Source organism: Ursus arctos, unplaced genomic scaffold (genome assembly GCF_023065955.2).
Source record: "Ursus arctos isolate Adak ecotype North America unplaced genomic scaffold, UrsArc2.0 scaffold_33, whole genome shotgun sequence".
Lineage (NCBI taxonomy): Eukaryota > Metazoa > Chordata > Mammalia > Carnivora > Ursidae > Ursus > Ursus arctos.
In genome coordinates this window covers 21,391,526-21,463,614 of record NW_026623019.1, presented here as the reverse complement: position 1 = coordinate 21,463,614, position 72,089 = coordinate 21,391,526, and the positions used below count along the sequence as shown (strand labels likewise).

At 39.4% G+C, this 72,089-nt stretch overlaps 1 long non-coding RNA gene across 1 annotated transcript; it reads left to right on the top strand.

The window, feature by feature from the left end:
* The first annotated feature begins 31,716 nt into the window (after window positions 1-31,716).
* On the top strand, window positions 31,717-70,593 carry LOC123002086 (uncharacterized). The gene is made up of 4 exons (XR_006411633.3): window positions 31,717-31,803; window positions 32,077-32,118; window positions 38,380-38,454; window positions 70,394-70,593. It is a non-coding gene; the product is annotated as an uncharacterized LOC123002086 (long non-coding RNA).
* Window positions 70,594-72,089: the final 1,496 nt, after the last annotated feature.

Below are 72,089 nucleotides of genomic sequence, written 5' to 3'. Positions count from 1 at the left end.
CTTTTCTTTACTTCACCACCTTTCACAGACAGATCATGATTTGAGAAAATAAATAATTGCAGCCTTGATCTGATCTGAAGAAATGACAGCTGATCTTGAAATCACAGTGAATTTCTGACGGCTGTGTCCTAGTCTGTGGAGGAGACCTCTTTTCTTCTGACAACAGACAAGAGTAGGCAGGTATAGTTTGACCCGTGGGGGAGACGGGGGCGTTAAATCAAGTGAAAATATTGAACACATAGGCAATAATAGGCAAATCCATTCTCCTCACATTGGCCCAACAGCGACAACATTCCTATCACAGCTTCATCTTGAATCAGGCCCGTGCGGCTGTAATAGGGCCTGTGCGTCTGTTTAACATCAACAGAAAACAAACAGAAGTGCTGCCGCCTCTTTCAGTTTCCAACAGATAAAGACAGTTAATCCAGAAATGGCAGTCTCGTAAGTGCTTTCTTGTGGGGGGGAAACCCTGAAGGAGTCTCTTTCTCCAGGAGCAGCTGGAAGGAGACTTTGAAGTAGGAACCCCGCGCCACCCCCACCCACTCACCCATGTCCGTTTATTTTGGACATGCTACAGTAAATCCTCCTGGAGACATGTGCTGCTCGTGTTTCATGGTGGAGCAAACACAGCTTCCGTTTGTTTGGTGATCTTCCTCCTGACCGCTGACCCTTGCGTTTGCACTGCCCTTTAAAAGAAAGGGGCTCTGTAGGGTGATTTGTTTGTGTTTACCGGTGTGTGGCAAGCCTTGTTTCTGACCAGAAACCCACGCTATTTGGATAGTAGGGCTTCCTCTGAGTAAACCTGACCGCAGGCCGTGGAGTGTGTAGGTCTGAATCTCCAGGACCACGGAAGGGCCCACTAAAGAGGCCTCCTGTGTCGGCGAGCCTGCCCGGGACAGTCCTGGGAAAGGGCTGTTATTTACACAGCTTCCCAGACTTGTTGCCAGAATGCCTGGAATGTCAGAAAGAATATCTTTATCTGTACCGTGTTGGGTTATATACTAAGAAGTGGTTAGGACAGCTAAGGCTGTTCTCCCCCAGTCTCTGCTCCGGGGCCATCGCTGAGCTTTCTGAGCCGGCAGGGTTAAGATTCCCAGACGCTGCTTCCGTGGCGAACTCAGTGGCTTTAATCTCCTGGGAGGCTCAGGTGAGTCGCTTGTCTTCCAGGACACACCTGCCTACCTGTGGGCCAGGAAAGGCCATCTGCCGGGTGATGCGAGCTCCCCGATGCCTAGCAGCTCCTGCTTAGACCAGCCCTTTGTGCTCCGGCTCACCTGAGGTTCAAGTCTGATTAAAAAATAAGGAACCAGGGGAAATAACATTTGTAATGGATAATAGCTGTAAATATATGAATAGGCTGTCTCACGCCTATGCTTACGGTTCGGTACAGAGAGGAGTGAAATGATAACACTAAATAAAAACAGCAGGTAGGTAGCAGAGGGAAAAACTGAAGACGCTATTGTTTTGCTGTGAATTTCAGAATCAGGAAACCGCTCATATACATATTGAATAGCATCGAATTCCATTCTCTAGGCTGGTCTAGAGAAAGTCCAAGGTCTGAAAAGCATGCGGGGATCTACCTTTAAGTTTCTTGTTCGGTCCAGGTAAGCCCTCATTATGTGGATGGTATGTTAATCCCATACCCTCAAGTCAGGTATAGCTAGCCAAGAGTGGGAGGAAAATAGCCTGAATTAAGCCGCATCCGTATGGAGACCCTTTCATTGCTCTCTCTGTATGTATGTGCCGTATGTCTAAGAACGCAGTGGGAAATACCATGCAGTTTTCATGGTGCTTCAGAGATAGCTATCGCCAAAGCTCTACCTGAATCTAAATAAGCAAACATTCTAATTTCCTATTTTTTTTTCCAGCTCAAACACAGTGGTTATTTCCGAGGGCGCTGAGAGGAGGGCAGTTATATCTGCGTTGTGCCTGTGGCTCCGCTGCCGAGCACACCGTCTTGCTGTTGACACAAGAGCCAGTTTTGCCTGGCAGCACAGACATCAAAGCCCCCTCATGCAAAAGCAGCCCCAAGTTTGGGAGAGGCCTTTCATAATTTCCAACCATTTCATTATGGTATTAAGGTGCATTAATTGCCCCATAGCCATGTGGATATAGTGTGGGTTATATTCATTGACTTAAGTTGACAACTTCCTTTTTGCTAAAGCTAGTTAGGAAAAAGCACTTCAAATGGGTTCCTAATGATCTCATAAACACTGTATTTCTTCTGATTACTAAGTAGCTTCCTTTCCTTTCTTCTCTTTTTAATTCTCAGCTTCCAGTTCCTCTTCATTATGGTTATGAACAGCTGAACTTAGGCTCTGAAGTGCTATTTTCCCAGTGTTCTCAGAAACATGAAGACTTCAGTGATTATGGACAGAAGGATGAATTGTCACTGAGCTGGAGGGAGCCAGAAATGACGTGGGCTCCAACTAAAATTGAAGCATTTCTTTTTGAACCAATTGCAGGCTCCTTTCTTAGTAAACATGTTGATGGTGCTATGTCCCCAAAGAAGTGGTGAAACAAAATTACTGAAAACTTCAAGTTTTTCATTAGACAAACATCTTTCGTAAACCGGAAAGAAACTCAGTCATTATATCTGCATTAATAAAGGCATGTATTTGGAAGCCAATAAATTTGGTGTTTTAAATCACTGAATGCTAAATTGACAACATTGATAATCTGATCAAGTGGGTAGAAAGCTACTGTTAAAGACTCTCTCTCTCTTTTTAAGATTATTTTATTTGAGAGAGAGAGAGAGAGCACAAGTGGGAGGCCCAGAGGGAGAGGGACAGAATCTCAAGCAGACTCTGTGCTAAGCACAGAGACCCATCCGGGGCTCCACCGATCTCACGACCACGAAATGAGAAACTGAGCCAAAACCAAGAGTCGGTTGCTTAATTCACTGTGCCACCCAGGAGCCCCTAAAGACTCTCTTGATGACGTGGGGTGGGCGTACTGTTTGATTAAAATGGCAGACGAGTCTGTGGCCACATGATAACACGGCCTCCTCGTACTGTCATAGCTAAACAACCACCAAATGCTAAGAGAACTAAAGACCACAAAGAACCAAGTACTGCAGATGCCCTCACAATTCAGGAAGAGAGAGATGACCTTGATTAGAGGTCTGCTCACTGAATTAAATTAGCAGGACAGTAAGAGTTAGAACACATGGCCACTTTAAGACCCTTATTTTTTTGTTTTTCTTTGCAAATACAACTAAGAATGCTATTAGTGTAAAGACGATGGCATCCATTTTATTAAAAGTGTTTCCCATGTATCTTTGTAAGAGGTTATTTTTCTAAAACGACACGCTTTCTGCCAACTTTCTATGATATTTACACGGGATCTACTGAGGATTAAGTGTTTTCCAGGAACTTAGCATTTCCTGTTGGAGTTTTAGACAATTCCTTCCAACAGCTGTGGACAGAAACCCAGCTACTGCTGCCATGAATGACCTCCAGTGTTTAGGACCTAAAGAGCAAACACACACTTACTCCACCAAGAAACACAGTTCTGGACAGAGTATGAGCTTTGCCATGTTTTACCTTCTCAAAACAATTTACTGGAAATTAATTTGGGAGTCACCCAACCATTAGCTGTTCTAGAAAATATAAGTATAATCCAACCAGCATTTCACACACACACACACACACACACACACACACACACACACACAGAGGACTTTTGGATGCTAATAAAAGAAAGGAGGGATAAGTTTAAATTTAAAATCATATACTTCATTTTTTTCCCTCCTGAATGTTTGTTTTACCTTTCAGGTCACTGGTTTCCATAAATTCCCTGTATCTTAGCAGTATAGAGGATATTTTTAAACATAGCTCTTATGCTGGAGTGTACATTAAATATTTGTTCAGCTGATTAAAACAGTTCTACATTTATTTAATGTTTGAAGAGTAAACAGTTTATTGAAAACTGAAATGTCTTTTTATACATACACGTACACTCACACAGACACACCTCTCAGAAGAGGGGCTTCTGTTATGAGATTTCTCAACTTACGCTACTGAGTATAAACAGCCCTGGGATAAGACCCATTTTCAGACCCAGTTATCTCCAGGGAGGGCTGGGGCTTCTGGTGGGGGCTGGTCCAGGCCCTGGGTGGACAGTCATATTGCGTGGGCAGGAGCAACAGTAATGGAGTAGTGAGTGGCTTAAAACCAAAAAAAAAGAGTGTTGTGCTGACAGAAACATTTATCTTAGGGAAAAAAAAAATATACGGTCTCAGTTATTAAAGACAGTGCGGACACACCTCAGTAGTAGCGTTCTCTGCCCTTTACCCTGGTTTGTTAAAACAGAAGATATTTTGACCTCAGATAAAGTAGGAAAGGTTGAGATGACTCTGAAGAATGACAAACAAATGGAAGATAAACCTTGTAGCAGTGCCTTTGTTTTCTCATGTGTGGAGCCTGAGTGAACCAGAAAGGAAACAGTCACACTGTCTATGTTAGCTTCTTCAATCACCTGTCACTAGAGATTGTATATGTTACCCTATTAATTCTCACCATATCTCTGGTTAGGAAGGTACGTGTATATGCTCGGTACACTGTTATCAGGCATGGTGCTATGCAGTGCACTGTTAGAGATGTCTGGTTGCTCTTACCATGTATAAACGCCAACTTTGAGGGTTGGAAGGTAATGTTTTAAAATTACTTAATATTACCAACTATACTGAGCAAAATTTAATCTTCTATGGTTACTCGGAGTATTTTAATATCACGTAACAGTTCAGACCCTGTATTCTGAACAGTATTATTGTACCATTGGTTTGAAAATTTATGATTAAATGAGGCTTTCCCTTTAGAAATAGGCAAACATCTATATCAGGATAATCATCAATTTATTACGTGATAGCACATTCTTAAAAATGTCATTGAGCTAGAAGCCCATTAATAGAGAAATGGTTAAAGCGTAAGGTAAAAATACCGTGGAATATTATGCAGTGCTTAAAAGGGATGAAGTGGACTGGCGCGTACCGCCAGGCACGTTTGAGACACATTTTTGATGGAAAAAAGCAGCAAGATTGTGTCCAGGAAATGCTACTTTTGCTAAAAAGAAGACAAATATCCACATGCTTACATGAACCCAGAGGCATGGAAATTTCTGGAAAGATAAACAAGAAACTGTTAACCATGGTTACATATATAGAGTGAACATGTGGCAGGATGGGACCTTAACTCTTCGCTTTATGCCATCTGAGCTGTCGGACTCATAATTTACAACTCATAAAATATACAAAATAGAACTCATCAAATTATTTTTTAAGTAATTAAATTTATGCTTTTATAAATTTAAAAAAGGGTTCAAAAATAACGTTAATCAGTAAGAATTTACTTTGCATTCTGAAGTAAGAACTTCTCTTTAAAAACATGTTAATTTTCAGGGTGTCTGGCTGGCTCAGTTGTCTAAGCGTCGACTCTTGGTTTTGGCTCAGGTCATGATCTCATGGGTGGGGAGACTGAGCCCCACGTAGGGGTGGTTCCATTCTCAGCGGGGAGTTTGCCTGAAGATTCTCTCCCTCTGCCCCTTGCTCCACTCGCACACACACTATCTCTACCCCTGTCTCTCTCTAAAATAAATAAATCTTTTAAAATAAATAAGTAAATACAAAACAAGTTAGTTCAAGAAGGCCATTTGTATTTGAGTCTAAAGTGACATTATACAGGTGAGCAACATGTACATTTAGATTATCAGGGCAGATAGTCTGTAGGAACTCTAAATACAGATTTCTGTTTCTTTCTAGTTCTCTTTAAATTTTTATGCGAAGATGTTTACAGTTTGGCTTTCTTCTTCTCACTATAAATGAAAAAAGTAACTGTTTATTGAGCAGCCTGGACTCAGTGGGGATAAAAACTTGAAACACTTTAATTTTTCCAACCACTGCTTAACCATGTTCTATCCAAATGGCCCTGAACATCTGTTAACGACATTTGGGAAATATTGGTGACTTTCCAAGCCCTTTCATCTAAGTCCAGCTTACAATTGTCCTCGTATATTTCATGTTCATCTTATTTCCACCCCTAACCTTAGTGCTGCCTCCGGCACTAAACACCCTCATTTGAATTTGAACCTGCCCTTCCCTTATTGAGTCCAGATTCCTATGACGATGAAGTATAGGAAGGACGTGGGGCGAGAAATGGCAACCATCTCTTGACTTAACCATCCATGGGTATGGTCCTTTCTCTGCGGGTTCTTATTGCTTCTCTGGGCAACACTGCGTGGCTATGGGAGGCCTCAGTGTGCAGTCATGCAAGTATAGAGGGTGTGTGTTTGTGTGAGTTTTCATAGGGCCCTTTGAGCTCCGCCCCCCTGCTGTGGTGGGGATCCAACTCCATCTCCCTGTCCATGTCTTCCTCCATCTTCCACCCACCAACAAGCGCTTGTTGTTGATAGTACACCCTGCAGCTCCTTGCTTCCAGTATTCCATTGCCTCGCTGGCAGGCTTTTTGCCTAGCAAGATGGCCCCAGTCCAGATACCTTGCTCGGTGCTCATTAAACTCACAAGAAATCCAGGCCTCCTTGCCAAGCCCAATAGTGGAAAGTCAGGCTGTTCCCCTACGTCCACTTCTCTTCATCCTGTGACCACTCAATTCAGTCCTCTCTAGTTCAAAGAAATGAAGAGCTGAGCAGCAAGTCCACTACCTGAGGCATGTCCAAAGGGAGAATGACATGTGGGGGTCCGAAAGGAGAATGACATGCGGGGTCTCATTCTTGCAGGCACTCCCATTTGTTACAAGTGTTTCTCTTGAAGGACCTCTCATTTGGCTTTAAGGAAGTACAACAACAAAAAAAGTAACACAAAAACATTGTATGGCAACAAAGCTGTTACTACCACTCAGATTTTCAGAACTTTCTCTCTGTTCCTTCCCCCAGCCTTCTGCTTCTATTGCATATAGGACAATAAAAGCTGAGATGAAGGATGGGTAGCACCCAGTATTTTTAAGCTGACTTTTAATGAGCCCTGGTAAGTGGGTGGCCCACTTGTTGATGGCTCTCTTTAAAATGTGGGGTTGTTAGTGCTCTTGCTCGTCTTTAGCTTTGGACTACAGATGTCAAGTCCAGGGTAACTGAAAGGATATGAAACATGCTTTTGCATTCATCTATAGCAAGATACTTCCTCAGGATAAAGCGGTGGTCAAGATTTAAATGTCTGAACATGAATGGGGCACCTGGGTGGCTCAGTCAGTTAAGCATCTGACTCTTGATTTCAGCTCAGGTCATGATCTCAGGGTTGTGAGACTGAGCCCCAGGCTAGGCTTTGTGCTGGGCATAGACCCTGCTTAAGATTCTCTCTTTCCTTCTCCTTCTGCCTCTCCCCACCTTTCTCTCCTCCTCTCTTAAAAAAAAAAAAGAAAAAACAAAGTCTGAACATGACTGGCATAACCATCTCATGGTGATAGGAAGAGCTATGCCTTTGATGTACAGCATTGCTCACGACCATGAAAACGTGTGAATCGAAACCTAAGAGACAGAGGAATTTTTCATAGCTCTCTGTTCAATGGAACACTACTGTCGTGCTGGCCTCTGGGCATGTTGCAAGAGTTGGAGATGAGTGGGAGGAGTAAAGTGAAGCTATTTTTGTCCTTGGGGTGTTTGATATCAAGACACCCATCCTCCACACAGTGTGCTGTTCTACAGAGCAAAGCAATAAATGCCAAGGAAATGCAGACTCTGGGGGCAATATGAATCCACAGGTGTAGATGACGAGGACTTTAACTGAGGAAGTGTGGCTGGGGTATGGAAAGGCTACCAAAGAGAGGCATTAGATTAGTGGTTTTCAAATGTGTCTGGCAGAACATAAACCTTCACAGAGATGACTTGGGTATCACTTCAAAATGGCAAGGAGGGCAAGGAAGACCTCGGGAAGCATAGATGAGAGCCATTCCTGTTTGAACACAACAGCTCTGCTTTGGCCAGTTTTACATAATCAATTTCCATCTAAAATTCCATTTTCTGAGAGGATTTGCAGGTTTAAAAACGTGAAAACGACTGGGTTATGAAATAGATAGGCACGAGATACATGGCAAAGGGCATATGTACAGATGGATTAGTTGGACGCTAAGCAGAGCTACTATATTTGGGAATAATGAGATGATGGAAAGAGGGTGGGTGTCAGGAATAAATTGAGAAAAAGTTGAATGAATAACTTGGAGGGTTTTGGTTTCAAAACTTATACTATTGAAAGGCTTTGAACAAAAACTGTGAAAAGTAATGTTAAGGAAGATTATTCTAGCTATACGTGATGAATATGCGTCTCTGTGTGTGTGTGTTTGTGTGTGCCCAGGTCCAGGTGGTGACTCAGTCTGAAATCTTCCCATTAAAGTAGATGTTGGTGGGAAAATTCAGGAAATAAAACCAGTAGTTCTAACTTCTACTCTGTTCACCTTTCTCTTGAGTTTAGTCCATTACCAGATGAGCCCTTTTGGAAGCTGCCTTGCTCCTGGATAATGTCCTTTAAAACACGGTATCTCACCTGTCAGAACTTCTCAAGTATGTCTGAGGTAAGGGTTCATTCCCTCTTCTGGAGCAGCAGTCCTTCTTCCCCCACCCTGCCCCTTAGAAAGAGCACTACCTCCTAAAAACAGGAAATTTTTTCAGACTCTAACCAAAATGAGCTGCTTAAAGTACTCTCAGTGCTGCCAAATGTTCAGCAAAGCCTTGACAGTGCTTAGGAGAAACCTCGCTGAATCCCTCAAGTAATGAGTTGAAAACCACAGGATGCTGCAAGCTTCACCACGGGGAGCCTTCTGACACTTTTTAGCAGATGGCAATGTATACACTGTTTTATGTACAATGCTTCTCTAAATTAAAGATGATTTTTCAAAAACAATTCTCTTAGAGAGAGATAGAGCGAAGAAAAAAACTCACACATACTCAGCTCTAGACGGCCTCATATTTACATAAGCCATGAGGAAATTAAAAGTCATGGTACTACGGTGTGTTTCTTACAAGTCCTATGAATGTTAAATACTAAGAAAAATTCAGTTTTCACATTCCACTGAGATGAGAATTCTCTGAGGCCTAGAAATCTCTAAAAGTAGAATTTTAACACCATCTTACATCATAAAAACTATGAAATGGCCATCACCTAATTTTATCTGTAAATAAAACAGCTCACATATGTGCTTATTATTATCTTTTTTAAATTACATACACTTTTTGTTCAAGCTCAGAATTTGAAATAATGAGAAAATTGTGTCTAGGAATTTAGCTACAGCAATTAATCCAAAGGTTCAAAACAGAGCCTCGTGTGTGGGTATCCAAGAGCTGACTGGCAACGAATTCTTACAATGGCCAATTCCATCAACAACCAACACAAAATATTGGCAATTAAAATTGTTCCACTGAGTCAACTAGATTGATTTGCAATTTGTTTTTCACAGATCAGTACAGTCTTTTTTTAAAATTGAGATTCCATGTTGTTTTTATTTTTTGAGAGCTTGTAGATCAACAAAGAAATACATGTTATTGTCTTCTGGAAGGTACTCAGTCCCATCACTTGACCACTGCAGTTCTTGTGTCTCCTCATTGGCATTTTGAAACATGATGCTTATTTCCCATAAGCCTTACCAGGATACACTGAGGAAATCATGGCGTTTGAGAGCCAAATGTAAGTTTTTACGTCAAAATCTTCACCATTCATTTAACAAATGTATTTAGTGCAAAGCATTGTCCTAGGATCTCTGGAAAAGACACAGGTGCAGGTGACTTGATTCCCAGTCTAGGGAAATTAAGAATCTAGTGTTGGGTGTGGGTGGGGGGTGGTGGTGGTGGCTAAGATGGATATACAGCTATGTACAGAATTTAGGAAGAAAGTGGCGATTGCTTTACTATAATACCAACAGTCAGCATTTACTGCATATTCTCTTTGGCTGGAAATTTAACTTGGTTAAGTGCTTTATATGTATTATCTCATGTTATCATATCAATACTATCATGATATTCATATTATTGTCTGTTTTACAGAGGAGAAAATCTAGGCTTAGAGAGACTAAAGAATTTTCCAGGTGTTACACAGCTGTAATAGTGAGAAAGAGAAGCAGAACTTAAACTCAGATGTTTAGGTCTTAAAAGCCTCTGCTCACAATCACCATCCTTTTACTCTTCTCCAATGTCTCTTTATAGGTGTAGATGCTATGAATATTCAGTAGAGGCACCAGATACTTCAGACTTAGGAGAGGATGGGAGATAAAAAGTAGCACTGGGCCTGTGTTCTGCAAGACTGGTACAAACGGAGAGGGGGGAAGAGAAATCTAGGAAGAAGAGAGAGTAGGAACAAAGACATGGGGTCAGGAATTTCAGGGTCTTGCCTGGGAAATCTGGACATGGTTATCTCTGACGGAATGCCTCCCATCTCATTTAATTCATCTGATTGTAGCATCCTGAACTGTTTGCCAATCATCCATCAAGCAAAACCTCTCAGTTGCTCAGTCACACTGGCAACCTTGTGTGTGTACTCTGGGTGGTTAACACATTTGTCTGGAGAAGAACTAAAGTAGGAAGGGTTCACTTTTGTTGGTATGTGGTCCAGAATATTTCGCTATCGATGCATATGCGGTGTGGCCTTAATTTCCCAGGGAATGAACTCAAGCTCACTGAAGAAAGAAGCAAAAACCTGAAAAACAAAGTCTGAACATTAGCTTTCCTTTGGATCAATCTACACATCAAGTGCATATTTTATGTTGGTCTGTTGTGGCATTATGTCTTTCACATGAGTATGGCTCAGTACATTGTTTTCCTTGGCATAGGTTGCCATTGGAATTAGGGGATGCCTTTTCATTGAATGTGAATGTAAAAATATTATTTTTTAATATATATACTAAGTGGCTAGAAAGAATGGCAATTGGCAGCCTTTCCCTCTAATACATCTTCAAAATGCTGAGTGAACTTGCCCTGAAAAAAAAATCCAGCTGAAGTTTAAAAGAGAGTTCACTGGTTTTAGCTTATCACCTCTGACCCTCTGGCTTTTCTCTGCTTCATATACTTTTGGAATTTTCTCCAATTGCCATACAAGTCAGAATCAGAGATGGCATGATTCTGTTTCCCCAAAAAGCTAAGGAGCCAAATTATGAGAATTAAACAGGCTCAAAGAACACAGTTGGTCTTTCACCTTGAAGATATTCCAGGCATAGGGTAGACTCTAGCAAGGAATTACAATTTTAAAATAAACTTAGATTTTTTTTTTTTAAAAAAAGGGCAGTTGGGGCTTCCTTAGCTTAGCTTTACTACGGATGCTTCTATTCAGCCAGCACCTCTGAGAAATCGTGAGTTTCGGAGCTTTCTCCCAGTGCCAGAGGACTCGGCAGACATACTTGCATTTCGCCCTTCATTCTTGGGACATGTAAATGTGAAATCATTTTATACTTGAGATTGGCACACTATGGCATCTGTTTCATTTACCCTAACAGAGGAAAAGTGATTCTTCCTCTCATTTGTTAAAAAAAAAAAAAAAAAAGGCAAAACAAAAGATGTGAGTATAAAGCAAAGTGAATGCATAGGACCTTCCATTGTCCTCATACGCAAGGTGAAGCTGCTGTGAGTGCTGCTGGGCAGGTCTCTCAGCTAAAGGGGAAGACGAAGCAGCACCTGATATCTGGGGATTAGAAAGATGCAACATGCCGGGGGCTGGGATCCTGGAGCAACTGGAATTGCGAGGTTATTCTGAGAGTCAAGGTTATCAAAAGGAAAGCCAATTGGTTGGGTAGACTCATAGGCAAATGCTGGTGAATCCTAAACAGAATAATTTGCAGTGTCTTTGGGAATGTTCAGAGAGAAATCAATGGAAGCCAAGAGCATCACATGCAACTACAGAATGGTTCAGGCAACATGGAGAAGATCTTGCTTCCCATCCAGCACAAATTGACCCTTGGCATTACATGAAGAGAGCCTCTGGATGTCATAGGATAATTGGTTTTCTCATTCCTCCTTAACTATTCTCAACACAGAGGATGAATTATGAGAAGAAATAGGGCTTGTATGTGAGGTTATTTGAGGGGGTAAATGGCCAAATGATTGAATAAGGGCCAATGAGCAGGAGGAAGAAGTGCTTGAATGTGTTCTACTGCATGCGGTAAAAAGTTCAAGAAAATGTGTTTGACCCAGAAGGGTGAGGAAATACTTTGAAAACACTCCACTAAAATACAACTTCTGAGAGTTAAGTCATAGGAGTGAGACATTGGATCCAAGCTTCAGAATCTCCCAACGAGGGGAATCTGTGAAGATGCAACTTCCACCTTTCAGCCTTTTGCTTGGGAGAAGTTGTTCTGTAGCAGCTGAGGAAGACCTGGGTTTAGGCCCCGTCTGAGAGATCTCTTGCTGAGCTGGCCTTGCAGAGAAAGAGGACAGAAATAGGTGTCTCTTATGTCCAGAAGGAAGACTAGCAGCACTGAGGAGTCTGTGAGGCCCACGGTGGCATGAAATGTGAGAGTACAGGAATAGAGATTCACAGAGTATTGAAACTTCTGGAAGTTTGAACAAAGGCAATGGGTTCTCTCTTTTTTTCCTGGTTCTCCCCTCCCTCCCAAACTTAAATCTGAATTCCAAGGATTTTAATCTTTTCACTGCATATGTTGTATAATTTAAGGGACTGTGGTTGATCATTTGATTAAACTCCTTTACATTTCCATTGGAAACAGTCACATTTCCCACAAAAGTACAGAACGCTTTATATGTTTCACTTGTTCATTTATTTCACAGATGGAAACTTAAAAAAAAAAATCGCCTACCCTTTTTAGTAATTAAATCTTGTTCAGTGACTGATTATCAGGGAACAAAATCTTCACATTCATATATGAGGTACAAGAGTCTTCACTAAAATACAAAAGAGCAATGAAAATGAGAAAGAACATGGAAAGATGCGAAAATAAACATCCATAAAGTTGCCATCTAAAATTACACCAGCACACAATTGGAAGTGGGCAAAAATTCAACTGTTTTGGAAAATCCTGGTCCCTCTCCCTCAAAAGGCCTAATTGTTGATGTGCACAAAAGGAAAATTCTAAGGCTGGAGCAATTCCAGCAAAGTTTGAGAACCCTGTGAGATTTCCGTAGTTTCCTATAGAGTTAGAATCTCAGAAAACACGCACTTGTAATGAAAACATGCACAGACTCAACTATAAAACTGCTAGCAGGCATCGCTATAATAGAAGACAATTTAGTGATAATGGGTGAGTAGGAAGAAAATTTAGTAGTTTGCTAAGATAAACAAACAAACAAACAAAAAAACAAAAAAAACCCCACAACCCAAAAAAACCTAAGCCAGAACATATTTGGCCTCATGTTCAACTTCAAATGCAAAGTCAGTTCATTAACGTAATTTAACCTTTCCATAAGTCTTTCAATGATAAATTCCATCAATACATTGGAAATACCAGCTGTTAAGAATAGTCTGTGACTGTGAGAGGTACTGGAAAAGGTAGGTTGGACAATGATCCCCTCCTGCCTCCTCTCGCTCAGCAAAAATGAGTGGATGGCAGGTTTTTACCTTTCCTGTCTCCAGTAAATGTCCTCATTCCACTCCATTCAGCCTGAGCCTTAGGGCAAGCCAGGGTTTGCAGCCATTTACTATAATAATAGCAAGACAATTTAGCAGTAATGGATAAGTAGGGAGCAAATTAAGCCGTTTGCTGAGATACAGAAATGAAGCCAGAAAATATTTGGCCTCATGTTAGGCTTCACATTCATAGTCAATTCATTAGTGTAATTTAGTCCTTGCATAAGCCTTTGAGTGATAAATTCTACTAATACATTTGAAATGCCAGCTGTAAGAATAACTCATTGAATGTTGAGTAAAATTAAAAGATGGGCAAAAATAAATCCTTCATTTTCATCTCATATGGGAAGATTTATGAAGGCCTTTGAGAAGAAGCATCTGTCTGCTAGTTGTAAATTGAGAGTATTAAGGGAAAACATCAGAATATTTTGGTTACATTAGCACGGGGAATGTATTAACTCAATTGCTTTTGAGATCTTTCCCTTTGGGGCTGAAGATTACTCTTGATGAAGAACATGTGAACTTTTAGAATTCATTTTTTGCTTGGGAACAAAGGCCACAGAACAAACAATATTAAATGGTTAGTGTTCTGAGGAGTGGTTTCTAAGAAACACAATTATATGTGGGATGTTGGTGACTTCTTTTTCATATGGATATGGTTTTCTCTATGCTTGTGACTGTTCTCTTTCAAGCCCATAGAGGCTGCAAATTAGAGGACTTGGAACAGAGATGCAGAATACAACCAACTAGTGTTTGATTCCCTTAGTAAAAAAATAAAAAAATAACAAAAACATTTCAGTCCATTTCACCACTTAGTTTCCCTTGATGGCGTCTTAAAATTGGATATCTTTATAATAAAATAAATTGTTTATTCCAGAAAAAAATGGAGGAAATAGATGTAAATTTTCTTGAGCAACTATTATATGCAAAATGTTTTGTATAAATTAAGTTTATATAAATTACTTCATGCCAGCACTCCTCACCCCAGTATGAATGTGTTTACGCCACATCATATATCTTTCCATCCTCTGTCTGCCTAGATCAGTAAATAAAATTGATGTAATATAATTTGTAAGTAACACTGTTGAAACTCTGATCTGTATGGAGACTGTAACCTGCCTTTTCCCAACCCCTCCCTGCCCTCTGTAATAGCATTTGTGTATATTAATGCCAAAGAGTTAAATGTTTGAAGGGTTTAAATTTCTAAGGCAATTGCTATATATAATTGTTCTGCATTATTATAAAACATTTTCAGGAAGTTAAAAAAATTGTGAAACATGTCGTATTCTCAATTTATAGAAGAGGAAACTGCAGTTTCAAAGGAATAAAATAACCTCCCCAAGGACAGCAGCTAATTAGTAAAACTGGGATGAAAACCAAATACGCCTGAGTCCAGAGTCAGACTCAGGCAGAGGTTTGTTGGCAGGGGTGAGCCTGGGATATCCCAAACTGACTCATGGTAACAGACTGCTGGCAGCATGCTGTGTCTGGAGTGATCAATCCCACTCTGGTGCTGCGGTCCTTTTCTCCTTGTCAAGGTGCTAATTTTGGCCACAGATATGTTCTTAATTCTTCCTCCTCTCAATTGTCATCTCTGGCTAGACACCCTGGTAATGACCCCTGTGTATCGTCAAGTCCTCTTTAGGCTTGCAGGGAGGATGTGGTATGCTGCCTACTTTAGCCCTTAGGTCCAGACAACTGGGCACTACTCAGAGGCTCATGCTTTCTTTAGAAGGTACCATTATGGCCTTCCTCTAGCCTTGTCCCTGCCCACTGGGGTTGCCAGATTTAGCTAATGAAAATATGAGATACCCAGTTAAGTTCTAAGTTCAGATAAACAATGGATAATATTTTAATATATGTATGTATGTCCCATATAATATTTGGGACATACATATACCAAAAAATTATTGTTTATCCCAAATTCAAATTTAACTGGGTGCCCTATATCTTTTCTGGTAATCCTGCTCCCCATGAGCCAGAAATGTGGGGCTATGTAACAAAGAATTAATCTTACTCAATGAAATGTTTGGCCTTTGGCATGTATCCTGGGAAGTGATCTCTAGGAAGAGTGTCATTGTTTATCTGGGGCCCTGGACCACACATTAGACAGTCTAATAATGTGATTTATGAAGAGATATTTGGGCCACATGGTATCTGCTCTATTCCCAGAGGGTATGGAGGCCAAAGGCATCAGTTTGAACTCTGGAGGAACTTGAGACTAAATTCAGTCATGTGGGAACTCAACCATAAATGTTATTGAGCCCCAATAAAAACTCTGGACACCAACGCTTGGAGTAGATTCCCTGGATGGCAATTACTCTATGCATACTGTCACACACTGGATGAAGAGGAGTTAATGGTACCCATGATTCCCCTGGGGGGACTGAAAGTTCTGCATTGGGAAAACTCCTAGATCCTGCCCCATGCCTCTCTTCCCTTAGATGATTTTAATCTGTATCCCTTCTCTATAATAAACCATAACCATAAGCTTTCAGTGAGTTTTAAGAGTGCTTCTAGTGAATTAAAAAACTGAGGGCATCTTCAAAAGCCATGAACTTGCACTTGGTGTCAGAAGTAAAGGCAATCTTCTAGACTGTGCTCTCTAAACTGTTACGGTGCAGGGGATATGCTCATATTACCCCTGTTCTATGGGTTAGCCTCTAAATCATGCTTCAAGTACTGAGATTCTGGAACTCTCTACCCAAAGGCCCTGAGCATGCTTTCAGAGCCTGTGTGAACCCCTTCCTCAGAGCTCTTCAAGGGTAGACCATGCCAGTGGTGCAGCACACTTAAGCTAGATGGGTAGCTAACTGATGACCACTGGAGTCAAGCAGAAGTAGTGTAGGTGCAAATATGCATGTGAAGGGTTTTCCTTTATAGGACTGAGCTGGAGTGAGAAGAGGCAGGGGTGGACCCTTCTTGAGCAAAAAACAATCTTAGTCTCATCTTCAGTCCCTGAGTTGGGGATGTCAAACTAACTTATGTGGAATGTTCTGGATTCTAAAAAGTTGTCCACTATAAAATCCACCTCTGAATTAACAGCGCCTTTGGGTGGTGTGGGAGGAAGTATCTCACCACAGTTACTGCATTTATTAATTGTAAGATGCATTTTGTTTTCAGAAACTTAAAATATGAAAAACATTTTAAAGTTGAGAAAATATGGTATATATAGTATTATTATGCCTCTATGTCACTTGAGAATTTAAAAAGCTTTCCACGCTTATTTTACTTGTTTCTCATGATGACTCTTGCAGTGGCAGCCAGAGCACCGTGACATGCCCACCTTCTTCTAATCTACTGGCAGAAAATGTCCTCCTCTTCTTTTTATCCTCTTTCCCCAGTTACTAAGACCCATCCGTAACCTGAGAAACCCCACCACCAACACAGCCTGGACCTGCATTTCTCCCCATCTTCATGTCTGTATTTGGCAGGGAGAGGGGCACATCCCTATAATGGTCTGGGCAGGGAGAAAGGAAGGAAGAATTAGCTGTTACCATGGGGACAGAGCAGTGATGTCATACCTTCTTTGAGATAACTTCCTGGGTGAAGAGTAGAGCATCAGGCTTGAAAGGAGAACCAAGAGCTCCCACTATAGCTAGAGGAGAAAGGATGGGTCTTGGGCTCAGAGAGGCTGGGTCCCATGGAATTTTGGACAAGACACTTACTCTCTTACCTTCAGTTGTCTCACATGCAGAGTAGGACCGAGGATTCCTACATCAGGGGTTGTTGGACTATTAAATGAGACATTACCTATTTTAATAAGTTTAAACCTAATATAGTTCCCAGCATAGTAGACACTTGATCAGCCAATGGCAGCTCTCATTATGATTATTGCCAACTCTTCCCTGAAGGTAGCTCTAAGGCAGAGTCCTTCTCAGTGTCACTTAGAGGACAGAGAAAATGCAAAAGGAATGAGTCAGAGGTGATGCAGATACAGCGTTTTTGTATAAAGGGAACTCAGAGTTCTTTCTAGGAAAAAGAGAAAGGGGTGGATCTTTCTAGCTGTGTACAGCACAGGTGGGGCTGAAACCTAGTGAATAAAAAGGCTTGGCTTTATTTATGACCCCATAATTAGAAAAGACAGTGCTTAAGTGAGTTGTTGAGACTGTTATATCTTCTGATTTTCTGGTCCCCTCCTTCTGCTTTCCCTTGTGGTAGGAACAGAAGCTCTTAGAAAACCATAGTAAGGCTGTGTATCATGAAGAGAGGGAGAAGCAGGCCCTGCCTGTGGCCTGAGAGAGTAGCTTATGATCTGAAATCATGAACAGTTGGGGTGAAAGAGACCAGCAGGACAACTCCCTGGAAGAGAGTGAAAAAGGAAAGGGATGGCCCAGAAGTCTCTCTTACTTGAGGTCTCATGAAATGTACTTGGGCTAGGGGGTCCTAAAATTCTCACTGACAACAGTAAATGGAGAAGAATCAGCAAGGTCAATGGGGAGGATAGGATGATCAGGAGGAATATGGAGTGTTCTGCTGCTATCATCCCTTACCTGACCTGGGAAGCGAAAGGACACAAACATTCCAAATAGAATCTAAGTTATTTCCCCCCAAATCACCATTGATAAGCCATATTGGCTGGATTCTGTACACTTTTCATGACATGAAGGAAGCCTAGAAATGCAACCACTATTTGTAATGCTGTTTTGGGGGTGGGGAGCATTTTCTGACTTCTCCATTTTTTAATTTCCCCACTGATCAAAAAATGAATTTCTGGAATGGAAGCCCTTCTCAGAAAGATGATAGTTAATTCTGCCCACCTGGGTACAGAAAGCTGACTGGTGTCTGTTGCTTTGTTTCAGACAGAGGACCAACTGAGTCTTTGGGACCAGATCAAGGAGGGTTCCACATGAATGCTGTGCAGAGCAGGCAGTTGACCCTGGAACACGGTGTCCCTGGTAACACTCTCACTTTCAGTTGGATGGAACTTGAAGCATATCTGCTCCCAAATCCTCACTTTAGTGTCTCCCTTATTTATGCATCTCCCATTTCCTCTGAGAGCCCCCCTCTTCCCTGCAACCGGGAAAACAGTGGGAGTATCCATCTCTTGCTTCCAGGGAAAAACCTACTTCTTCTATAATGCTATATGGACTTTTCTCAGCTCTGAACTCCCACAGCAAATTGAGGTCTACACTCTAAGGATTTAATTTTTTAAATGTTATTGTTTTATGAAATATATATTAATGTTTAATACAGCTAAATACTATCTTCCCAATGATATTGTCATTTTTTTTTTAAGGGTAAGGGCTGTCTCATACTTCTGTACCTCACAGAGCACTTTTAAATCCTGAGACCCAAGAATGTCCTTGAAGATGTACAGTTTATTCAGATAGCAATGACTGCCTCCTGGTTAATTTTTAACCACAATCACCGCCATCATCATTGCATATATAACCTCACTGTCATTACCCCATATCACCACTGCAACTAGAAATTTTGTATAGTAGTTCAGTGTTTACTGTTTTCACATGCAGTATTTTATGTTCACAAACATCTTGTAATTTACACATTATCCATTATCCCATTTCACAGATAATAAAAATGGAGGATAAAAAGAATTACATGAGTTTCCTATGTGGCAGAACTGCAAGTCAAAATCTTTTTAGGTGCTCCATAATTATACATCTTGGTGAATTTCTGAGCATAAAATAACAAGACTGTTTTCAAACAAACACTTAGTAGTATTGTTCTGAGTATATAATAAATCTCCCCAAATTTTAGTGGCATAAAACACAACAATTTTCTTATACTCTCAATTTTATCCATCAGGAATTTGGACAGGGCACAGTGGGGATGGTTTGTCTCTGTACCTGGGCCTCACCTGGGTAGATCACATGCTTGAGGCCATTGGATGTCTGGGGTCTTGGTTCTTTTTCATATAGTATCTCCTGGGACTGAAATGTCTAAGATAGTTCTTACACTGGGATGTGTCTTGCATCCAGGAGAGGATGGTTAGAACATCTGGGAATGGTCTTTCCTCACCACTTTCTCCTCATGTGTTTTCATGCTACCATCTTGGGCCTTCTCAGAGATTGGAGGTCTTAATGGTAGTCAAATTTCCTACAGGGTTGCTGGCTTCCACTGAAGCAGGCAATTCAAGCTATTAAAATATACGTGCATGATTTCTTACGATCTAGACTCAGAAATCACATGGAGTCACTTCCATCTCATTCTGTTGATTATATATGGCCAGACCAGAACAGGATGGGAGTGGACAACACAAAAGTATGAATTGGGGGTAATGCGGAGTTGTATACTTCTCCCTTTGATTCTATTAGTGTTTCCTTCACATATTTGGGAGCTCTGCTGTTTGATATATATGTTTATAATTGTGATATCTTCTTAATTAATTGACCTCTTCATAAATAACTGTCTCATAACAGTCTCCTGCTATCAGGATTTTCTTTTTTGCCTTTTGGTTTTGAAAGGTTGATTATAATTGTTTCATTGTGGGTCTCTGAGTTTATCATACTTAAAGTTAGAGCTTCTGGATTTATAGATTCATGTATATCATTCAAACTTGGTAAGTTTTGCTCATTATTTCTTGAAATATTCTTTCTGCTCTGTTCTCTCTCTTCTCCTTCTGGGACTCCCATAACACGTATGTTGGCCCACTTGATGCTGACTTATAAGTCCCTTAGGCTCTGTTCACGTTTTTTTATTCTTTTTATTTTTGCTTCTCAGACTCAATAATTTCAATTTTCCTATCTTCAAGTTAGCTGATTATTTCTTCTGCCTATTCAAATTTGCTGTTGAGCCCCTCAAGTGAATTTTTCATTTTAATTATTATACTTTGCAGCTCCAGAAGTCTTGTTTTGTTCCTTTTTAAATTTCTATCTCTTTTTTGACATTCTTATTTTGTTCATACATTGTTTTCTTGATTTTGTCTAGTTTTTTGCTCATGTTTTCCTTTAGCTTTTTGTACATATTTAATGCAGCATTTTAAAAGTCTATCTAGTGAGTCTGGTATCTAGGTTTCCTCAGAGACATTTTCTGTCAATTTATTTTGTTCTTCGAATGGTCCATGTATTCCTGTTTCTTTGTATATCTTGTAATTTGTTGTTGTTGTTGTTGTTGTTGTTGTTGTTGTTGCAAATTGGGCATTTGGATATTATAGTATGTAAAACTCTGGAAATCAGTTTCTCCCTTGCTCCAGGTGTTTTGTTTTGTTTGTTTGTTTAAATTGTTGAAGGCTGTAATACTTTTTTTTCTTGAGACTTTCCCAAAATATTTTATAAGCAAAGACTATTCCTTTTCATGTGTGATCACTGAAATCTCTGCATTCAGCTAATGTTTTGAGAGATTTCCTTGAATGCCAAGAGGTCTCCCAGTCTTTGCAGATTGGGTCAGTTCTGGGATAATCCTTCAAAATTTAGCTAGGCTTGTTCTAAGTCTAGGGATAATCCTGAGGTTAAACTTTAAGGTCTTCTCAGGTATTTTTTTGAGCATGCATCTTGCCTGGATATGTGTGTAGCTTTAAATTCCCTCATATGATTTTCAATGTGTTAATTCCCCACAAAGAGTCTCACCCCAGCCTGTCCTCCAGGCCATAAGTAGTCCGCTGTACGTTTCCGCCTATAATCCCATGCCCCAGGCATCTGCAGGTCTATAGTTACCTTGCAGCTTTTAGGAGCAGAGCTTGCCACTTTTCCTGCCCAAGTTCCAGCGTGGGCAAAACAGAGACAAGCACATTGCATCAGTCCTTCAGGTATCTCTGACAGGTTAGAACAAACATACACAATATTTACAAATAAGTTCTGCTTTGAGGTTTGAGGTAGGGAGCTGAGAATCAAAATATGATTGCATGAAGACCAAAACCACTGCCATGCCAGGGACTCCTTCCCTCCTAAGGCAAGCGTGAGTAAAAAATGTCACAAAACTACTTTCTTACCCTTCTCAAGATGGCTTTTTCCCTTTCCTTTCCTTTCCTTTATAGGTAATGACTTGGTAGCTATAAACCTTTGACTAACTTCCACAGCTCTGCTAAGGTTAGTTCAGACATTTCTGCTTGTTTTTTCTTTCTTTCTTTTTTTTTCTTTTTTAATATTATTGTCAAGGAATAAGAGCTTGGAAATTCCTAGTCCACAATTTTGCTAATATCACTTGAGAAATCTGCAGCTCTGTTATTTATTTATTTATTTATTTATTTATTTATTTAAAAGAGAGAGAAAGAGATATATAGAGAGAGAGGGAGGGAGAGAAGGGGGAGGAGCAGAGGGAGAGAGACAAGTACACTCCATACTGAGCATGGAGCTCAACACGGGGCTCAATCCTATGACTCTGAGATCGTGACCTGAGCTGAAATGAAGAGTCAAATGCTTAACCAACTGAGCTGCCCAGGTGCCCCAAGAAGTCTGCAGCTCTATTTTAAGAACTTGCTTTAGGAACTGATCTTTCCTACTTCATGTAGACCACATGGATTATTTCCAAAAGTAAATTCCAAACTTTTAGACTTTTAAAACTGGCTCAAAAAATGGCTTTCATAACTTAAAAAAAATTAATGTATTGGAATGACAGTTCCTTATTTGGATTTGCTAACACTTCTCTTTTTTTAGAGCAAATATGCACTACAGTAGCTTTCTAGCATTATAATTCTTATCAGCATTGTTGGTTTTTAACTTGCCACTAATTACTTCATAATTATAGCCCCTCACTGCATTCATAGTAAACCTGGAGACTGACTTTAGACATACTATTAACTTTTAAAATTGGTGAATTTTGGAACTTCTGTCCTATTATTGTTTGACTATCGTTGATTATATTTTTCTAAATGAATGAAGATGACTTTATTCCATCCTTCCCAAACCCTGGATGGAGCCAAACCTTTCTAAAAATGAGTTCTAAACAAATGTTTCCATAATTCACTCTCCTTGAAAATGTCTTCCAAAGATCTTTAGCAGAATTTTATATATTTGAATTCTAAAAGGAAAAATAAAAACTGGTGAATTTGATCAAGAAATTTTCCTTTGCTTTGCATTTAATAAAGTATCTTTCTTTCAAGCCATTGTTCAAAGACAAAAAAAAAAAAAATGATAAGAAGAGTCATGGTCCTGGAAGCATCCCCCTTTATCTTTTAGGGAAGCCAAGTTCTATTGAAGAAGAAAAAGCAAAGATCTAAAGCTATCTATGTTCACAAGGTCATGCAAACAGGCCAGGTGAGGCAAATAGCAGAGTGAGGGATATATTTCTGAAGATTCACTAAGAGGTCAAAAAAGAACACAAAGCTTTTCAGTTAAAGAATATTGTCTCAATAAAGAAACAGACTCTTAATTAGAGAACAAACTGATGGTTACCGAAGGGGCAGTAGGGGTGGGGATAGGTTAAATAGGTGATGGGGATTAAGGAGTCCACTTGTTGTGATGAGCACTGGGTAACGTATGGAATTGTTGAATCACTATATTGTACACCTGATACTAATATAACACTGTATGTTAACTAACTGGAATTAAAATAAAAACTTTAAAAAAAAAGAATACTGTTTCTACTTTGGCACAGTGCAGGATTATGTGGAAACTGATTACAATACAGAATTCTCTAACACTTCTTTCTATTTTCAACAGTGCTGCAAGGCCTGACTCCTGGTGGAGCAGAATAAGAAAAATGCATAGTTGCCCTAAATTTATGTGCCCTCAGCAGGGCACCCAGGGTGCTGGTTAATAAATGGCCCCTCCCTTGCAAACCAGCTGCATTTGCTCAGGGCTCTCCAAAGAGTTCACTCACCTCACATTAGTCAGCAGCTTCCTATAAGACAAACCTTCACTTTGCCCTACTGAAGGATTATTCAGCCTTATAAAACATACCAGATTCCCCATTCTCAGTAGGACATTTAATTAACCCCCATTGATTCACCAAACAAAACAACCAGTAAGAAATTTTGGGCTTTTCACTGTGGCCCTAGGATATCTACCCACTTCTTGGTATTTCAAAAATTTTTATCTCAGTTACACTCAAAGTTTTTAGAGTAGAGACAGCACAGAAATAAATAATTTCTTCAACTAACCCAGCAGCACTGTTGGACCATCTATTTGGTGTAAGTTGAACTGACTACTGGGGAGAAGTAAGAGGGGAGCCTTTGTGGAGCAGGGTGTACATAGAGTGCTGTGTGTGCACAATCACTCAGGACTGTTACAGAGAGGCTGCCTGGGAAGCCCTCTTGTTAACCTGAGGTTACAGCACCTCTCAGCATGCTCCCTAAAGGGTAGCGTTCCTTATAAGAAGGTTCTACCATAATATAATTCATATCTTGAACTGGATTCCAGGGAAAAGTAGGGAAATATTTGTGCATGGGTAGATACTGATCTTAAACTTCATTTTATCTGGGCTGTGGGCAATTACAGACTAATATCTTCATTCTATTCTTGAGGGAAAAAAATACACCTTCAAAGTCTTTAGCAATAATACACGAGCTTTAAGTACCTAGCTGGACCCTGAATAGGCCTTTCTCTCCCTAACCCTCTACCATGTTTTGTTTCCAAATCTGTATATGGTAGAAGTTTATTCACTATCCCTCCGTGCTACGAACTTTTCTAACTTGTCCCACTTAACATTTGAAATTGCTATGTGAAGTTGTATTATTAGCCCTTTTATAACAGCTAATGCAGTTACTAACATGTAGTAGGTTCTCAATAAATACTTGGTGAATGAAGAAGAGCTAGACGTATAAATGAGTTCATTTACAAATGGGCTCAGATAGTATTAAGCAACTTGATCATAATTACAGAACCAGTAAGCTGAGCTCATATTTAGGGTTAAAAAATGGGGGTGGGTGGTATTGCAGACTTGATTTAAGCTGGTTTGCCCATTCAAATTTTTTTAGTTATTTTGGTATTTATCAGTGGCTTCCAACTGTTATAAATAGATGGGACTAATGTCTTCTCACAGATTGTATTTATCAACAAAATCAAGTCCTAAGAAGGAATTCTGTCATACTTCCACAATTCATTAGTAAGTGGGTACAACAGCAGTCACACATCCATTTCTTGGAAGCTTATTGGTATCCCTGCTCCTTATCTTGTTAAACATTCTGACAAGCAGCTTACTTGTAAAATGTACCCCCAAGACAAGTGCAACAAATATTCTGACAGCAGGATAACAAATCTCCTGGTTGGATTAAGGAACAGAATCCTCTGTTAAGTGGGGAAACAGGACTGTAGAAATTCCAGACCATGGACTTGCTCCCAAGAAGTAAAACTACTGTCTGCAGCTTCCTGTCCTCATTCATGAGAAGGTGAATATGCCTGTACAGACCTTCAAGCCAATCCCTCCTGAACCATTTAGAGTGTGGCAAATGCAGTACCTGGTTGTTTTCATAATGGCTGCCTTGCTTTACCCAGGTACATCTTTCTTCCAGAAACTGCTGAAATCCTTGAGCTGAGGCTACTCCCAGATATGACCACCCATGGGAAAAAAGGCTAGAGCAAAGATGCTGGACTCCTGTCTGGAAGCCTCCGGAGGGTGCTCCCTCTTTGGGCACTATTGTTAAAAAGCAACTACTCCTTGGACTGCGGCTCTGTTAACCATGGTCTGCTTTGTTACCCTGCTTCACCCTGGAGGTAGGAGTGACTCAGAAGTAGAAGGAACTACCAGGGTTCCAAGCTACTCCTCTTCCTCACTTGACATACATCTCTGGAGAACTGATCCTGCCAGAAAAGCCCTAAGGGCAAAACACTTCCTTCCTATTTTTCTCTATTCAATAAGGCAGGAGGCAGCTGATTTGTACTTTCTGAGTGATCATCATATGATGTGCTCCTGTGGGCCACTGTTGCCTGGTAAGGCTACTTTTCATTTTTTCCACAGAAAAGTCTAGAGTATATTTGAAGATTTCTGAGCACCTGAGAGTTGGTATCTACCAAAGCTGTCGATCTTACGAGGTAGAGCAGGAAACATTACTCACTGGAGGCCACGGTTGCCAACCCACTCATGAATTACCCAACTTTTTATGCAGATAAATGCCATGACAGATCAGATATTAAATATAAAATACACTGCACCACATAAATCTTTGTTACCCATTGCTTGCTCCTGGGCTGAGCTGACTCATGAGATGAGTTTGGAAAATTAAAGCCTGGGAAAAAGTAAGTGCAGAAGGCTTGCACAGAGCATTATAAAAGTGTGATCTGTGAGCTTGAGAGTGGAGTAAAGCAGAGGAGACAGCATATGGGGATCAAAGGACATCTACTCAGAAATGGATCTCCATCAGGAAAGCCAGACATGCCTGGAAATATGAGGAAAGCTGTACTTTCCAGAGCATTTTCTAGCCTGAGGAAGTTACCACTCTTAGCGATAGCTGCAAGAATCATGGTGCTAATGTTTCAAAAGAGATTTCTGGGAACTGGTATTCATATTAATCATTACTCTTTCTGCTCCAAGGAACAGAAACCAAACTAAGGCTCAAAAAGAGCTGGAAGGTAGGGGGAAGATAGAATATTTTATCGATTCAGGTAACTGAAAAGTTCAAGACTGGATCTAGATATCCAAGTTATGACATTAGGCATCTGTCCTTCTCCATCTTTTGCCTCTGCTTTTTGCTCTGAGTTGGCCAAGGAGAGACCAAGATGGCTAGTAACAGTTCCAGGATTATTTTCCTCCAACTTAAAAACACCAGCAGAGAGTTTATTCTTCTTGATATCTCTGGAGATAGATAAGTAGTTTGCTCACATTTCAACTAATCTCTTTGGCCAGGCCCAGGCCTAGTATCCATTCCTGGAGCCAAGAGTAGGATCAATTCCAGCTGAAGCATACGGCCTGAAGGAAGGGAAATAGTGGCTTAAGGAAGAGATAGGTTCTCTTAATATGAATAGGAGATGTTTGCTTCAGGGGTATTATTGCCTTTAGCCATATATGTGAAGAAAGGGGACCAAATTAGGACAATTAAGTTTCTCCATAATATATTTCCTCTTCCACTTAAGAGGCTAGATGGGATTCTAAAGATATCTTTCCCTTCCTTCCTTCCTTCCTTCCTTCCTTCCTTCCTTCCTTCCTTCCTTCCTTCTTTCCAGACAGTAGCTGAACATATACTGTATTCCCGGCACAGTGTTAAGTGATATGGATGAACAAAGATAATGTTCCTGACATTCAGGAGCTCTAGAAGATTCCTGAGGTCTACATCAACCCTGAAAAAGGTAGCTTGACATCCTTTGGCCTAAATGTGGTGCCAAGGAAAATCTAGTTAAATGACTAGAAAGAGACTTGTATGTAGACATGATCCAGGCTTCATAGGATTTTCCAGGTTTCTTTGTGTAGGGAGTCACTAACCACAGATCCATAGCCCACTCAATTCTGACACCTTAGGCTGTACTGCAAACTTTGAATCACAGGGTATTTGAAAACAGTTTCTGCTATATACAAGCTAAGAGTAACCATTATTGCTTATTGGTTGGTATGGCCAAAATGTTCTGAACTATGCCCTGTATATATAGTACGAGGGAAGATTTCTTGGAGTTACTTAAGCAATTAAAACCCCCCATGACATTCATTACACACAACCAAAGAAACATGATAAAAAGCACTTGCTATTAATATAAGTAATGCAGTCCTGTAGTAACCAACACAGCTCTGTGAGCTGCAGGTATGAGCACCGTGCTATTGAGGAAACTGTCTCTTCTCTTCATATTAGTCTTACAGAGTTTCATGGAAAAGACAGGATTTCCTGACTCTATTTTAATTTCACTTTGTAATCACTCACACTTGGACATTTGGACACTTATGGTTTAACTGTGTCACCAGCCTGCTTTCCTTCATTTGTATTTGTGCTGGATGTTATTAGAATAACATTTGATACTATCATCAGAGATGGGAGATGGCCTGGTATTATGAAAGGACAGAGTAAGACAAAGTGGATCTTTTCTAATTGCAGCCAAGCTACTATCTTTAAGATAAGAAAGCAAGACACTTGACCTTGACCATTATAAGCCTTTGTTTCCTTTCTATAAAATGAGGGAAGTAGTCTAACTAGTGCTGCCTTGTAGAACTTTCTGCAATAATACGAATGTTCTATATGTGTGCTGTCCAATATAGTAGCCACTAACTACATGTGACTTGTGACTAGCTGGTGTGACTGAAAGACTTCTTTCTGAATTTTTAATTTTACTTGAAATAAATTATTTTAAATTGCAATGTAAATAGCCAAATCACCACGGCCGGTGGCTACATATTGGACTGTACAGGAAGCGATCTCTATAGTCCCAGACAACTCCCGAATTCTAGGGTTTTAGAACTACATGTGAAGCTTGTTAAGTCTGGGTTTCTCTGTATGAAAGTCCTTTTAAGCATCAAAATCCATTTTGTGTTCTCAAACAGTGCAGTTTCCATTCAGCTTTCTGATTCAGCTGAAAGGTGAGTAAAGGCACATGTAAACAGAAAAGCTCCCGGGGGAATGAACATCATCTCAACAGGGCTCTTGTCAGTTGAGCGTTCCAGCAGGCTCCCAGAATATATTACCTTTGTGAACTATTCTTCTGCTATGGCAAAGACACACTATAATATTGCTGGGAGGCTGGAGCCTTCCTCCCAAGCTTTCCTGATACGGGCTGTTGTTTCAGACTCATGAGGCACACATACCTGCAATGAGACTGTGTCTGCACCAAACAAGATGACATGGAGGTTTAAAAGTTACTGGTTAATTGAACCACTAATGATAGTCCAGCATGTATGGCAAGATCCCTGAAGCCAGAGAACGTTAAAGAGAGACATGGGGATTACCACATTGCCTGGGACTGAGTCTGTGCTGGTAAACACTGCTTTTATTTTGCCAACTGGCAAGTGTCAATTTGAATTTTGAAGGGCTGAGGTTTTCTGCAACATTATCATCCTTAGGGCTGCTAGGTTCATGTCAGATAGCAGAGCAGAAGGAGCTGAATTTTATGTTGAACCCTATTCAGATTATCCTCTGAGTAGCAGACCAGGTTTCTCCAACTCTGCTTTATGCCACAATGCCCAATCCACGAGCCCGCTCAGCTCAAGGTGTGGAAAGTGACCTTGAAAGATCCATCTGGTACAAAGACTTGGTTAAATTTATAAATTTCCAATAGTTCTTCTCGATATCTTTGCCCCCAAAGGATTCAGACAGAAGAGATAGCGTAGCTAATGGAAAGAGGAATGACCACCCATGCCCAAAGTCCCACTCTGATGCCAACTTGTCCTCTAAGGTCTGAGCAATACAAAGGGTCATGAGAAACAATATGGGTTGTTTCTTGCTTTATTCAAATGCCATGGCTGCCACGTACAAAAGCTTACAAATTGTTGTCAACACTGAAGTATTGACCTCCTGGTCAGAAGCAGTGCTGAAAACTCCCCAGAGTTTGCATTTGAGGGCTTCTGCCAGGACTGATTCCTAAGAGGGAGGCTCTTAATGTCTGGGCACCCAATGGTTGTCCTAAAATTCATTTTATTGCCCCTTTTCCTATATCTGGTTTTTCCAAATGGTTGTCATTCACTCATCTAGCAAATATTTACAGAGCGCCTTCTGCCTGTTAGAAACTATTTCAGAAACTGTTTTGGTAGTGAATCAAATAAACCTTGATGGAACTAATATCTTGATGAGAAAAATGGAGTATGAGAAAGACAAAGACAGGAAACAAATAAATATTTAAATGTTGGGCAGTGGAAAGTGCTATAGAGAAATGCAGCTCAGAGATGATGATAAGGAATGAGAGATTGCTATTTCTTACATAGTAGTCTGGGCAGGATTCTCTCTGATAAGAAAACATTTGGGTAGAAATAGATAGAAGTGAGGCAGTGAGCCATTTTATTAACCAAGGAAAATATGTTCCAGGCAGAGGGAAGAGTCAGTGCAAAGGCCTGGATGCTGGAGGGTGTTTGGTGACTTTGAAGAACTGCATCGAGACAGTGTAGCTGGAGGGGTGTGAGCAAGGAAGCAAGTGGAAGAAGATGAAATCAGAAGAGTGTGTGTGTGTGTGTGTGTGTGTGTGTGTGTGTGTGAAGAATGTGTAGGGCCTTATAGGCCATTGCAAGGAATTTGGCTGTTACTCTGAATGAGATGGAAAGCCACTGGAGGATCTTAAACACAGACCTGGTAGGACCTAACTTACTGAAGTTTCACTTTGGCTGCTGTGTGGAACAGAGTCTATACGGGGATGAGAGTGGAAGCTAATGACCAGTGGAGGTGAAACTAGTGGAAGTGAAGCATTCTTAGAGTCTGATATTTTATTTTTTTTAAATATTATTTATTTTAGAGAGAGAAAATCCCAAGCACACTCCCTGCCTGACGTGGGGCTTGATCCCATGACCCTGAGATCATGACCTGAGCTGAAAACCAAAAGCCAGACGCTCAACCAACTGAGCCACCCAGGTACCCCCAGAATCTGATATATTTTTAAAGGTAGAACTAACAGGATTCACCAATGAACTGGTTGTGAGGTGTGAGAAAGATGGAGGATTCAAGGACTGACTCTCGGGTTATCACAAAAGCCAATTACCACCCCATCCTTATACACTGTCACAGAAAGAACGGCAGAAGTTTGCCGGAATAAGGTACACAGATACGTGAGGCTTCCGCCACTTCTAGCCAGGGAGGAGCACCCATCCATCCAATCTTTCTCATCCAGCAAATGGCACAATTTGGGGAGTCAAAAAGACTTTGGTAGGAGAAACGCTATCAACCACTTATTCCTTCCTTAAGACATTTGTCCATCCTGGGTCTCAATTCTTCTGATCGGATTGTTGAAAAAAATTAGTGAAGTAAGTAACGTGCCAAGCATGGAGTCTGGCCAACAGTAAGCATTCAGTACAGCCGTCCCTACAAAAGCTAATTTTTATTATTGTATATCGCAAATTAAACAACCTATAAAATCAAGGCAATGAGCTCATTCTCTCATGTTGGTATCCGTTTATGCTCATAAAAAGCTTAATTTCATTCTCCTCCTTCTGACTTTCTGGAGACTTAGAGGGGGAGGGTGGTGAAAGTGGGGTATGGTACCCAGTGGGAAAAGAGATAATTCTTAAATGAAACTATTTGCTCTTTCCCTTCACATTGGTGCAGCTGCAGAGTGGGAGCTCACACCAGAGTCTATCATAAAGCAGCTTTATTAAAAATAGTAATAATAAAAAAAGGATCCAGGTTAATTCCAGCTATTGACCCTGTGGGCAGCACTTATATGGGCAAAAAGGGATGCTTTCCAGTGCTGGTATTGATTTTCATGTATAAATCCCTCCTCACAGAATCCTCTCCTCATTGCAGCCAGTGTAAAAGTAATCACTCTCTTTATGATCACGCCTTCAAGTTAGACCCCAAGCCATTTGTCAAAGAAAGGAAAAAAAGAAGGGGAAGGGGAGCCCTGTAGCACGAAGGCATATGAGGTATCTCCTCTTATGAGTACTGAAGTGTCCTGAAGACAGGTGAGACAATGCAAGTGGAGTGGTAACCACAACTTTCTGCAAAACTCACTGAGGGTGTGTCATGGGAATGGACTGTTCTGTGACTGAAGGAAGCCTGGAATAGAATCAGTCATAGCTCTCTCTCCTCTCTCTGCCTGTCTCCCTTTCTTTCTCTCTTTGCCTTTTCTTCTCTCCCCTCTCCCTCCCTCCATCTCTCAGCTTGCCCCATTTCCCCAATCCCCCCAACTCTGTCCCACACCTCAAGGGGCCTCATGTTCATATGCATAGACACCCCAGCCCTTATGTCCAAGTTTATTCCAATACTCTTGACCCATTCGACTCATACCAGCACCAAGACAAACTTTGAGCCTGGGGATGTGCACTGTATTCCAACAGCAAGATACACATTTGTGGGGACCCTCAGGCTCTGGAGGTAGGCTTACGGCTGTAGGTTCAGGAAATCCTGGGTTCTGTATACCCCGAGCACAGTCTGGAATCGTGCTGTGCAGTAAAACAACCACTAGCCTCACGTGGCCATGGAGCTGCAGAAACATTGGCTAGTCCACACTGAGATGTGATCCAAGTGGAGAATGCCTGCTGGAATGTGAAGACTTAGTCCAACAAAATAGCATGAAGTATTTCAGTAAATGTGATATTGATTACATTTTCAATTAATTGTATTTTGGATATACTATTAAACTTAATTTCACCTGTTTATGTTGGCTTTTTTTTTTTTTAACGTAGATATTTCTATGGCACAGAGCTGGGCTTAGACCAGTGGTTCTCAGTTTAGTCCCAGAACCAGCAGCATCAGCATCACCTGGGGCCTCGTTAGAAATGCAAACCCTCAGGCCCTACCCCCACTAACTGAGTCAGCAACTCTGGGTCCAGGAACGAGTGTTTATGAAGCCTACCGGTGACCTGAGGAGAACTGTGAATCCAGAAGCCAGCGCAGGCCGGAGGTGAGAGTTCTCCCAACTTGCCCAGGACGGGACCCCCTGCCCTAGGTGGCAGAGAACGGCAGGCCAGCGGCCAGAGGAGGCCCTTCTACAGTCTCAGAGTCCCCGCCAGGGGACAGAACTAGTGCCTCCCGCCCTTCCCCCAGGGCCTGCCTGGGGTTGTTCTCTGCAAGGAGATGTATTTATTCAAAGGGGTTCAGTCATCTCGCTAAATAAAATCACTCGCTTAGGCTGGTAAATATTGACTCAAGCTGTTACGCTTTTTATGTATTTCAGCAACTCCCAATGTTTGATGGCTCCGCAAGCAAACAAGAACAGGTACAGGAAGTTTTCGCGGTGTTTGGGGCCCCTGTTTGTTTTTGCGCAGCTGATGCCTGTTGCCCATTGTGTAAGGCAGGTTACTAACGACCTTGTTATGGAGCACTCTGCAGTTGATAAGGCCGAGGGCTTTCAGAGCATACAAATGCATTTCACATTTCCACATGAAAAGTTTATTTTAATTGTGTTTTGAAATATACTGTACCCTAAAGGCCTCTCTTTCCTCAGCAATGTACATCCCCCCAATAAAACCCGCAAAGAATGGAATGCATAATGGGGCGATGGGTAATGGGCAGTCTGGAATTCAATCTGAAGAGGGCTCCTGCTATCCGTTCTGCATATATTTAAGGTCTCCAGAGCTGGCGGGCAGGACGTGGTGGAGGGCCACCTCACGAAGAGCTGTAGGGAGCTGTGGTTTTAAAAGAATTGGCAAGTGTCGGAAATCCCTTGTAAGTGTTTGTGTTTTCTTTAATTAGCCTCTTGGTGCAACAGAACTTTTACTTCTGATTCTAGCTGGAGTGCTGGGGGCAGAACTCCTCGGAGAGGGAGGTGACAGCTGCGGCAGGCATAGGGCTCCGAGGTGACAGCTTCGGCAGGCATAGGGTTAAGGAATGGCTCCAAGAGGCATAGAGGCAGGTGTGGCAGCAGCCTGGGAATTTGGGGACTGAGTAGAGGGTAGGGCGGGGGAAAGGAGAGATCCTCAAAGTTACTCCTCCATTTCTTCCTTCTAAATTCCACTCCCTTATCTATTCCTTCACATTGTTTTCTCTCCTCTTCTTTCTCTCTTTTTTTCTTTTTTTTGAGAGGGAAAGAGAGAGCGTGTGCGTGGTGGGGAAAGGCAGAGGGAGAGGGAGAGAGAAAAATCTTAAGCAGACTTCCCGCTGAGCCTGGAGCCTTGGTGGGTGGGGGGGTGGGGGGGTGCTCCATCTCATGACCCTGAGATCATGACCGGAGGTGAAATCCAGAGTCGGATGTTTAACCGACTGAGCCACCCAGGTGCTACTCTCTTCATTCTTGGTTTTCTTTTCTCCTCTTTTCTCCCTCTTCCTGCATCCTTCCCTTTTCCCCCTCTGAGAATAACGTGGGGACAGAGAACTGCTTAGAGGAAAATGGGAGGGAATTAGCTGCTAAATAAATTGGATCCAGTATCCACCCCATTGCAGGCACAGGTGCTTATCAACACACCCTTACACTTCCTGTATCAGCACGCAGGGTACTTGCACACACACACACACACACACACACACACGTAAAATATGTAACAAGATTCTTCAGCTGTTAGCCTATAGCAAAATATAAAAGAACACTGTTGCCAAAATGACACTGACCCCAAAAACAGTGAAAGATTTTGGTGATTTGGGGTTTCTTCTTTAAAGTGACCATGTGAGGATGACTACATCGGATATGCACTTAAGGCGCTGTCTTAACAGTGCCTTATTCAGGCTGCCATAACGAAATACCACGGGCCGGGTGGCTTAAACAGCACAAATTTATTTCTCACATTCTGGAGACCGGGAAATCCAAGATCAAGCGGTCTTCTGATTTGGTTCCTAATAAGTGCTCTCTTCCTGACTTACGTATGACTGCCTTCTGCCTCCATCCTTGCACAGCCTTTCTTCAGTGCCTGAGCATGGAGAGACTATCTCTCGGCTCTTCTTATAAGGCCACTAATCCCATTATGAGTACTCCACCCTCATGGCCTCACCTAACCTTATTTACCTCCCAAAGGTTCCATCTTCAAATACCATCACAATGGAGATTAGTTAGGGCTTCAACATACGAACTTTAGAGAGACACAACCATTCTGATCACAAGTACTGAACAAACAATAAATATCAGTATTTTTGCTGCTTCTGAAATGAGGACTTACAAATTGAAAGCATTCTGTGGCTGGAAGATCCATTTTTCTTTTCTTCTGTCATTTAGACCTCAGCAATGTGGTCAAATCAACTAAATCATAATTAAGTCAGGATTCATTTTCAGTTGTTATACTTTTAACTATAATGCATACACTTCACACAAAGTTTAACCCTTAATAGGTTAATTTTGAGGGCTCTAGGGAGCCATTTCCTTTCTCTCTCTCTTTCCCTGTGAGTTTTTCTTGACCTTTCAAGTGAAACCTGATGATGAAACAGTCAGTTCAGCTCCCTGACTAGCTAATCCATTGCTGAGGGATGACGCATAGCTTCGTTACTGAGAGCGGGTTCTAGTACCAAAGCTCCAGAAAAAGATCCTGTTTCAAACCACTGACCTCTGAATCAGTCTGTGTTTTCTTTCTGTGCAGTTTTGGAGGATCCTGGGCCTCCAGGACCCAAACAGAATAAACGGGAATAGTGAGCTGACCATTCTGGGTTATTTAAGTGCCATCTGGGGTGGAACCACCATTTTCCAGTAGAGCTGAGTCTTTCGATAATTCTTTAGCCCTAGATGGTTCTTATGTTGCCTTTTTTTTTTTTTTTTAAAGATTTATTTATGTATTTGAGAGTGAGAGAGCATGGGGGAGGAGGGGTAAGGGAGATGGAGAGAGAATCCCAAGCAGACCCTGAGCTGAGCATGGAGCTTGACTTGGGGCTCGATCTCACAAACCTGAGTTCATGACCTGAGCTGAAACCAAGAGTCAGATGTTTAACTGACTGTGCCAACCAGGTGCTTCAGGTTAAATACTTTTCGATGCAGAAATTTTTCCTTATAAGTGTGATAGTCAGAGATAAGGAATAATTTTTGGTACGATTGACTCAAAGCACTATATCCATATGATGTTTCAATATTAGACCCAGGTTCCTCAAAATGTGATCCTGGAGCTTGCTAAAATGCAAATGCTTAGGGCTCATTCTGAGTTACTGAATCAGAACCTCCAGGATGGGGTCCACGAAAGTCTGAAAAACATGGCTCTAGACCTAGACATGGAAACTAAATTTTATTACTATTGCCTTTTATTTTTCTTCCTTGAGTTAGGTATTTTTTTTCTTAAAATGAAACAAAATAAAGTTTGTCTCATTTGATTATAAAATCATGAATTTTCATTGTAAAAAAGTTCTGACCAAAATTTTAAATAATAAGTTAAGAATTATCAATAATCCCACTACTCAAAGATAACCATGGATAAATGCCATGATTTTTTTCCTCATTACATATTACAGTGAACAAAGACCATTCTGTAAGCACAGTTACTGCTTTCATAGAACCACAGGATATTAATGCCGTGAGGGAACCGGGAGATCATGTGGGCCCCATTCCCTCATCTGTATCAAGGAAAACCAAGTAATTAGCTCTATGGCACCAGTCCAGCCAGTAACTGGCAGAAATGAACCTAATAGTTGTCTCCATCAGATGTGAATGAGGCCTCAGATTATCTATCTAACAGACTGGCACTTTTAGGAAAGCTCTGTATAATTTTAAATCTCAAAGATGCCTAAATAATGTGTATACCTGATAAGCCTAATGGTTTGCCCTTGGAGAAGAAAACAAACAGATTAAGAAAGAAATCATATGAGACCTACTAATATTATTTCGCCAACTTTGGTGAAGTAGGCTACATAATAACCATCACCCGCTAGTCAGTGACCAGTGCAATATACAGTTGACACTCGAATGATGTGGAAGTTAGGGGCACCGACCCCTTCACAGTCAAAAATCCATGTGTAATTTTGGACTGCTCCGGAACTTTATTAATAGCCCACTGTTGACTGGGAGCTTTACTGATAGCATTAACAGTTGATTAACACATATTTGTATATTACATGTACTATATGCTATATTCTGACAAGCTAGAGAAAAGAAAATGTTATTAAGAAAATCACAGGGAAGAGAAAATACATTAACAGTACTGTACTATATGAAAAATCCACATATAAGTGGACCTGTGCAGTTCAAATCTGTGTTCAAGGGTCAACTGTATATTAATATAGAGGCAGGGGTGCCTGGGTGGCTCAGCTGTTAAGTGTCTGCCTTAGGCTTGGGGCATGATCCCAGGGTCCTGGGATAGAGCCCTGCATTGGGCTCCCTGCTTGACGTTCACATTCCCCTTGCTTGTGTTCCCTCTCTTGCTGGCTCTCTCTGTCTTAAAAAAAAAAAAAATATATATATATATATATAGAGAGAGAGAGAGGCAACTTATTCACTTACCCATTCATTGCTTTAACAGATATTCCTTGAACATCTAATTTGAACTTACTGCTCAAAGAACTAGTGTCTTGGTAAGAAGCAAACTGTACAGTTTGGGTATACTTTTTTTTTAAAAAAATATTTTGTTTATTAGAGAGAGAGAGAGAGCATGGGTTGGGGGAGGGGGAGAAGGAGAGGGAGAAGCAGATTCCCCACTGAGCAGGGAGCTGGATGCAGGGCTGATCATGACCCGAGCCAAAGGCAGATGCTTTACCAACTGAGCCACCCAGGCCCCCCAGTTTGGGTGTATCTTTTAAATGAACTTGTACTTTCCCGAAACATAATCTTATCTCAAGGTGTTCTGAGGCTGGGTTTTTGAGGCTGCGGAAATGGTATGCCTCCTCCTTCAATTTTAACTGCATACATACACTGCATATCATCAAATGAATTTAATGAGAGTATTCCATCTCTGGAGTTGCTCAATATTTGAAGATTACTTTTTAATGAAATATCTTGTTATCATTGTCCAAATAACCGATGACCTTTCAAATGGAAACCATATGTAAATATAGGGACAGGAAATCAGTGTATTTCTTTGTACGGAGAAAGAAAAAGAAGGCATGTATCTTGCTGTAAAGAAAAGAACAGGAGACTAGGACACAGCTGTTAAATGTCAGTTACAATTTCTGGTTGGTGAACTTTAGCTCACCAGTTATTTGTCCATCACATGCACCGTTCTATTTGCTCTTTGGAATGTCCCTGTACTGCAGGTGGCAGTTTATACTGTTACCCACTGCAGCGGTGTGTTGGCTAATGAGTGAGAAGTTATCTGGTAGGTGAAGGCTTGGTGATAGCACTTAATGATATAAAATGATATAAAATATTAGTGATATAAAATATTATAGTGATATAAAATATTATAAATGATATATTATAAATGATATAAAATATTATGATATAAAATATTATAAATGATATACATATAAATGATATAAAATATGATATAAAATGATATAAAATATTATAAAATATTAATATGAAGATAAGTACATGGTTATTCTAGTAAAACAACAACGAAAAAGATGTCCATGCGCTCCTCATAGCAAGGACATCTAATACCAGGAAGTAATTTTCAAGGACATAGTCAGCTTCCTGGAAACACAAAGCTTTAAAGCTTAAAAAAACCTTTCAGGAATCAGAGACTTTCCAAGTTATCAGCTCCATACCCCCATTTAATTGATGATTAAAGTAGAGGCTCAAAGAGGTTACATGTCTTATTCAAGGACTAGCGCCTGGAACACCTATGATGCTCTGTCTGCCAAATACATCTTGCCTAGAAAGCCTCAGAAAGCACATCTACATCTATCCTCTAATTAGTCCTAAAGTTACCTTATATTATGTCTTATCTTTAATATGATCGTCCACTCGTTAGATAGTGGTGATAGTCATGATGTTTATTGACAAAGGCAGGGTATTTATTGAAAAATAACATACCACCCATATACTTATTAAGTCCAATTAAATTGAAGCTTGAAAGTGGAGTGAAAATTGTGGGTACAGTGTTGGGTAGAGAGTGTAAGGGAATGTGGGGTGGGGAAGCCAATTGGAAGTGAGAGTATTTCTGGGGTGGTGGCTAGGGGAAGGGCCTTTAATAGAAATTGTTGGTCACGTGATCTTAAAAAAAATTAAAGTTTAATTTTGGAAAGAAAACCATAACCCTTGCCTGTCATCCTTACAATAGGGTCCAAGTTTATGATCTAGTATTTTATCTCAGTTCATCATGTATTGTTAGGACAAGGCAAGGAAAAGGGTTTATAAACACGATACTCCACTAGGAAATGTCTAGACGGCTGTTTTTGTTCTTTCCCTCTTCTCCTTTCCAATTGTCCAGGCCTTGAATGTGAGAAAGAAACTTAAGACCCTCAAACAATAGGCCAAATAAATGTCTTTTGCATTCTGGAAGGAAAAAGAAAGGGTCTCTAGGGCTCAGTAAACTGACTCTAAGTCGGCCTGGAAGAGCCACAATACTTTTTGTTCTCTAGACTGCCCGTGGTTCCCTCAGAATTATTCCACCGGCCTAGAAAACCAGCTCTGTGACATTCTGGGGGCTTTTATCTCTTATGGTGAATTACTGTATCCAATGCAAATCTCCTCCAGGGCTCACAGAGATCTCAGCAAGCAAGGAATATGGAACTGCTCAAATCAGGAATAGATGGAGACTTTGAAGATAAGGTAAACTGTGTTTTCTTGTTGACAAAATAATCTGAAGCTTTTGTTGTGTGTTTCCATAAAAGACTTCCCAGGCATAAATCAATATGGCAGCACCAACTCTGCGAGAATAAGAAACGATAAGTATAGTTTTCAGCACCCTGTAACCGCTCATTACATTTATTTCCCAGTTTTCTTTGTTATTCCTTTCCTGTTCAAATCTGAGCCAGCACATTTTTGGCTTCCCAGCTGAAGTAGGAGGTGCTGCCAATCAGCAGGAAATATAATACAGATAAGATTCATATAAACTCTTTTGAACTGGTAAAATAGCTGGATGGGAAATGGATGTTAAATTGTTTACATTTGGCACGAGAAGAAAACGTTCCATTTTTAAATTCAAAGCCTCTGCACCTTTGTAAATGAAAACAAATCACATGGGTCATGTAGTGTTCCACTCTGTAAAAGCCATCAGGAGGCTGATAAAAGCTTTCGTAAATCACTAACTTTATCTGGTAACTTGCTCAAAAGAGTCATTTCCCAGATTAAAATGATGTGGCCCTTGCCCTGGGTCTTTGGAAAAATTGTGTAGTAACAACAGGCTCCCAGCAGACTCTGAGGTGTGCTCTACAAACAGGGGCAAAAAAAAAAAAAAAAAAAAGTTTTGGGGGAGATGCCTATGAATTTTGATTTTTCAACTCAGGTCTTTCCAAATTCCTATGTGTGGTCTGAAGACATTAGCATTATGAAAAAACTTTCCTCTTCGCAAACATTGGTATGCCCAGCTAAGTTCAAGTGATAAAGAAAAGTCATTTTTAAAAATGAACTGTTGAATTCCACGAAACAGCCAAGTGGCTTAATCCCACAGAAAGATAATTCCTACTTTGTGTGAGTTTTTGTATGTTTCAGCCATTTCATCTTATGTCATATGAGCATAGTCTAGACACTAAATGATGTAAAACTCACTCAGAATGTGTTTAATCATTAAATAAAATTAATTACAAAGTTGAATTAGAGTCTTAGTAGGTGGGGAGCCCTCAGTCATGGGTGAGGTGGAAAGCCTGGGAAGCCTGGTCATTGAGGCCCGCCACACAATCTATCTACGTTACTATGTCATGTTCAAATATAGTGTAGGATCAACCACATGGAGTAAGGAAAGGGGACAGCAGGACTATGGTTCTTCAGACTGGTCTTGTGAAGTACACATTGCCCTAAATTGCCATTAATAGAAAAACCATCTGATCCTTATTATTAGAACAATGCTGACCTCAGAAAGAAGCAGACAGGAGGAAGCTCGGTGCAAATCTGTGCATTGTTTTGGGACCCTTAGAGCTCTTCTGGGGAGGGTTTCTGCCATTCCTTCATTCTACAGGGAAAATCCTGAACTACAATTAGGAGTGTGTGATGAAAGTAAATGAAGATAGTTATCTTCATCCATCTTGATTTCCATTTATATTCAAACAATTTAATGATTTATGAATCAGGAGATCATTTACCTCCACACTCTGATGTAGGACCAACTTCTTGAGATTTCAAAATGGTGAAGTTTGCCCAGGCAGGGGAGGAAGATGTGAGCCCCTTTATAAAGTGCCTTCCTTTGTAGCCATTCTCCTGCCATGCTGGATCTGAGTACTCATTTTCAGAAGATGACTCATTGTCAAGATGATACCCAGTTCCCCAGTCTCCACTTGGTTTTGTAATCATTTTACAAGGGAGGTTTGAGACTAGACACTTGCCTCTCTCTGCTGTCTGTTGAGCTTCTTTTAGACAGAAGCCCACAGATTTCAAACAAGTGCAGAGCATGGAGCAAAGTCAACGAATCAGGACACGATGAGTCTCTGGCCTTCTAAGTGATCCTGAAAGGACACTTTGAAGTCAATAGGCTCACCGTGGAAATCAAAAGGAAGTCTGCAGAATGCATATAAAAGTGAGAATTATTTTCTTTAAAGTGAACTTCACTAGCATTCCCCAGTGACTCAAGTGCTGTTCGCAGCCCTGAGGTTTGCTGATACTGCCACAGATTGGTACTATTGGTGAGATAAAAGAGCCCAGTATTACATGAAAATAATGACAATCCGAATAGACATTTTCCAAAGAAGACATACAGATGGCCAAAAGGTACATGAAAATATGCTCAGTATCATTAATCATCAGGGAAATGCAAATCAAAACCACAATGAGATAACACCTTACATTTGGCAGAATGGCTAGTATCAAAAAGACAAGAAATAACAAGTGTTGGAGAGGATATGGAGAAAAGAGAACCTTTGTGCACTGTTGGTGGGAATGTAAATTGGTGCAGCCACTATGGGAAACAGTATGAAGTTTTCTCAAAATATTAAAAATGGAACTACTGTATGATCAAGCAAATCTTGCCATTGTGACAATGTGGACCTCAAGAGCATTACGCTAAGTGAAACAAGTCAGACAGAGAAAGACAGATTCTGTATAATCTCTTTTGTATGTGGAATTTACCAAAGAAAACAAGGTCAAAGATACAGGGAACAGAACAGATTGGTGCTTGCCAGAGGCAGGGGGTGAGAGGATGAGAGAAATGGGTGAACTGGGTTTTTTGGTTTCATTTTAGTTTAAATAGCTTAAATTTAAAAAAAAATAGAGAAATAAAAGATAGCGTGGATGCCCAAATTAGATTGCACTGATGGGACATCATTTTAAATATTTAGAGAAGTTACCACACATTCATTAAACCAACAATTTTGTTCAATACTTGAACAAGTTTTATACCTGAATTGAACACAACTTTGCATTAGCACCAATGATTTGTATTCACTACACATGAACAAAAGTGATAAACAACTGAATTTCTGCTATTGAAATTCAAGACACAGGAATCACCAGACATGTTGGGGAAATGCAGATACTCTGAAAGACCTAGTTTTACACTGATGAGAAATGAAACCACACTCCATCAAGGCTTGGAAAATGTCAGCGATGTTGTTGGGGTAGATGAGTGAAACAGCTCCTGTACTGAATTTGCAGAGGGATCTCTTGGGAGGAATCGCAACAAGTAAACACTTGGGGTTTTAATTAAATTATAAACAAACAAGCCTCAGTTTGAAAGTTCATTAATCATAATGCATCTGGGATCCCCAGTGTTGATGTAATCAAGCCCAACTTATTGCTAGGAAGTGGTGGGTCAAGGAGATGACCAGGGATGCATGGCCTCCCCTTTTCCTGTTCAGTTATATTATTTTATTGAAATAGATAGACATTTTGGACATTTGGTGATGGAATGAATACACATCATCATAGTATTGCTGTACTAATGATACTTGGCATTGAGTTTAATAAAGGTGACTGGATAACAGGTGCTTTTCTGATGAGGTGATGGCTTTTACAAATGAAGCTAAATGTGCAGAGGCTGGTTTGTAGCCTTTTTCTGGCAATAGAAGGACATTCATTTATAATTTCAATCTTATTTGAATGTTGCGTCTCAAGTTTGTTGTCTTCCTCAAAGATATCCTTCTGGAATAGTTGCTGACTGTCTTACTTTGGGCTCCATCAGAAGCAGATCTTGAGGCAAGGATAGGAATACACATAGATTATTTGAAAAGCAATCCCAAATAGGGTTGCCAGGTTAGCAAATAAACATGCAGGAACTCAGCTAAATTTGAAGTTCAAATAAACAACAAAGAATGTTTAATATAAATTATGTCCCATGCAATATTTGGGATATACTTACACTAAAAAAATGTTGTTTATATGAAATTCAAATATAGATGGGCATCCTGCATTTGATTAGGCAACACAATCCCAGGAATCTAAGGGGCGGGGGGACACAAGACAAACAAGGAAAGACCAATGCAGGATGCATTAATGAGCAGGTGTGGACAACTGTAGCTCAGTCCCTCTGGAGACTTTGGGAAACTGTACAGAACAATACCTTAGAGTTGTCCTATCTGGGGGCAAAGGAACCCGGCATTTAACTACCATCTTCTTCCATTATTTGTTAAGTGTTGGTCCTGGGGCATAAGTCCTCTCCTGCCCATTCTGTTTGCCCTGCAGTCATAGAAAGCCCTTGGCAGAGAGTTGCAAGTACTTGCAGTAGGAAGCCTATGGCAAGTATTAGAACCTTAAGTACCAAGGGATATTGAATAAACCTGAGTTTCTTATTTGGTGACTTTGGGCAAGTCGTGACACCTCTTTGTGTCTAAATTCTCAGCTCTTCACCTTTCTTGCCAGAGGCTCTCTCCCGAGGATAGTGAGTTATTGACACCTTCTCTAGGAGAAGCTGCTCACTTTCTCATCTTGGGGCAGGAGGTGTGGTTGATGTTTATCCAGTTCTCCATGCTAGAACTACTCCCTGGTGTAGTTTTTAAACAACTCTGCTTCTATGAAATGCCCACTAACCTATTTTCAGTTTGTTAGTGAGTGAGTGAGTTAGTGAGCCTAACACGTGGTTCATAGTCTTCCATCATTCCTCATATCCTAACATGTGCAACTCCCACATCAGCATGGATGCTCTCTTGTCACCCAGGGCTTCTCCTCCAGAGACCGTTACCTTTACTTCACTTCAGCCATCTGTTCCCTTAGAGATACACTGCACTGTGTCATCACCTGGAACTGCTCCCCCTAGTGCTGGCCCCGATCTTATCATCTTTGAGCCCTCTTAATGAGTCACTCTTGAGATTTGTTCCTTCACCCCACTGAGATTCCTAATACCTTGAACCTCTCTATCAGCTTCATCCAGACTTCACTGCTTTTCCTATTCAAGTGAGACTAGATGGTTTATGTCCTCAAACTCACTCTTGGCCTGTGATGATTCTAACACTCCAGCCTAACAAAACCATTACCTTTAGTCATCCATCTCTCCATTTCCTCTATATCTATACCTGTGGAGTCTATATCTATATCAGTGGAGTCCTGCTGGTTGATATCACAGAACTATGGGAAATGATGTCTCTAAAAAGTCATGAACACATCTTAACTGGCCTCTCAATGCTGTAGGCAATCCTATTATATTCTTTACTTTTCTCAAACCTCCTATCTCCCTTGCACAACTATCCCTGCCTGTATTACTCCCCCCTGATTTTTCTTCCTCATTCTTTCTTCCACACTTAGAAATGATTGTTTCCCCTGTCTCATTTCACAAAGAAAATCACAGAGAATCCTGGCAGATTCTTGCCATTGAAATCACAAGTTTTCCACATTCATCTTTTTCTTCTTTGCTTTTGATAACAATGAAAAATAGATCATGTATTTCTTGCCTCTTATTGCATCAGTCTCCTCATCACCCCTTCTAGCTGCTTTGGTCATTTCCTCTGGAAAGCCTAGTCTGTTCTCTGCTCCCACCCCACCTCCAGCAGGGTTACGTGTCCTGCCCATGTCCTCTCATGGCACCCTCCACTAACTCCTACCTTTGCACTGAGGACACTATATCCCTAGCCATAAGCTCTAGGGACAAAAGAAATAATAGTCTAACTGGTTCATAGTTGTTCCCATTACTATTCAAAAAGTTTCTGCTGAATAAGTGAATTAAAAAGAAATTTAAAAAATGAATTGGCTTTGTATCAGTTTCCTATGCTCCTTAGAGATGGCCATTTTGTTTTAGCATTAGATTTCAATAAGACCCGTTGAATCTACAGAGATCATATATACTGTAGGTATACATTTTTAAGTGACCTGAAATGAATGCTTAAATCAATCAGTTTAGTCAATAAAATGGCCAATTAACAGAAACAGAGCCTGTTTATTTGATGAATTTGAAAGGTTAATTCAGTCAGAATGAAGAGATCCTGTAGCCCAATGTGGACTCAGTCTGTGTGAGGCCTCAGGGGGGATTACACTGTTCTAGCAGTGAAAAAAAGAAGAAACTGTCAATGAAGAAGAAATGCAACTATTGGCATAAGCACTAATATCCTATCATCTTTCCCACTGAATTTTTCCTTTCCGTCTAATAGGAAATAGAAGTTGCTATTAAGTTAAGAATGTGGGTGCCTTGTTATTTCTTAATGTACACATATTTTTTAAAAAGATTTTATTTATTTATTTATTTGTCAGAGAGAGAGAGAGAGAGCACAAGCAGGTGTAGTGGCAGGCAGAGGGAGAAGCAGGCTCCCCCCCAAGCAAGGAGCCTGATGCGGGACTTGATCCCAGGACCCTGGGATCATGACCTGAGCCAAAGGCAGACACTTAATTGATTGAGCCACCCAGGCGTCTCCAGTGTACATGTACTTCAAAATGAAAAATTAGTTTCTTGACCATCACCTTTTTCATTTTATATAAGACCGCATTAAATAATCCTAATACATCTACAATTTCCATTTCTAATTTCAGCCAAAGAATATGGGTTTTTCTAAGTTTGTTGAGAATATGTTTACGATTTTAATCTTCAGGCACCCAGAAGAATTAGCATATTTTGGTGATTTCTTTCTCTCATTGAATGAATTCATTCATAATTTCTCTGAGAAATTCCCGTCCTAAATCATCAGTTAAAGCCCAATCCAGAAGTTCATTTTGTTGGGTACCCAATGATTTCATTAGCAAGTTATAAATCTCACAGCTGATGATATCTTACGATAGCATAAAACACATTATATTGGTTCCCAAATTGCCAAGGCCAAAAATGTTTTGGATAAGAGTAAAACATTTCAGTATCTAAGATCAAATGTAAAGTCAAAATACATTTAATACATTCTATAGGAAAATTTTGGCATTTATCTCAATTTTACATGATCTCATTCTTCCTATTGATGCTATATAAATCATTGCCATTATAATAACCTCTCAATAATTCATGCTAATGGTGGGGAAATATGTACAATTTCAGAGAGAAAAAGAATTTCAAAGTATTTTATAAAGATTACTCAAACACACCTTTATTCTCACTCACTTGTTCACGAAACTATGTATTTTTCCCTTGCTCCTCCTTCACCTCATCTTTTCTATCCTTCCATCTTAAATCCACCCTTTCTAGTTTAGAGTTTAATAAACAAGATCCCATAGGAAGCTCAATGGCAAGATAGTATGATGTGCATTCACGTTATCCACTCAACAAAGCCAGGCTGTGTTGGGAAAAATAGGTCATAATGAGCATGCAAAGCATGGATAATAAAGAGCTAATTATATTTCTTGCTATTCTTTAATTTTATGCCCTCATAAAATTGCATCCCCTCCAAAATATTGAGAGATTAAAAATATGCCAAACTGTACTTACAACAGAGATTTTTAAAAAGAGGGCAGATGCAGATAAAGAAGGCAGAAAATCATTGTATTTAAATGCTTGGGATAAGAAATTCAGCACTGATTTTCCCTCTGAGTTCCCTAGAAACTAGTGCAAAAAGGGAAACCCAATTTGTCATATAATTCTCATTATCTGCATTTAAATTTAAAGATGTTTAAGAAGTATGTGTGCCTGGCAGTAAATTCCAAAAGAAACGTTTCAGGGATCATGGATTGTTACAAAAGTGACATTAATGATGCAATGGAAGATGTCTTCTCAAAACAATGGAGCACCATAATATTCTTTCATTTGGTTATACTTAGTATTCTCTTTTTTCCATTTTGAAGATTAGAAAAAATGAAGTCATATGTGCAGCATAAGAAAGAAAAGGAGAATGCAGGCTTCATTCTTAATTCCCCTCTGCTGGACATTTCTCTGCTGCATGGTGGTCCAAAGCAATACAGACACAGCTCTTAATGGAAGTATTGGGGATGCTATTTATCACTTCAACACACTGTTTTAGTCCATAAAATTCCTAGAGACAGAGCTATCTTTATGAGCCATCACACAGTTTTAGTAGGACATTTGAGGTTGGACTAAGTCCATGTTTGGCTGCTTATATTAAATTGTTCCAAAATTGGGTGCATTTCAACAGAGTTGGCATGGAACACACTTGTCCTTGCTATCACCAAGCCAATGGACCCAGACCTGTCTCTACATATAGGGTGTCACACCCACCCCAACGTTCTCCCATAGTTAATGGCACTAAAGCTGGCTCCGTGAAAAAATGAGTACCTGAAGTGTTTGGCAACTGTATTCTAAATTCAAATGTTTTATAAACCAATGCATATAAATAAGGAAGAACCTTTATTCAAAAGCAGTTTCCCCCCCAGAATATTTTTGTTTGGGTTTATTTTACTTTTGATTTTGATTTTGGCTTTGAAGTGTAGGCTGGGATAGAGGTAGAAGTTCCAGGATTCCATGTGAAGGGCCAGGATAAGGATGCTATGATAGCAACCAGAAAATAATTGAAACCTCAAGAGAGAATCTTTTTAGCACAGATTCCATGATTTTTTCAAATGCTGAAATGAGCCAGTTTTAACTCAAGTGACTGATGGAGCTATAAACCCTGCTTTATTAAGCATATGCCCAATGGTTGCTGACGACCAGCCAGCCCCTAGCCTCTGCTCTGTCACCTCTTCTCAGCAGGTATCTTTTTAAACTGCACCCCCAGATGTGTTTGCAATTCTCAAACTTCCACTGCTGTCCACCTAATTAAGATCATGTCCAACCGGGGTCAAAGTTTACAACACCAGTCACGCTCTTGTTTATGTGAAATGAGTCAGCACTTTAAAAATGGAGGTAACAGAAACAATTTCATGTAAATAACAGATGATGTGACTTGTTGAGAAGCAACAATGCCTTCTCTACTCACCTTCATTTATCAGTTCTATGTATGACTCCAAAATCTACACTTCAACTCTAATCTTCCTTCAGTTGGCTAGTAGAGACTTTTCCTTCAATGTCCTGCTGTGCACTCCACATCCGCACAACTCACCGTTCCTCCTGGAAACCAGGTGATTCTGCTGATATTAACCCCCTCCACCTGTTTTTTCTTCTAGAACTAGATCAGATCTGGGTAAACTCCCTTTCCATACTGCTCTCTGTAAGTAGGAATGCACATGACCTTACCTCTACTGTAATTCTGGGGTAAGATAGTCCCTAACTAACAAACAAGGAAACATCTCAGCAACTTCCTGGTTGGAGCAAAAGTTTCCTCAGTTTTCAGCAGAACCAGAGAAATATATTTAGCCTTATTGACAACCTCATGTTTTTTTTTTTTTTTTTAAAGATTTTATTTATTTATTTGACAGAGACAGCCAGCGAGAGAGGGAACACAAGCAGGGGGAGTGGGAGAGGAAGAAGCAGGCTCATAGCGGAGGAGCCCGATGTGGGACTCAATCCCGGAACGCCGGGATCACGCCCTGAGCCGAAGGCAGACGCTTAACGACTGCGCTACCCAGGCGCCCCTACAACCTCATGTTTTACTTCCAAGCACATTCCCTGTACCCATAAATCAAAACTCTTATGTAAGGAATCCTACCGTGTTTTTGTTTTACTGTGATGATTACATCTATATATTTTTTAAAATTTAATTTCTACTGGTTTCTTCTTTTCTTTCTTTTCTTAGAGCTTCTCCAGATTTATAGACACCCTAAGAAAGGCGTTCATCTGACTTCCAGGGGCTCCAGTTAGTAGCATCAGTGGTTCCTTAATGCTGTGCATCCACCCCTGACTGGGATTTCCTGCCAGACTCTCTGTTTGCTGCTGCCTAGGCTGCTGGTCTGGGTTATGATACTCGAGTTTATTCCATATTTCCTGGTCTGGGCAGGCTGCCCCTTTCCCTTCAGTGTCTGAGCCTTCCTGGTCCCCAGCAGTCTGATCATTCCAAGCCATGGCCTTGCTCAGATCTGAAGTGCCCAGGTTCACTCCAGTTTCTGACTATTTATCCAGACCCTAGCTCATTCCTGACTGTGCACTCCTGGACCTTCTCAGGACTCTTGGATCCTGCACCACTCCTTTTTCCTCTCAGGGTCTTCATGACCCTTTGCTTTATTAGACTCTGGTTCCCATCTCTGATGACCACTACTGCCTGCTGCCTCCTGACATCCATGCTTTAAGCCTAGGAGTCATATTTGACATTGTTCCTCCTCTGTCCAGAATCACTTGCACAATGCTTTTGGCTTCTCATATTATTGCCAGAAAGCATTGTTCCTATGGGAGGATCTTGTTATAATTAATATTGGCCTAGTACAGGCCTGCGTCAGTCCCTACTATTTTCCATACATCTAGGACACAATTACTAGATAAATCTGGAAAACACTGTTAAATTTGTCACATGTCTGTCTTTTCTCTCTAATTTCTGAATCACGGGATCCAGGTATCCTACTGTCACCTTGTAGTAGTAAGTATCCAATCATTATCTGTTGATGGATGTTGAGTGAATCAAATCATTAGTGAAAGTTGCTGGAAAAATAAATTGGAAACATAGGTATCGCAAGGGGCCTTGTTAAATGTACTCTCACTGGTCTAATTGCATTTAATTAAGTCCCTTGGGGAATACTTGCCCCTAAGGCCATGTCATCCAAGGTCAATGTGACTCATTTCAATCAGAACCTCTCATAGGGGTGATGGAGCAATTATATAGCATTTGGACTTGCATCTATGATTTGTTGTAGCACCATTTTAATTTTGTTTATGAAACCTCTGAATTCTAAAGTGTAGGAAGAGGACTTTGTAAATTAGGCCCAAGAACAGCCTTTAAGACCTGCTTACCTGCTTATCCAGATTTCCTCACAGCTTCTGTACCCTTGCTGTGGGCTTTCCTCTTAGAGGCCCTGGACTCATGTCAGATGACACAATGACCCTGGGAAGAATAGGTGTGGGAAGTAACTGAAGGTTAAAGTGATGTAGTGTTTGTAATAAGTGTAATTTTGCTATTTTATCTAGAAATATAAAGTAAAATAAATTGTATGGTAGCTTTGACTCACCACTGTGGCATTAGCCTCTGGGCATGTTAACCAAGAAGATAATAAATATAATAGATTAATAGCTAGGTTTTACCCTTTGGACATACATTTTAATAATTAAAATTGTGGGCTGTGTCTTGAATCCACAAGCATTTGCTCTTTGATCCCAAGTATATGGATTTCATGAGCAAAGAAAATGGTTGCAGGAATTGTGGAACAACTCTTGTCCACCTTGTCCCTCTACTCTCAGGGAAATGTTTAGGTTGATTTAAAGATTTCTTACAAAATCTTTTTTTATGTAGAATGACTTTGTGTGGTAATCTTTTCTAGTGATTATAAAGAAGAGTTGGGCCATTCACTGAATAACAAAAAATACTGAACAATATTGGAAACTAAGAATATTATGTCTTCGTATCTGGAGTAGATGTGGAAGAGGGTATTAGGATGGTGATACATAGTTGAGAAAGATGGATGATATAGTGAGAGGAAAGAGCCATGGTACCCAGGTTAGCATCTGTGTTTAATCCCAGTTCTGCCCTTACTGTAACCTTGAACTCATCATTTGATGTCTCTGTACCTTAACTTCTTCAACTACAAAATGGTAATAATAGCTATTTTACTTACATTGAGTTCTTAGAATGATTGAGATGATTTTTAAAAGACAAAAACATTGCATTGCTAAACATGTTTAATCTATTAATACCACTTTTTTCCTAGTGCATTAAGAACCATTTGGAAATAGCTTACCTTAACCTCGGTTCTATACAACCAGGATCAAAATCTAGTCATTTAACAATAAGGATAGTGATAACTAGAAGCTATAAGGGAAATGTGGAGTCACTGGCTGAAGATCCTATAATTCATATTATCAAATATATGTGAAGTTTCTAACAAATGCTTGAGACTTATAAAAAGATAAGATACATGTCTTATCAAAGACTATACCTAAATATAAAAGGACCTATTATCTAGCTTCCTTGATAGTGCCCTCAAATTTGGAATGGGAAGAATCCAATTCATTATTATAAGAATTATTCTTTGCATTCAATTACTTTCTCTAGGACGCTCCAGCAATACAAAGGGAAAATGAAAGTAAACAACAAAGTAGAAATGAAGAATAAAGATCAGAGACTTCAACCTTGGAATAAAATCTGAAAAAATATCAGGGCACACTATAGCAAATGACAGAAGTAACTCTAAGGATCTGAATTAATCTAGAGATGGCTTTAGAGAACACCTATTGGCTTCAAGTAATACCATGGTTGGTCTTGGTAGTTCAGCCAAGAGAATGCTGAGGAAACATGATTAAAAACCCTGGCTCTGTGGTTGACTGGGCAATTCTGGGCAAGTCAGTTAGGTTGGTAGAGCTGTAGAAAATCAAGTACTGGGGCACCTGAGTGGCTCAGTCATTACGTGGCTGCCTTTGGCTCAGGTCATGATTTCAGGGTCCTGGGATTGAGCCCCATGTTGGGCTCCCTACTCAGTCAGGACTTTACTTGTCCCTCTTCCTCTGCCCCTCCCCCTGCTCGTGTGTGCACGCTCGCTCTCTCATTCTGAAATAAATAAATACATAAAATATTAAAAAAAAAAAGAAAAGAGAATCAAGTACCTCTGATGTAAAGGTTAAGATTTGTACTAGATGATTTCTAAAAGACCTTTAGGGATCTGGAACTCTATGTTTATGAGAGGTATCATGTAATCTATTAAATAAAGTCATATCTCTGAATAAAGCGAGTCATTGTTCCTCTTTCCTTTCTGAGTTGAGCCCACCAATGCATCTTTAACTAATCGTATATCATACATTCCCTTCAAGGCCATCTACCTGAATATTCACATACGACCAATTATATATCACTTACTAGACACTTAACATGTGCTAACTTATAATGTATCTATTTTTTATTTTCTCTGTTTCCCTAGGATTTCTGGCACTTAACATAGGACTATGCATACAGAAGATATGTAGTGGATGATAATTAGCATATAACAAAGTCTCAGTTTCTATAGAAGATGTATTTCTCATCAATTTAGAGAGGCAGGCCCTATGCACTGGAAGGTTGAAGGCCAAGAGAGATGGATGGGAAAAGAATAGTCCTTGGCAACAGATAGACATTGTTTGCAATCCTAGCTTCCCCAATGAACTGTATGTCCATGGGCAAATTATTTGATCTCTCAGAGGCTTTTTCCTCCATTTCCCAAATGAAACCCCCTTCTGATGTTAGTCAAACACCCTCTCCAAGAAGGGGGAAAATTACCAGGCAAGTAGGAATGGGAGTAACAAAGAGGGACAGATATTTAATATAGCAACTTAGCAGTGTTTAAAAACTGTGGGGTTTTCATCACCCTACAGTTGATAGATTGAGTTTGATTATGAGCAGAAAAGATTATTAAAGGCTTTCAAATAAAAATTAGAGCTGACAAAAAGAGTGAGGATTACAAATTAGCCCTCCCCACAAAAACAAAACAAAACAAAACAAAACAAAAAAACAAAACAAAAACCACAACAGAAACAGCTGGAACTCTCTCCTTTCTTGTTTCTTTGTACCAGCTGCTCTCCTGCCCAGACCTAGGTCTCCAGAGCAGGAACACTTAACTGGTCCTTCCTCAGGTGGATCCAGGTTTTATGGGACCTGAAACCTAGAACATTTTGGAATTCCTATAGAAGGAAAATAATAATAAAAAGTATATATCTAAAATTAGGCATGAAAGTATATTTTAGAATAAGAAATTATAACAAATTACAAAATTTTTATAATTTTATTTTATTTCATCATGATAAGTGTATTCTTTAATACCCATCCCCCCACACACCTCCCCTCTGGTAACCATCAGTTTTTTCTGTATAGCTAAGAGTCTGTTTCTTGGTTTGTCTCTTTCTTTATTTTTCCTTTGCTCATTTGTTTTGTTTCTTCAGTTCCACATATGAGTGATATCATATGGTATTTGTCTTTCTCTGACTGGCTTATTTTACTTAGCGTTATACTCTCTAGCTCCATCCATGTCATTGCAAATGGCAAGATTTCGTTCTTTTTTATGGCTGAATAATATTCCCGTGTGTATGTGTGTGTGTGTGTATCACTTCTTTATCCATTCGTCTATTAATGGACACTTGGGCTGCTTCCATAGTTTGGCTATTGTAAATAATGCTGCAATAAACATAGGGGTGCATGTATCCCTTTGATTTAGTGTTTTTGCATTTGGGGTGTGCACCCCAGTAGTGCAATTCCTAGATCATATGATAGTTCTATTTTTAATTTTTTGAGGAACCTCCATACTGTTTTCCTCAGTGGCTGCACCAGTTTGCATTCTCACCAACAGTGTACATACAAGTGTTCCTTTTTCTCCACATCCTCACCAATACCTGTTTTTTCTTGTGTTTTTGATTTTAGCCATTCTGACAAGTGTGAAGGGCTATCTCATTGTAGTTTTGACTTCCATTTCTCTGATGATAAGAGATGTTGAGCATCTTTTCTTGTGTTTGTTGGCCATCTGTATGTCTTCTTTGGAAAAAAAGTCTGTTCATGTCTTCTGCCCATTTTAAATTAGACTATTTGTTTTTTGGGTGCTGAGTTGTATCAGTTCATGATATATTTTAGACACGAACCCTTTACAAATATGTCATTTGCAAATATCCTCTCCCATTTAGTAGGTTGTCTTTTAGTTTTATTGATCATTGCCTCTGCTGTGCAGAAATTTTTATTTTCATGTAGTCCTGATAGTTTACTTTTGTTTTACTTCACCTGCCTCAGGAGACATATCTAGAAAAATATCTATGGCCAATGTGAGAGAGATTACTGCCTGTGCTCTTTTCAAGTTATGGTTTCAGGTTTCACAGTTAGGTCTTTAATCCATTTTAAGTTTATTTTTGTGTATGGTGAAAGAAATTGGTCCAGTTTCATTCTTTTGTGTGGCTGTCCAGTTTTGCCAACACCATTTGTTGAAGAGATTATCTTTTTCCATTTTATGTTCATTCCTCCTTTGTGGAAGATTAATTGACCATATAATTGTATAATTCTGGGTTTTCTGTTCTATTCCATTAATCTATGTTTTTGTTTTTATGCCAGTACCATACTGTTTTAATTACTACCACTTTATAATATAACTTGAAGTCTAGAATTGTGAAACCTCTAGTTTTGTTTTTCTTTTTCAAGGTTTCTTTGGCTATTTGAGGTCTTTTGTGGTTCCATACAAGTTAGGATTGTTTATTCTAGTTCTGTGAAAAATGCTGCTGGTATTTTGATAGGGATTGCATTCAATCTGTAGATTGCTATGTAGTACAGACTTTTTTTTTTTTTGCTTTTTGTTTTTATTTTTTTTAAGTTTTTATTTATTTATTTGACAGAGAGAGTGAGAACACAAGCAGGAGGAGCAGCAGCAGGAAAGGGAGAAGCAGGCTCCCTGCCGAGCAGGGAGCCCAATGCGGGGCTTGATCCCAGGACCCTGGGATCGTGAACTGACCTGAAGGCAGACACTTAACCATCTGAGCCACCCAGGTGCTCCTGTAGTATAGAAATATTTGTTTTTCCAACACATGAGCATGGAATATCTTTCCATTTTTTGTGTTGCCTTGAATTTTTTTCATCAGTGTTTTATAGTTTTTCAGAGTATATGTCTTTCACCTCTTTGGTTAGGTTTATTCCTAGATATTTTATTGCTTTTAGTACAGCTGTAAGTGGGATTGTTTTCTTAATTTCACTTTCTGCTGTTTCATTATTAGTCTATAAGAATGCAAGAGATTTCTTTAAATTGATTTTGTATCCTGAGACTTTACTGAATTCATTTATCAATTTTAGTAGTTTTTTGGTGGAGTCTTTATGGTTTTCTACATATACTACCATGTCATCTGCAAATAGAGTTTCACTTCTTTTTATCAATTTGGATGCCTTTTATTTTTTTATGTTGTCTAATTGCTTGTGGCTAGGACTTCCAGGACTATGTTAAATAACAGTGGTGAGAGTAGACATCCTTGTCTTATTCCTGACCTTAGGGGAAAAGCTCTCATATTTTCACCATTGAGTATGATGTTGGCTGTAGGTTTTTCATATAAAGCCTTCATTATGTTGAGGTACGTTCCTTCTAGACCTACTTTGCAGAGGGTTTTTATCATGAATGGACGTTGTACTTTGTCGAATGCTTTTTCTGCATCCATTGAAATGATCATATGGTTTTTATCCTTTCTCGTATCGATGTGACACATCATGTTGATTGTTTTGTGAATATTGAACCACCACTGCATCCTGGGAATAAATCCCACTTGATCGTGGTGTATGGTATTTTAATGTATTGTTGGATTTGGTTTGCTAATTTGTTGAGGATTTTTGCATCTATATTCATGAGAATAAAAAGTTGAAAATACCACCCCTCCCTCAGAAATCTAGAAAAAATATGCTTTTAAATGAAATGCCTGAAGCTCTTCTATAATACTTCTCTCCTACATTTTTGGCTGATTATACCTTTCATACTCATATGACAATGATTTTGTCACCTTTTCAAAAAAAAAATAATATAATGATCATTGAGTTTGTATTAAGTGTGATTAATCAAGTGCTTTTATTATTGATAGTTTAGCAAATATTCAAGTTCACAATTTGTATTGAGAATTCCATGTAAAATTTGAGAATTATTGTCAATTGGAGAAAAAAATCTATCAGATTTCTTTCATATATGAACAAAAAGATTTCACAGCTTTTAAAATTTCCTGTGTAGCTACTAATCTTAAATATTTATTGAATTGACACCACTTTTAAGAGTTTATCATAGTAATGGCATATTTTAAGAGTCCTCATAGTAATGGCACATTATTAGTTGTACATTATCTTTGTTATTGTCATTATTTTATGTCAAATCAAGTATGGACAATTGTAAAAATGGCCATAATTTTTTTTCAAGTGGGCTCCATGCCCAAGGTGGGGCTTGAACTCACAACCCTGAGATTAAGAGTCTCATGCTTTACCTACTGAGCCAAGATACCCCCACAATTTTTTTCCCTTTTCTTCATCTATGCCTTTTGGTAGTATCCCCTCCCCTCAACTATAACTCTAGATGTAGCCATGTGACCTACTTTATTGGAACATTACCAAACATGATGCAAACAAACATTTGGGTTTGGGCTTGTCTCTGCTTGCTCTTGTTGGAAACAGTGCAACTACCACCATAAGTACAAGCCCTGACTTGTCTGCTAAATAATGAGAGGTTGTGGCTCCATCATCCCAGTTGACTGCCAGCCAACTGCCAAACCTGGAAGGGAGGAAATGCCAGATCACTAGGCTTTAGGTGACCTACTGGATACTATAAAACAATAAATGAAGTCAGCCCAGAGCAGCAGAAGGACTGCCCAACTGAGCCCAGCCCAAATCACTAAAGTGGTGAATAGGGAGCTAAATAAGTTCTTTTAAGCCAGAGTTTGGCAGACCTTTTTTCTGTAAAGAACCAGAGAGTAAATATTTAGGCTTTGCGGGCCACCTGAAAGTCTCTGTTGCATTTCTTCTTCTTTAGAAAACAAAAACACCCCAAAACAACAACAACAAAGAAGCAGCCATGGGCCTCATTTGGCCCATATGATGTAGTGTAAGCCATTAAGTTTAGGGAAAGTTTGCTATACAGCAAAAGCTAATTAATTTAGCAGGAAGTTTTAGTGGTTTCCCAAATATATTCATATAATTCACTTTTCTTCATTATTAGATTCACAGCAAGCCCAGGGTCTGATATGTCTTCTACTCAAAATGTTTCTTTTCAACTTAACAAATTACCTTCAGTATCGTATAAAAATATGTGTTGAATTCTCTTTAGAATAATTTTTACTGTTATACTTTCACTTTTATCCCTTATATTTTAGATTCCATTAATGTTTATATTAATATTTTCTCAATACCTTTAATAAATAGAATTAAAGGTGGCAAAAGAAAACACTCTTCACATGTGTATGTCCAAATCAGAAGTCCATAATCGCTCATCTGTTTCACTTAAATACTGTAAAACATCTTCCCGGCTAGCAATTAAAAGGTTGTCTTTGAGCCTTACAACTTTTAAAATAAATGTTTGCAGCTGTTTATGTTTGCATTTTTGTTTCCAATTCCTAGAAAATATAACCTAGAGTTCTTAAAAAGTCATTGTATTCCTGTTTTAAGTATGAATATCTTTTACAAATTTGTTGATTGAAAAAATGTTCTATAAACCAGCTCCTTGCTGTACCCATTTTAAACCTTAATTATCCTCCACTAGGATGTCAGGAGAGGTAGGACCTATTAATAATGCTTCTGGCCTGTGCCTTCATGTTTCTATAACAAGTGGCTAGTCATAGTGGGTAGTAAACTATTCCCAGAAGCCATCTCTAAGCTTCTAAGTAGCACTGACTTAACTACACGAAATTGACTGCATCTCACATAAATATATATGACTAAACCCAATAAATGTCTCCTAAATTTAACATTCATCTAGCCATAATCTAGAGATGCTCATGGCCACTCCAATGCCACCTAACAAAAGAAGTGTGATGGAGGGAAAATCAGAATGTAAAGAGACAATAGTCTTAACCGATTACATTTAAAATATCTTCCCTCACAAACTTCAAAAAATTTATGAACATGTGAACATATGCTTAGGAATCATTCCAGGGAAGGTACCCATGCAAGTGAGGGGACTTGAAATTTTAGTGTTATTAGTTTCCCTACAAATCTACCTTTGTAACTTTCACGACATTTTAGTCAAATCAGAAGAAGCAAGCATAAGTTCAAGTTGGTGGGAGTAGCTTATTGCCCCATTCCATTAAGAGACAGACTTATCTACAAAAATGGCAGTCTTCGCTCTGAGTTCCCAAGCAGTAAAAATATTTTTAGCATGAGTAAGTTGACTATATATGCACCACAGTCTCCACGTCAAACATTTTCAAATACAACTAAATATTTCCATGTGATTTTTTTCCACCTTTGATATAATACGAAGCACATTTTTTTTTCTAACTTTAAAGCGTCCACTGTTTAAATTTAAGCTAATACATCACTGGAGTTTTAGTCATCGACTCTGTCTATTTAGTATCTCTTTGTAACATCAGTCACAGTTGACACAAAGAGTTATGTCCACGTAAAATTATTCCCACAATTTAACTGCTATTACTTACCAAAAGCTATTTATTGGTCAACAATGTGAAAATGCTTTCTCTCGGCCAGGTTAATTTAAAATAGTGTTTTGGTTTGGGAAAAAAAAATAAGTTTCCATGAGATTTTCCTTATCTCTGTTTCCCATCTGGCTTGCTGTTATAAACATTTAATCCAGTGTTTGCTGCCAATGTTTCCCAGAAAGCCTTATAATTGTTGGAATTTGTATGAACAGTTCCAGTCTGGCGCACAATTAGGGATGCACTATAAAATTTTCATTGCTCGATTTAGTTGAAATTATAAAATGGATAGGGAACAATCACACCCACAGTTGTAGACTATAAAAATGACTACTAGAAATTTGCCAATAATAATGCTAATAGATAAAATTTTGATTTGTAGTTATAAGCCACAAACAAAGAAATCTCAATCCAAACGTAGACCCAGAATATTTAATGAGAAACTAAATGTGAAAAAAAAAAAAAAGGACTTGAAGTTTGAAAATTCACAGGGTTCAATAAGGAGAGAAAGAAGGATGACTCACTGTCCTGTGCTTTCTCAAGTAAAAAGGCATCAGTACAAATGTAAGGAGCAATACTTTGTCTGGTCCCCTATACGTAAGGAAACAGAGAAGTAAGTAAACAGTTACAAAAGGCAATTGGTATCATTGTCCTGCCAAGATCTGGCAGATTAATCCGACTGGCATTCTTCATTTCTGAAAGAAACTAATTGTGCAAAACCTTTATAAAGGACTTGTTGTCATGCTGTGGACTATAATTTCCACTGCTTCTAGATTTCTCAGAGCTCCGAAATTGCTCTACCATTGGCCATGCCATTAGAGTATCCATTAAGTTAAGTGAATGGTAGTTGGTCTGTGCCAGTTAGTGTCTGTTAGTGTTTGCGTGTGCCAACATCTAATTGAAAAGTATACAGTCCCATGCTTGCACTTCAAATGTTTCAGCTCTGTGGGCATATAAAATTAAAAGAATAACACTGCTGGGCTCTTGGCCTAAAACTGCATTTGAGTGGAGAAGCCAGGTGAAATGTAGATAATCCAAACGGTGGTAAATGGGGATTTCTGAAACCCTCTTGCTATGGGAGGCTTGCTGTGAGAGAACCAATGAGAGTAAGAAAAGGCATTAGCTGTTAAGAGTCTAGCAGGGTCGAAAAATCAATGTTACAGCAACTCAATATCAGATTCAGAAGTGTGATCTATCTATCCATGTATCTACGTATCTACCTATCACCCATCTACTTACCTTACCTATCTACCTGCCTACCTACCTACTTATCTACTTAGTATACAGAAAGATATTCAGCAGCTCTACCATCCCATTTACAGGTGAGAAGACATAGGGGAGACAAACTAGCCTGTAAAGGAAATGGAGTGTTTCAGCAAAAGCTGACTCCAACTTTCTAATGGAATCTGGAGGAATACAGTAGCTAATTTTGGCTTAGGAGTTATCCAAACCCCAAATTTCCAAAGCCCTGGGGATTGAAGATGCAGAAAATGTTTCCTGAACTTTGCATAGTTTAATTGCTGCAATTTACATGTTTGACACTTCTGACCCGTCAACCGTGATTCTATTCCTCGGATTTCCGTGGATATTTGTGCACCTCCCAGACCCACTACTTGTATACATCAACTTGAATAGTTTTACAGCATCTTATCATTGGAGTACACATGGCACATTCTAAGAAAGTTCTAACCTGATTTTAGGGCCTGTGGTCAGAATGAGATGATTTTCTATGTGAATTTTAAGCGATAAAGAAAAGCACATAGTGAACAGATTCCCACAGTTCTGAGTCTGCTACTGAACACCTGGTTGATATTAAACGATTCGCAGGCAACAGTTTGCAATCTTGTGAGCCTCAGAGTCTTCATCAGAAAATTGGGTCTAGGGGCGCCTGGGTAGCGTAGTCGTTAAGTGTCTGCTTTCGGCTAAGGGCGTGATCCCGGCATTCCGGGATCGAGCCCCACATCGGGCTCCTCCGCTGGGAGCCTGCTTCTTCCTCTCCCACTCCCCCTGCCTGTGTTCCCTCTCTCTGGCTGTCCCTCTCTGTCAAATAAAAAAATAAAATCTAAAAAAAAAAAAAAAAAAGAAAAGAAAAAGAAAAAGAAAATTGGGTCTAATAGCTCTAGCCTACCACATAGATTATCCTGACAGTGCAGTTAGATAATGATTTTCTTTTCTACTACTTTTCTCTCTCCAGATTTAATTGTATAGAGGAGCATATAGCTAACACCTTGCATCTTTCTTATTTTGGTTTGTTTTAAATTTAACTTCGAGGTTTCATGTAAAAAATTTCTGTCAGCAACATATAGTTGTGAGACCATGAGTGTTTTTTAGTCTCCTTTTCCTCACAGGTAAAATAAAAGTGATGGTAATTACAATGAAGGGTTGTTGAATTATTAAAAAATATTTTATATGTGTGCTTATGTGTATATGCATACATAAATACTTGACATATATGCTTTCTATAGTTAAGCAATACACTGCTTAATAAACAGTAATTATTGTTGTTTTTCTTATTATTTGCATAAAGTTATAAATATTCAAGGAAGCAAAGTGTTCAAAGAGAATGTATATTCTTGAGTCGTTCAGGAAATAAAATAATTCTTATTTTTGGGAATAAGTTTATGCTTTGCTATATAATATCCAAAAAACTGTTGTGGCTATAAAGATAAACCTAAAACTTAGCTCACATCAAAAGTTAAAAGTATCGGAAAATAGTGTCACCTTCATTGTAAATTACTGGATCAGAAATCTGGGGATAATTTCTAATTTTCTTTTCACCCTAGAAAACAGATTCAAAAGACATAAACTTGCTATCCCACAGTAAGGCAAGTGTGGCCACCATCAGAGGTATGGGCCTCACCTATGAGAGTAACTACTCAATTTCAATTTTCCTTCCCATTTCCTCCACTTCTTGTAAACCCATTGGATTTCAGTTAGTAATAAAGCCAAAGTATAAGAAACCACAAAAATGCCTCAAACCTCTGCATGTGAAGCTCTAGAAATTTACTTGGAGATGAAGATAACCACAGAATGAGGACAACATTTTGAAGTTTTTCAAGCCAAAGCTTGTTCACAGAAAGGACTGATTGTGAAGGTATTCTAAACGTTCCCTCTCAAGTTTCCCCTTTGAAGGAAAAGAAACTATATCTAGGCTGTGGCTTTGGAAATCCCAAGAGTTTTCTTGCATTGCAATGAATTTCTTCAAGAAGCCTTTCTGAACTGTGGGTGTCTGTATTGCAAGGTGGTGTCTATGACTTTAAATGTGAGGTATATCCAGTGTTAGACTAACTCAGTCATTAATTCTGCACCTTTGAAAATGTAGGAGAAAGGTCTAAAGTAACAGCATAGTATCTGTCTCCTACAGAAAGAACTCTGCCTATACAATTGCCTCATAGAAGCTTTCTATTAACACTTGCGGATTTGCTGCCCTGGGGAATAACAGAGAGAAATCACTGAAAGGATTTTAGAATGACACTGCCAAGGTATCCTGGGAACTATTGCTGGGTCCCCTCCAGCCTGCACTTGATCTCTATTACCAATTTCTGACCTCAAGCAAGCCTCTTAACCTTTCTGTAATTCAGCTTTCTCAACTGGAGAACAGGCCTCATAATATTTGTAACTTAACTCCCCAAACGGAATGTTGTAGAGATGAATGAAGCAATGTTTCCAAGATGCTTGCAGGTCTGGGGTGAAAGTGTGCTGAAATGGAGCACAAAGCTAAGTCCTGATGTGTCTTACATCTAGCTGAGCATGGATACTAGTCCTGTGATTTGGATCCAGTGTAGACAGCAGATGAACATCCTTCTACTCCGGCTCCTAAAGACTGTGTTCAGGCCGGCAAATCAGTTAGAATGCACACGGCCACTACGACTCACCGTATCAGTCTGTGCTCTTCATTCATACGCCCTAAGCTGTCTTTAGTGTTCAGACTACTCTACCACCCCTGTAGCCCTCTACCATATATTGTCACTCACTTTTAAAATACCAAACACCCCTTCCCTTTCATTTTTTTACTTTTGGCATTATTTTATTATAAAATTGTCCCCTGATATTTTTTTTTAATTAAATGCAGTTAAGTACATGCATCTTTAAATGTCACTTAAAAATGTAAACTCAAAAGCAAGAATGAGAAAAATCAATGGGATTTAAAAGTATTAAAGGTCAAAGCTATTTAACTCACAATATATTAGTTTGATCCTTAGAAGAAATGTTGATGACAATCACTAGCTCAACTTAGGAAGTTATTTTAATGCTAATGCCTGTTTATAGGCTTTTAGGATAAAGGTATATTCATTGGCTTCTTGTTTTATTAATATGCTGAGACAGTCCTATATGAGATCTCCTCTTTAATCAAAAGTAATCATGGTGCCTAACTCTCTTTCCTTAGCACACACATTTGCGTCCCTCTTGCCTGCGTCTGCTTCAACACGAACACACAGATATGCCCACGGAAATAGTTATCAGGGACAGGTTATTGAAACTGAATACATAGAACTCCATGTTATGATAGATAGATAGATAGATAGATAGATAGATAGATAGATAGATACAGATATCAAGAAGTATCATTGCAAGCAGGGCCTCCCTTAATGGCTTTTACATTGTCCCTAAAATTCTCTTAGGTAATGAGATTACTCATTTTCTTAGGTAAGAAATGAAAGATTGCCAAGATACAAATATTTATAAAGTGTCAATACTAATATTTTAGAGATTGAAGAAATAAGAAATGATACAGACCAGTTTTGATAAAGGGGCAATGAATTCATAACAAGACAGCACTGGGTATACAGAAATGATGATGGAAGCCCAAAGATAGATTGGAGAATTCCAACACCATGGAACAGGGATCAATATTATGTCATATGTGCAGGTTAAGGGAGTATAAATGTTCTATGTGTTATAGAGATGACTCAAAAGGATCCATTATAATAGCTTCATTCATATATGGAGGGATCCTTTAGATGAGGGATTAATATTGTTCCTTGAGGTCACAGGAAGCAGAGCCAGGACCAATGGTTGAGCCTTCCTTACTTTGTCCAATTTCCTTCTATAACAGAATTTTCCAGAGGTTACCTCCCTTAGAAGGAAAGGGGCATTCCTATAGTTGGAATGTTTAACTTGAGACTGGATGCAAGTTAATATGGATGCTATGGAGGAAACTGTAGCACTACAAAAGTTGCATTGGACCAAAAACGTGTGACCAGTTTTTTATACTGCATAATTCTATGACTTTACCACCTTTTTGATGGCTGATTTAGCCTATGTATACCCACACTGGAACGTGAATGGAAATAGCATTTACTGTGCGCCTATCAGGAGTTTTAGGTTCTCTGTGTTACCTCAATTAGGTCTTAACAATTCTGTGAGGCACTTATCTTCATTTACCAGATGAAGAAACAACATTGGAGATATTAAATAAATGAACTAGGCCACATAATTTCCTAACATAGGTTAGATCCAAGATTTGAAACTAGGTCTTTCTGGCCTCAAAGTCCATGATCTTTTGGTAAGTCATCCCCTAAACAGGGAAACTGAAATCTCCCCTAGGCTTACGGTGTACTGACTCAATAAATGCCCATAATTTTCAGGCACTGTCTGTGCAAGGTAGCCCAATAGGGAAGGAGGCTTTGTGAAGAAGACAGCATATTCTACAGGTCTTTGGGAAGCCCTGCCCTGTGGTATTCTGGAACTCTTTAGTTACTGAATCATCATAACTGAGTGTTTCTTTTAGCTACTGAACCAAAAGCAGAGGTGTGAATGGACATTTTGCAGCCTACTTTAACATTCTTCAACATAGTTATAACATAACCGACAGGAGTATAAGAAATATCCTGAAACCCACCAAAATGGAAAGGGAAGTTTGACGGCCTTACAAGATATGAATGTTTCCTCATTGGTAACAGACCTGCCACTATTAAAAATGGGCAAATTAGTCTCCAAGATATATACTGCCCTCTGTTGGAAAATTTGAATAATAAATACATTAATCTAAGATGGCCACAAACATGAATGTCTCCATATAGTTTTGGGAAATGTACTATCTACAACGTATAATGATGAGGACCACAATCCTGATCACAATCAGAGGTCCTGATCTTAGGATAATCACGCTTGAAAGAAGTCTCATGAGCAATACTATTACCACTATTTATCAATAGTAATTTATTAAATTAGATATTAGGGACTGGAAGAAATGGAAAATAATAAAAGTATGTCTAATTGAAAGACAATTCATTGATTATTTCACTAACACAGCAAATATTTTTCAAGTAACTATAATGAGTCAAGCTTTTTCTGGAAGCTAGTACACAGCAGTGAATAACAAAATAAAATTCCTTCCCCTAAAACAGAAAGAAATAACAAAATTTAGATAAGTATATAATTTATGAGATAGTAATAAATGCTAAAGAAAAAAGTCAAGGATGAAACATACTAAAGTTCTGGGTGATATGTAATCTGAGAACAATTCTAGGCATTCAAGCAGGGGCTGTAAATAGTTGATGTTTCTATCAGTCATAATGAAAGGTCTCGTAATACTCAGGCATCAAGTAGAGTCTTCAGTAGAGCCTTCAGAAGAATATTGCCTTAGTATTGAAGCTACATTAGCTCTCAACTAAGGCTGCTCTGGACCTGCCCTAACAAAATTCAAAACAAAGACTTGAAAGGATCCAACTGATCCCAAGTAACTTGACTTCATGCCAGAACAAAATCCAACATGATTTAAGAGAAACCAACCAAATCTAGCAAACAGCAATAAAAAATTCACAATACCTGGCAGCCAGTCAAGAATGATCCATTTCTCAAAAGAGGAAAATTGTTCCAAAACTAGAAGAAAAAAAATCACATAACAGAAATAGACCTTGAAGGGTCAGAGGTTATGGAATTGGGAGATAAAGATATTTGAAAAAGCCACTGGAAGTATATTCACTGTGTTTAAGAAAGTAGGTGAAAAATACACATCATAAAATAAAAGATATTTGATATATGGGGAAGAAAACCTGGATGGGATTAAAAGTAGATCAGACAGTATAAAAGAAAAGATCAGTTAACTGAAAGATATGAAAAAATAAAATGAAGTACAGAGTACAAAAGGACCAAAAAAAAAAAAAAAAAAAAAAGAACAGAGATTCAGTAACCTGAGAGAATATCAAATAGTCTAACATTTCTATAATTGGAGTTTTGGGAGGAAAAGGGAGTAAAAAAAAAATAGAAGAAGAATGGCTGAACATTTTCCAAACTCGATGAAAACTATAAATCCCACTGTACTGGGTTGAATGGTGTCCAGTCCCCCCATGCCCAAATTTATTTCTACCCAGAACCTTCTACCCTGAAAGTGACCTAATTTGGATATCAGGTCTTTACAGATGTAATCAAGATGAGGTCATACTGGATTAGGATGTAGCCTAATCCAGTGATTTATGTCCCTATAAAAAAAGGGAGATTTGTACACAGACACAGGGGGGAAGGCCATATGAAGACAGAGGTAGAGATTGGGGTGATACATCTATAAGCCAAAGAACACTAAGGGTTCCTGGCAACCACCAGAACCTAGAAGACTCAAGAAAGAATTCGTCCCTAGATCCTTTGGCCCTGTCAACACCTTGACTCTGGATTTCTAGGTTTCATAACTGTGAGAGAATAAATTTCTGTTGTTTTAAGACATATAGGTTGTGGTACTTTGTTATTGCAGTCCTAGGAAATTCATATACCCAAAGGCCCAAGAATCTCAATAAACTCCGTTAAGAATAAACAGTTAAAAAAAATCATGCTGGGGGCTATCATAAGTATTTTAAAAAATAGATGTATGCTAAAGGGACATGGGAACCAAGCTGAAAAAGCTTCCAAAGGTCAGAGCTGGAATTATTTGAGCAAAAAAATAAATAATGTAGTTTTGGATTATAACCCAAAGTATAAATTAAATATCCATGAGTTGCTACTGATATAAATAAATGATTGGATAAATAAATGTTGGGGAACAGACAGATCTCTTATAAAGAAGAATTCCAAATAATTTACTTAGCTATTGCCCCCACAAGGGAGTGGTACATAATTATCCACCCCTTACGTATTGATTATGCTTAGTGACTTGCTTCTAAAGAATAGAGTATTAGGGGAGGGAGTAGCTTTACACTAGATAAACAGGCAAACAGAACTTCAGCCAATGAAGATTAACATCATTAGGGATAAGTCATGTTCATAGCATATAACCTTGGTATGATGTGGTAACAATGGCATGTACTTTTGTTGTCTTCTTCTCAAAAACCCATAACTCTAGTCTAACAATAATAAGCTCATCAGGCAAACCCAAATTGAGGGACATTCTACAAAAGGTCCTGACAAGTACTACTTAAGATAACTAAAAACAAGGAAAGCTTATGAAATTGTTATAATCCAGAGAAAGCTAAAGAAACATGATGACAGCACATAAATTAGTATTATGGATAGATTCTGGAACGTAAGACATTAGGGAAAAACTAATCAAATCCAAATAAGTATGAAGTTTAGTTAATAATTATGAAATAATATTGGTTCATTAGCTGTGACAGAAGTACCACAGTAATGTTAATGATAAGGGAAAATGGGTATAAGGTATATGGGAACTCTCTGTACTATCTTTGTAACTATTCTGTATATCTAAAACTAATTTTTAAAAAGTTAATTTAAAAAAGTATCTTTAAAAATATATATTACATACAGAGAAATGAAGATAAAAATTATAGCATATTTTTATTAGAAACCATGTAAGCCAGAAAACAGTGGAGTGACATCTATAAGCACTGAAGGAAAAAAAAAGTCAATCTGAAATTCTTTACCAGTGTAAATGTCTTCAAAATTGAGGGCAAAATACTGTCTCAGACAAACAATCTGAAAGAATTCATCACCATTATATCTCCACTACAAAAAATGTTAATGGTTAGTTCTTTAGGCAGAAGAAGATGACATTGCATAGAAATTTAGAGAAGGAAATGAAAAGTGCCGAAAATGGTAACTATGTGGGTAAATATAAGGGGTATTTTTTATTATTTTAAAAGACAATAGTTGTTGAAAGCAAAAGTAGTAACAATGAATTGTGGGGTTTAATATACAGGTAGCTGTAAAATGTATAATCTGAATCACAGATGATTGGGGGAGTGAGAGTTTATTGTTATGGCTTTCTGAAACTATATGTGATGTAGTTTGAAGGTGGAATGTAAGTTAAAGAGGACAGCCCATAATAAAAATAAAACAAAATTAAAAACAATAACAACAATAAAATCCAAAGATATGACTAATTAGTCAAGAGTAGAGATAAAATAGAGTCATTAAAGAAAATTTTCAACTAATCCAATATAAGTCAGAAAAGGAGATAGAAAAGAATAAGAAGCAGATGAGAATAATTGAAGACAAGTAGTAATATGGTAGCATTATATCAATCTGTATCAGCAATTAAATTACATAGTTTAAAAACAATACTTAGGGAAAAAATCTATCATATTGGGTGAAAAGCAATACCCAACTACATGCTATCAAAAGAAACCTACTTTAAACATAAAGACCTAAACAGATTCAAAGTAAAGGGATAGAAAAAGATATTCCATGCTAATGCTAATAGAAATAAAGTAGGAGGGGCTATATTAATATTAGACAAAATAGATTTTACAGCAAGGAATATGACCAGATTTAAGAGGGTACTGCATAAAGACGAAAGGCTAACTTTATCAGGAGGACCTAACAATTCTCAAAATACACGAAACAAAAGATGAGAATTAAAGGAAAAATAGACAAATCCACAATAATAGTTGGAGATTTCAATACTCTTGCATAACTGATAGAACAAGGAGAAATAAGATCAATATAGAAGATTTTAACAATTACAAAATGACTTAACATTTAAGATTCCATTAACAATAGAATATACATGGAACATTCATCAAAGTAGACTATATTGTGAGTCATAAAGTAAGTCTCAAAAAATTTAAGAGAATTGAAAACATACAATGTACATTATCTGTCTACAGTGAATTAAACTAGAAATCAATAACAGAAAGATATCTGGAAAATTCCCAAATATTTGGAAACTATACAACATACTTTTAAGTCATAGGTCAAAAAAGAAATCATAAAGAAAATTCAAATTTTGAACTGAATGAAAATACCAACATATATATCAAAATTTGTAGGATGCAGCTAAATTAGTGCTTAAAGGGACATTTAAACTAATATTAGATGTTTATATTTTTAAAAAGGAAGTTCTGAAATCGATGATATATACACTTCCATCCTAAGAAACGGAAAAGATGAGCAAGTTAAATCAAAAGTAAGCAAACAGAAAGAAATAATGAATAGAAATCAATTTAAATAGGAAATACCAAGTAGATAACCCAGTAAACCACTCGAAGTTCTGCCCTTTGGGAGGATCTTTCACCACTGCCTTTCAGGGCCACCCCTGAGTGGGGATGGAGTGCAAAGGCATTTCATTTTCATTTGGTAAAACCACCCACCTGAGAACAATCTTGACCATTTTCCTCTCCCAGCAACTATGTATACGTGATCCTCCCCTAATGTGGTCTTAGGTATCAGCTGACAGAAAGGCAGCAATGAAACAGGTATATTACATGGGGTTATGGACCACCTGCTTACGTGGCTTGCTTGTGCCCTTTAGCCCTACTGTGGCCCGGTCTCAGATAAACAATATTGTTTTACAAAGCATTGCTGCTAGACATGCCTAATAGTACAAATTTATGGGTCTGACAAAATTCAGCTCATAATGAACAGTTTTAGACGCATTTTTACTTGATGTCTCACAGTCAGATGCTATATTTCTACCAGAGTCCTATTGAACCCTAAGAGCTGTTTTTTGAATTATATATAATTCCATGTTGCAAATGGCGTTGTCTTATTCCAAAACCTAGCTATGTTATGATTCTCCCACCGAGACTTGTCATAAACTCCATGTAGCTTCTTTTTTTTTTTTTTCCATGTAGCTTCTTTTCCGTCAAAAATGTTTCCAGTTCCATCGGATTTACCAAGTCCTAGGGCCTAAGAAGTAGGGCTGCTTGGATCACAGCATGGGCCTGCTGCAAAGGTCTTTCTGCTCTGAGCCCTACTCAAAACTGGCAGCCTTTCCTAGTACATGAGTCAAAACTGTAATTGCTAAATGTAAAATGTGCTGTCACCAGAACTGGAGGAGGTCTAGCAGGGGGTCACTCCTCAGTAGTAGTAGAAGATGTATGTCCTTAAAAACTTGATATCTCGGGGCGCCTGGGTAGCGCAGTCGTTAAAGCGTCTGCCTTCGGCTCAGGGTGTGATCCTGGCGTTCCGGGATCGAGCCCCACATCAGGCTCCTCCGCTATGAGCCTGCTTCTTCCTCTCCCACTCCCCCTGCCTGTGCTCCCTCTCTCGCTGGCTGTCTCTCTGTCACATAAATAAATAAAATCTTAAAAAAAAAAAAAAAAACAACTTGATAACTCCCCAAACTTCATATGACGAACCCCTATATTTTTATATGGAATATCTTCCACCTACTAGTTGTTCATGTGTCTTGTTTGTTTCTTTCCAAGACTCCAATGTCTGATGATGATAAATCCTGAGGAGGGGAGTGCTGGACCTTAACAGAGTGCAGTAGGCTGCTTCTGTGGGCCCAGAGGGTTCAAGGGTTAGGGTTTCAAGTTTTTTAGTGCATTGACCCAGATGTCCCATCCAAAGCCTTAGAATCCTATTCCTTCTCTACTAGGGCCCTGACCTTTGTGCTGAAGTCTTGCAGGGCCTGGGAATTCAATCTTCCCTTGAATTCTGTCTGCTATCCTTATAATTAAATACTGAGCCCAGACTTCACCTTTTCTACTCTCCAGCTTCAGGAGAGCCTTTTTTAAACGCTGCCATGGAGACTCTCTAACTTTCCACTTTGCCTTAAATTAGTGATTAATAACCTCCATCTTTCATTGTATTTCCAGCTGCTTACGTGGTACTTAGGAGAGCCATCCAATTTCAGTGTTCTTCTAATTATCATTTCCTCCGAACCTCTCAAATGCCTGAGGACACTGAGCCCACCAGAGCATTTCCTTATATTCATGTCCCATCTCAGTTCATCACCAGTGAAAGGTTTAATATTTGTACAACTACTCCATGCCAGTGCTCCCAGGACTCCACCTATGACCAGCTGGCCACTTATGCCAGCTGGCCCATAAGTGATCCAGCTCCCAAGTCTCATTTTAGAATCTGCCTCCTTCGGCCAATTCTCACATCAAGTGTCTTAATTTAAGTCCACTGGGCAACAGATTCTCAGAGACGGAGATCCATATGCAGGAAATGTCTGCTCTTAGGAACAACCCCTCTGAGGGAATAAGGACTGGGCAGAGGGAGATGCTGAGCCAAGACAGAGTCATAACAGAGACCTCAACCAGAGCCAAAAGGTGTCCTGCAGCTGGGATGGCCCTTCACAGATCTCCTCACACGGGCAAGGCGGCCCGCTTTTGTACCTCCACAGTGACCAGTCAGTGAATATGGGCTGTTTCCAGAGAGGAAACATAACGTTGGGGTACACAGAGGGCAATTCAACTGTGAGCTGTTAGCAGGCAACCAGGAAACTGGTGAAATGAATGCCACGGTCTTGAAGAGGGCACCTGGGAAAGCCACAACAGTGCCTATCAGGATGGCCGAGCTCTTTGAAATGCCCAAGCACAGAACCATAGGTATAAGACTTCAGTTCTGGAAAAAAAATAAATAAGAGTGATATAAGTCAGTAAATCAAGCACCTGGGCAGGAAGGCAAGAGTTAAATTGTCAAGTTAATTGACATTAAATTAAAATGAAACCATAATCAGAGGTGCAGATTAGCAGACGAGGCCCTTGATTCACTGACTGGCATGACTCTGCTGAAATGGAAGATGTTTCTTTTCTCCAGCCATCTGTTTGAGCCTCCCTCCTGAATGTAGTCTAAGTTCCCTCTGGATGCCCTAAGATGCTATGAAAAATGGGACCATATTAATATAATAAATACTAATTTACAGCTTTCCTGCTTTCTGTTTTTTGTTGTTGCTGTTGTCCATGTTTTGTTTTTGTCTTTGTCTTTGAGTTCTCTCAAATAGTCATAGTTATTTATGGAAGGTTCCAGAAGTATCTCATAAATAAATCTAGTTTGTATTTTTGCTTTATTTTCTAGTGTGTCCTGGTGTGGTCTACGGATAAGCCTCCTCAGTGCTTGTGAAAACCAGTGAAGTATCATCACTGCTTCTGAGGCCTGCTATTCTGCCGTCCCTGCTGTTCTACTGCCCCTAGTGGCTACCAGTGGTGCATCGCTCAGCGATGGCAATCTGGTCTCTTGAGGTCTTCACGCTTCCCACTATATTCCCTACAGAAGGACAACCAAGGTATATTTTCCCGCTTTGTGTCCTCCTATATGATTGGAATGAAAATAGTGTTGCTCCTGAATCCATGCATCTCAGAACACAGTGCTTTGCCTTCCTTTTCTTCCCACTATCTCTTATGACCTCTGAGAGGTCACTCATGGCCACTTGGAAAGGAATAAACTCCAAGACCAACCCTACGTCTCTTCCCATTCTTTCTCTACCTCTGTGTGGTAGGCAATAGGCCTCCAAAATGTCCATGCCCTGGGGCACGTGGGTGGCTCAGTCAGTTAAGCATCTGCCTTTGGCTCCGGTCATGATCCCAGAGTCCTTGGATCGAGTCCCACATCCAGCTCCCTGCTCAGCAGGGAATCTGCTTTTCCCTCTACTCTTCCCCCCTGCTTGTGATCTCTCCCTCCCTCTCTCTCTCTCTCATAAATAAATAACTGAAATCTTAAAAAAGCAAAACCAAAAATGTCCCTGCCCTAACTCCCAGAACCTGTGAATATGTTATGTTACAAGCCTAGGGGAAGTTATGGCTGGGAATGGAATGAAGGTCGCTGATTAGCTGATTTTAACATAGGGAGATTATCCTGGGTTATCTTGATGGGCTGTTATACATGGAAGGAGAAAGAAAAGAGAATCAGATAAGGAGATACGAGGATGAAAGCAGAAGTTGGAGTGATACAGTTGCTGCTTTGGAGATGGCAGAGTGCCATGAACCAAGGAAGGGCTGTGGGCAGCCTCTAGAAACTGGAAAAGGCAAGGAAATGAATTCTCTTCTAGAGCCTCCAGGAAGACTGCATTCCTGCCATCACCTTAATTTTAGCCCAGTGAGACCCATTTTAGATTTCTGACCTCCAAAACTATAAAATAATAAATTTGCCTTGTTTTAAACCACTGAGCTTGTGATAATTGTTATAGCAACAAGAGGAAACTAATGCACTCTGACTCTAGCTCTTTTCTATCAGAACATCTTCAGGTGAGTTGACTCATGCAAATGGATCTGGTGGGCCCACCCCCCAGCCTGCCCAATGTGTACAGACATGTTCAGATTCCGAGAAACCTTTAAGGGACTAGGTTCCATCTCATTACAGTTCTATCTTTACTAATTCATATCTTTATGATCATCAGCTGAGAGGATGCACAGGCGGCCCTCGAGGATTCTTTCTCAAAGTACTCCAGATACAATTCTGATGATCTGGAATGAATCATTGGAAGTGTCTTTGTCCAGGCAGGCAGCTATTACAAAAATACCATAAACCAAGTGGCTTGAAAACAACAGAAATTTATTTCTCACAGTTCTGGAGGCTAGAAATCCAGGATCAGAGTGCTAGCATGGTGTGGTAAAGGCTCTCTTCCACGGTGCTGGCTGCCAGTTTCTCACTGTGACTTCACACGGTGAAAGGGGCAGAGATCTCTGTGGGGATTCTTTTATAAGAACATTAATCTGATTCATGAAGGGCCTAATACCATCGCACTGGGAATTAGGATTTCAACACATGAATTTTG